At 36.5% G+C, this 72,089-nt stretch overlaps 1 protein-coding gene, 1 long non-coding RNA gene and 1 pseudogene across 2 annotated transcripts; all 3 read left to right on the top strand.

Annotated features, from left to right (window-relative positions):
• The first annotated feature begins 174 nt into the window (after nucleotides 1–174).
• On the top strand, nucleotides 175–1,802 carry LOC118035074 (uncharacterized). Its single transcript, XR_012171094.1, has 2 exons — nucleotides 175–796; nucleotides 1,189–1,802. It is a non-coding gene; the product is annotated as an uncharacterized lncRNA (long non-coding RNA).
• A 27,907-nt stretch (nucleotides 1,803–29,709) lies between these two features.
• On the top strand, nucleotides 29,710–33,840 carry LOC118035075 (disease resistance protein RPV1-like; annotated as a pseudogene).
• Nucleotides 33,841–40,833: 6,993 nt separating this feature from the next.
• LOC118035076 (disease resistance protein Roq1-like) lies at nucleotides 40,834–45,764 on the top strand (the record flags this gene model as incomplete). Its single annotated transcript, XM_035040564.2, has 5 exons — nucleotides 40,834–41,441; nucleotides 41,763–42,837; nucleotides 42,937–43,344; nucleotides 43,421–43,751; nucleotides 44,252–45,764. Coding segments are annotated over 5 exons (3,081 nt in total), but the record flags the coding sequence as incomplete, so codon positions are not given.
• Between the last annotated feature and the right edge of the window lie 26,325 nt (nucleotides 45,765–72,089).

The following is a 72,089-nucleotide window of genomic DNA, read 5'->3' as shown; positions in this document are numbered from 1 at the left end:
TGACTTTCCTTTCCTGCTCCATCTGTGCTTCTAAATGCGTGGTAGCAAGTGCGGTTAAAATATGTACAGATATTTCTCTGAAAGGGTCTGGGGGAGTGATTGCTGTTATAAAGAAAAAGTAGGATAATGATATATAAATACTTTCAGCTAATTGCTGTTGCTATCGATCTTGAATTATCGACATTCATCCTGCAACTTTTTTTTCTTTGCTAGTCTCGAAATGGCTTCTGGGAAATATCAAGAATCCTGCAATTCCTTTTTTTTTGTCCAGATCTTTGTAAAGTCTTATCTTTGCTAGACTCGAAATGGCTGCTGGGAAATATCAAGAATCCTACTCTTCTCGGTTTTCTAATTGTAAATATCAAGTGTTCTTGAGTTTTAGAGGTGAAGACACCCGTAAGAACTTTACCGATCACCTCTAAACAGCCCTGGTTCAAGCAGGGATTCACACATTTAGAGACGATGATGAAATTGGGAGAGGAGAAAATATAAAGTCAGAGCTCCAGCAGGCAATACAACAATAAAAAATATCGATAATCGTGTTCTCCAAAGCATATGCTTTGTCGCGGTGGTGCCTGGATGAACTTGTAATGATCATGGAACGTAAGAGCAATACTGACTGCATAATTTTGCCGGTCTTCTATGATCCGTCTGAAGTCAGAAATCAAACAAGGAGCTTTGCTGCAGCATTTGTGGATCATGAAAAGCACTTCAAGAAGGAGATGGAGCAAGTGAATGGGTGGAGGATTGCTTTGAAGGAAGTTGCAGATTTAGGAGGAATGGTTTTAGGAGATGGGTAAGTTGTATTTCTTGATGAAACTACACATAACATAATACTAGAATGCTGGTTCTGAACTCTTATTTTTTTTCAGGTTTGTAGTTAAGCATTTAGACGATAATTGATAATACGACTACAATTTAGTGAAACTATAGCACTCCCAACTCAGAGAACATACAAGGAAAATGAAAATAAAAGATAATTGTTTCTCTTTTTTTTCCTTGACTACCTGAAAAAGCAAAGATTTCTACATTATTCCTTTTTTGGTTTTAATATGTGGTGATAACATAGATGCAAAAGTAGCAATCCATCATTGACGCGCATCCTGGTTTGATTTCTTTTTTCCAGGATGCTAAGATTTTGAAACTTTACGGAGAGAATTATACATTACATTTTTCTTTCTGATGCAGGTACGAGGCACAGCTTGTCCAATCTATCGTGGAGAAGGTAGGAGCAACAAAAAGAGTTCTTCTGCAACATAATGCACCCTTGATCTTTATAAATTTGAAGGCAGGAGCTTTCTATCAAATGTTAGAGAAAGGTCAAACGAATCCAATGGTGTAGTTTGTCTGCAGAGGGAACTACAAGACTGCTGATGAGATAAATGATGTCGATGAAGGGATTATAAAGATTAAGGGTGCATTCTGTTGTAGAAGAACTCTTATTGTTCTCGATGATGTAGACAAATGGTACCAATTCAATGCAATTGTTGGCATGCAAAATTGGCTTTTCCAAGGAAGTAAAATCATTGTAAGTAGAAATAAGGCTTCGATTGAAGCTGATGGTGAGTGTGTCAAGTGCAAAGTTGAACCTCTAGATAACAAAAAATCACTTGAGCTTTTCAGTTGGCATGCCTTTGGATGCCCAGTTGAAGATTTTTTAGAGGACTCTTGGAGAATAGTGTCATTGTAATGGACTTCCATTGGCCCTACGAGTTATTGATTCTGAATTTTCAAGCTCAAAAGGTTCTTGCAACAAGTTACGACTCTTTTGATGATGATAATCAGAAGAACTTATTTCTTGATATTGCTTGTTTTTTCAATAGAATGGATTACAATTATGCAGTTAGGATACTAGATGGACTCCGTTTAGGTGCAAGATTTAGAATTGACAATCTCATTAATAGATGTCTAGTAGAAATTGTCAAAATAAAAAAATAATAAAAAGTTATGGATGCATCAACTCATAAGAGATTTGAGAAGGGAAATTGCTCGTCAGGAATCACCCAAATGTCAAAGAATATGGCATCACATGGAAGCCCTTACAGTATTGAAAGATATAGAAACTTATACTGCAATGTTTATGTAATGCAACACACACTTTTCTTATTCATTTGTTGTAACATTTATACAGGTTTGAGAGCTTGAATTTTGAATTCAAATATATGTGTAACTGAAGGATACTGAAAGATATTTACAGTCAAGATTAATAACAATATTTCAAACAAATCCTATAATTATGGAGAGCACAAAATCTGGCATAACTTGTGATAACAACTGCATTTGAATGTGTTGTGATATTAAATTCCTTAATACGCCCCCGCAAGAACGGGTTACCATCGGATAGGCCGATCTTGTTACGTAAGAAATCTGTTCGTTGTCTGGAGAGAGGCTTGGTGAGCAGATCTGCTAGCTGATCAGTGGTATGGACATGTTGAACGTTGAGAATTTTTTTCGCAACCAAATCTCGCACAAAGTGAATATCAATCTGTATGTGTTTCATCCTGAAGTGCTAAACAGGATTAAAACTTAGATGAGTGGCACCCAAATTATCACATAAGAGCAGTGGAGGTTGTGATAGACAAAACTTCAGTTCCTGGAGCAGAGATAGTAGCCACACACTCTCAGCAGCAGCTGTTGCCAAGGCCCTATATTCAGCTTCAGTTGATGATCTTGCAATGGCACGCTGCTTTTTAGAACTCCAGGAAATTGGTGTGGTGCCAAGGAATAACAAATAGGCAGAAGTAGATTTCCTGTCATCCAAATTACCTGCCCAATCAGCATCCGAGAAACAAGTTAACAAGCTGCTGGATGTTTTGCTAATAGTAATTCCATGGAAGATTGTGTTCTTCAAATATCGCAACAGCCTCTTTGTTGCTGTCTAGTGAATCTGCGTTGGATGATGCATGAACTGGGAGAGTTTATTAACAGCAAAGCTAATATCAGGTCTGGTAAGAGACAAATATTGTAAGGCACCAATAACTTGACAGTATTTGGTGGAGTCAACAGAGGAAGAACCATCATTCAATTGTAAAGGGACAGATGTTGAGAGTGGCGTGTTGACATCTCTAGCACCATCCATATTTGTCCTGGCAAGTAAGTCTCGGACATACTTGTGTTGAGTTAGAAACAAGCCGGCTGTAGTAGGAATAACCTCAACACCAAGAAAAAAATGCAGTAACCCTAAGTCTTTGATAGAAAATTTCTGGCCAAGATGATCAATAAGACTTGCAACAAAGACTGAATTATTGCCTGTGATAATCAGATCGTCAACATACATTAGGCAATAAGCAAGTGTGGAACCATTATGAAACACAAACAGAGATGAATCTGATTTAGAATTAAGAAAGCCAAACTCGGTCAAGGCATGCTTAAGGGCAGAGAAACAAGCACGGGGTGCCTGTTTTAAGCCATAAATGGCTTTAGTTAGGCAACAAACATAATCAGGAGAGTCCGGATTTCTGAAGCCAGGGGGCTGCTGCATGGATACTGTTTCGGTAAGATTTCCATGAAGAAATGCATTATTAACATCTAATTGCCTCAAGGACCACCCCTGCATCACAACAAGAGTCAAGATAATGCGTATGGTGACCGGCTTAACAACAGGACTAAATGTTTCCTTGTAATCGAGTCTGGGTCACTGGTTGAACCCTTTGGCCACTAATCTGGCGTTGAACCGATCAACAGACCCATCAGTATGTTGTTTCACCTGAAACACCCATTTACAACCCACAATATTACAACCAGAAGGAGGGGGTACCAATTGCCAAGTATTATGACGTATCAAAGCAGTTAATTCGGTGGACATGGCCTCACGCCATCTAGAATCGGCTAGGGCAGCAGTAACACTTGAGGGTTCCAACGAAGATGGAAGGGGATGTTTGGTAACAAGGAAAGATTTTTTAGGTTTATAAATATCATTCATAGACCTAGTAGTCATTCTATGAACACGTACCGTATCAGATGCAGGGATAGTAGAAGCAGGTAATTCAAGTGAAGCAGTGGAATCTAAAGGCAGTGGAGAAGATGGAGTACTTACCTGGAGAGGAGACGGGGTAGAGAGCGACCCCTGCTCAGACAATGTCAAGACTTCAGTACCCACATCCAGAGAAGTGCTGGGACGAGGTGGTTCAAAGAATAGCTTTGGTAAGGTGATAAGCACAGACGAATTTTGCCCAGCTGATGAAGAAGAATGAACACAGGGATGACTGGTCTGTTGAAAAGGAAATGTTGTTTCATGAAAGATGACATGTCGGGAAGTAATTAGTTTGTTGGTAGAAGGCTCTAGGCACATATATGCATTTTGAGATAAGTTGTAACCCATGAATGTGCACGATTTGGATTTCGGCTCAAGTTTATGTTTATTATATGGTCGGGTTAATGGATAACATAGGCAGCCAAAGTGTTTAAGCTTGAGATAATTGGGTTTTTGATTGAATAATTTTTCAAACGGGGACTTAATATCCAAGGTGGCAGTGGGCATGCGATTGATAAGGTAGGCAGCAGTTTGAAATGCATAAGGCCAATAAGAGAGAGGCATGTGAGCATCAGTGAGCAAGGTAAGACCAGTTTCAACTAGTGACGATGTCGCCTTTCAGACATTACCATTTTGTTGGGGGTGTGGGGAGCAGTAGTATAGTGACTAATTCCCATGAACTGAGAGATAAGTTTTGAGACCAATATATTCCCCACCATTATCAGAATAAAGACTTTTTATTTTTGTGTTGAAACGATTTTCCACAAGATTACGAAATTGGGGAAAAATGGTTTTGAACATTTGATTTGTGAGTCATGGATAAAAGCCATATATATTTGGTTATAATGGTCAACAAAAATAACATAATATTTAAATCCATTAATTCCAAGATCATGAGATGGACCCCAAACATCCGTGTAAATCAGCTCAAGTGGAGTAGTGCTAGTAAGACCATGAGTATTAAAAAGTTTGACGATGAGCTTTGTTTGAGAACATGAAGTACACAAAGGAAATGGCCATTTTTATTGATGGGTAAGGAAAAAGCGTGAATGAGATGATTAACCAATTTGGATGATGGATGACCAAGACGTTTGTGCCATTCATCGAAAGTGGTACGTTCATGAACATAGGCAGTAATATTTTTCTTGATAGAGGGTAGGTGCTCCGGAAATGGGTACACTCCATCTTCATATTCGCCTTTGAGTAGAATCGCCCCCGTGATCTGATCCTTCACCAAAAAATAAGTAGGGTGAAATTCAATGGAAACATTGTTATGCTTTGTAAAATGATGAACAAAGATAAGATTTTTATGGATGGTTGGAACACAAAGAGTGTCACGTAAATGAAAGACATGATTGGACGTTGTAAGAGACAATGACCCAGTATGAGAGACAGACAAACCTGATTCATCCTCAATTACCACTTCATCAGTACCGTCATATTCAGAATTAATCGTCAGATTGGAGAGATCAGTAGTCATATTATGAGATGTTGCTGAGTCCACTAGCCATTTATGATTTTTGCGTTGAGAAGAAGCTGCACAATTGGCTGAGAAATCAGAATTAGACATTTTTGGGCATTGTTTCGCTGTATGCCCCAATTGATCACACCATTGACATTTTGGTTTAAACCTCCTTTGACCCGAATTAAATGACCCATTTTGGTGAGCACCATTTTGGCCACGTGGAGGTGGAGAAGCAGCCGGGGGACGCCATCTGGACTGTCTAGAATTAAAAGAGGATTGTGGACGCCAACGATTAGAGTAATTTGCAGTTGGAACAAACAAAGTTGCAGATTGTTGCTCCAGCCGCCGAAGGTAACTTTCATGACTTACAAGAAGATCATGAATTTCTTCGAATTTCAGAGACGTTTCACGGGCACGAATGGGAGCAGCTATTTCTCTAAACTCAATACCCAATCCATTTAGAATGTATAGAGTTAAATCATCGTCTGAAACAGGATGATCGATGATTGCTAATTCATCAGCAATTACTTTAATTCCTTGAAGGAATTCAGAAACTGAACGAGACCCACGATTGCTCAAGGTCAGGTCTTCTTTGAGCTACATTACACGTGTTCTTGATTTTCCTGCATATAAACGGGTAAGTGTTGTCCAAGCCTCACAAGATGTTTTGCAGGCAGAGAGAAGAGGGGTGATGGTGGTAGAGGTGGAGGCAAGGATGGCATGTAGGATGAGCTTGTCTTGGCGAATCCAGTGGGAATTTGCCGCTTTGGATGCAGTAAGATTTAGTGCATCAATGGCAAGGCACTTGTGTGTACCCGTTACAAACTTAATGAGATCGTAGCCAATGAGCAAGGCTTCAAATTGAGCTCGCCACTGTGGAAAAGTAGAGGGGATGAGTTTTTCATTGATGGTTGTGGCAGCATTGATTGTGATGATGGGTGAGTGTGTGGAGTCGGTGGTGGATGTAGTGATGGTTGCCATTTGCAGGAAGCAGAAGAAGAAGAGTAGCAGGAGGATGAATACTCGTTAGAGATTTTTAGGCTCTGATACCATATAGAAACTTATACTGCAATGTTTATGTAATGCAACACACACTTTTCTTATTCATTTGTTGTAACATTTATACAGGTTTGAGAGCTTGAATTTTGAATTCAAATATATGTGTAACTGAAGGATACTGAAGGATATTTACAGTCAAGATTAATAACAATATTTCAAACGAATCCTATAATTATGGAGAGCACAAAATCTGGCATAACTTGTGATAACAACTGCATTTGAATGTGCTGTGATATGATTTAATCAGATTCCTTAATAAAAGAAACAAGTGTAAGTATCCAAATGTTTTGTTTACAACTAAATGTAATTGTTTTTGCATACTCTTCCAAATTTGAAAATTCTTGATCTGCGATGGCTTGCATGACCTCATCAGAACCCCAAACTTCTCAAGATCCCCAGGCCTGGAAAAGATAATACTTGAAAATTGCATCCATTTAGTCCTGAATCTATTGGTGATTTACATTGTCTCGTGATCTTAAATATGAAGAATTGCAAATGTCTTGTGGAACTTCCAAAAGAAATGAGTAGATTGAATTCACTTGAAGAGCTTGTTTTGTGTGGTTGCTCAAAACTTGAGAGCTTGAATATAGATTTAGAGCATCGTCAGGGACGCAGGTTGCATTAAAGTGATAGAATTGTTGCAAGCACATCTTACATTACATCTCTTCCATTGAAACTATTCTTTCTCTCCAGGGTTTCAAAAATGAAAAATTCCAGATTTACCTTGTTTACATTGCCATACTCTTTGACGACACTAAATTTTAGTAGAACTCCAATTTATTTTCTTCCACCAAGCATTAAGGACATTGGTACACTCAATTACCTTTCATTAGCGGAATGCAAAATGCTTCAAACACTCTTAGAGCTTCCATCCAATTTGGTTGGGTTAGACGTGTCTATTGTTAATCGCTGCAAAGAATTGCAAATCTGATCCCTTTTACCAGAGCTCGTGATTGTGATCAATTAGTTCACATCCAAGATTTGATTAAGCTAGAATTAATCCAAAAGGTTGACTCACACTTGTTGAGAATAATGGAAATGGTCAGCGTTCAAATGTAGACGTGGAGATTTCAGGTCCTCCCTCGCCCAATTTGATTTGTGACTCAGTGTCCTTAGACCACCCTTAGCCAAGTGTAAAAATAACACCACCCTCACAAACCAAATCATATTTTTCCTCATCGAAGTGGTTAAGAAGGCCATCATCAGATTGTCCGTGCATCGAATCTTTCCCGATGTCTTCTTCATGCACTTTCAATTCCAAATCAATCGAATAGGAACGTTGCTCTTCATTAACTTGATGTGTCTGTGACAATCCACCAGTAGATGTTTATTCATGGTTTGAAGTGAGATCTTAATATGAATTGGGTATTCTAACTGCTGACCAGACATGTCTACTAGAAGAAGAGATAGGACTCCCTGATCAATGGGAGCATCTGCAACATGCATGCTGTAGAAGTACTCAAGTACATGTAGTTGCCAATTGTATCCAATGCTCCTGCAACTTCTTATGTTCCTTTTTCACAAATTCTTTATATGGCTGTACATGCAAATTATCAAGGTTATTGGTGATAATAACACATTACACTCTGGAAATAATCACGGCAGCAATCAACGAGAAAATCACTCCAAGCATCAAGGATTAATCCATGGAAATCAAGACGTTATGAGGAGCTGATTATTTGTATATATAGAATCTTAAATAGCTTTCCTTGTAGAGCTGATACTGTTATTATTATCAGATTATATTTGATACTGTCATTATTATTAGGTTGTAATAATTTTCTATATAATACAACATTCTACACCATAAGCATTTGCTGTGGTTTCCATTATCATCTCTAAAAACTTTTCATGGTATCAGAGCCTCTATAGGATTAATCTCCACTTGATCTTATGGCCTCAGAAAATTCTTCCATACTCTCCTTCAATACCATGGTTCATATGATAACAGTGAAGTTATCATCAACAAACTTTCTTCTTTGGCGCAGTCAGGTAGTTCCCCTGCTGCAATGTCAAAAATACTATGGCTATATTGATGGCTCAACTCTTATGCCTTCCGCTACCACTGATTCCACAGCCTACAATCTTTAGAAACAAAATGATCAGCTAGTCATGAGTCTTCTTCTTTCTTCTCTCACAGAAGAAGCACTTTCTATTACTCTTGGATTTACAACATCAAGAGACATCTGGAATGCTCTTGAGACTGCCTTTAGTCATAAATCTAAGGCTCGTGAACTTCAAATAAAAGATGAGCTTCATCTTATGAAGCGTGGCTCCCGCAGTATCTCTGAGTACTCTAGAGTATTCAAGGCTCATTGTGATCAATTATCAGCAATGGGATGTCCAGTTGAAGACACTGACAAAGTGCACTGGTATTTGCGTGGTCTAGGCCACGAGTTCTCAAGTTTCTCCACCACTCAACTCTCTTTAACTCCCATTCCAAGGTTCAAAGATATTGTTCCTAAAGCAGAAAGCTTTGATCTTTTCTCCAAATCTATTGATTATACTGCAGGTGGTCCCTCTACTTATATAGTTCATTCCTCTGCATCTTCCAACCGATATGCAAGGTCATATAATAATCAGAACAGGTATAAAGGAAGTCACTCAAAGGGAGGAAATCGTGGGAAGCAACAGTATAGGAGGCCTCCTCGATGTCAAATATGTCGTGAAGAGGGTCATTATGCCACAAACTGCAAAATTAGATACACAAAATCTGATGCAAATATTGCTGAAGCACTTGCAACCTGCACTATTAGTAATGACATAGCAGATTGGTATACTGATACAGGAGCATCTGCACATATGACTCCTGATGTGTCTCAGCTTGATAAAATGGAACCTTACACTGGTACGGATAGAGTTATTGTTGGTAATGGATCTTCCCTACCCGTTACACACATGGGTTCCTGTTCTCCTACTCCAACTCTTCAATTAAAAGATGTCCTTGTTGTGCCAAACTTAACCAAAATTTTGCTTTCTGTCAGTAAATTAACCAATGATTTTCCTTTTGCTGTTCTTTTTACTGACAATAAATTCATCATACAGAATCTTCAAACTCAAAAGGTGGTGGCAAGCGGTGATCGTGTAGATGGACTTTATGTACTGAAGCGTAGACACCATGTTTTCTCTGCTGTCATCAACAAGCACAATTTATGCAATTCCTTTGACATTTGGCATGCCCGTTTAGGCCATGTATCCTCTCAAATAATTTCAATGCTTAATAAGAAAGGTTTTTTTATCTCTTACCTCCATACTGCCAAATTCATCCTTGTGTGTTAGTTGCCAAAAAGCTAAAAGCCATAAACTATCTTTTCCCTTAAGTGATAGTCGTTCTCCAACAATTTTAGGATTAATACATTGTGACTTATGGGGACCAGCACCAATACACTCAATCTCTGGCTATCGATATTATGTTATTTTTATCGATGACAAGTCTCGCTTCACTTGGTTTTATCCATTAAAGAACAAAACTGATTTTTATCACACCTTCATCAAGTTTCAAACACTTGTTGAAAATCAATTCTCAGCAAAGATAAAAACATTCCAAAGTGATGGGGGAGGAGAATTCACAAGTAACATTTTTCAGTCTCACTTAGACAAATGTGGTATTCACCATCAACGTTCTTGTCCCTATACACCCTCTCAAAATGGTAGAGCCGAGAGAAAACATCGACATATCACTAAGACAGGCCTTACAATGCTCTTTCATGCAAATCTTCCTCTTAATCTTTGGGTTGAAGCCTTCAGTACAACAGTTTTTACAATTAATCGCTTGCCCACACCTATCTTGAATGGAGTTTCTCCATTTGAAATTATGTATGGTAAGTCCCCTACCTATGAATTATTTCGTATTTTTGGCTGCTTATGTTTTCCATACTTAAGAGATTATACTAAACATAAATTTGAACCCAGAAGCCTTCCATGTATTTTTCTTGGTTACAATTCATCTTATAAAGGATTTCGATGCTTAGATCCCCAATCACGTCGAGTCTTTATCACTCGACATGCTCGGTTTGATGAAACAGTCTTTCCATCATCTTCATCTCATATGCAGCCTTCCCCTGCACTGTCAGATTATATCTCTTTTCATGATCCCAGTTCCTCAACTTCTCCTTTGTCTAACACTTATTCTTCTGCAGGTTCTCAGTCCTTACCATCAATTACTCCATCTATACCATGTAAATCATGTGCTTTGGAGCTGCCTCAGAGTCCACCAATTTTACTACCACTTGTGTCTCCTATAATAGCTGAGAGAGTTTCAGAATTACCTGTTGTGACTACTTCCAGAATTGAGCCCAATTCAGATATTCCTATTGCACCGGCTCAACATTCTTCTTCAAATCTGAACTCTCATCCTATGATAACTCGTGGAAAAGCTGGTATCTCCAAATCCAAACATTATAATTATGTTTGTCAAATTCCTGCCTCTCCTTTATTATCATCGCTATTAGTTATGAAGGAACCAAAAGGATTCAAAAGTGCTGCTAAATCACCCGAATGGCTAGCTGCCATGGATGATGAAATTCGTGCTCTCACTCATAACCAAACATGGGAACTGGTTCCCAGACCACCTGCTACCAATGTGGTTGGATCCAAATGGATTTTTCGGATTAAATATCATTTTGATGGCTCTATTGACAGGTTCAAAGCACACCTAGTTGCTCAAGGCTATACTCAACTCTATGGACTTGATTTTCATGACACATTCAGTCCGGTTGTTCGAGCTTCTACAGTCCGCATTGTCCTCTCTATTGCAGTAACTCGTGGTTGGAACATACGCCAACTTGACGTTAAAAATGCATTCCTTCATGGTCTTCTTCAGGAAGAGGTTTTTATGGAACAGCCACTCGGTTATATTGACACTTCTCATCCACACCATGTTTGTCGCCTAAAAAAAGCCATCTATGGTTTGAAACAAGCACCGAGAGCTTGGTTTCATCGCTTTAGAAATTTCTTACTCACAATTGGTTTCATTTGCAGCAAAGCCGATTACAGCTTATTTGTTCATTCATCAGATAATGGTATTATTTATTTGCTGTTATACGTAGATGATATTGTTATAACTGGAAGCAATGTATCTCTCATTAATACTTTCATTCACAAGCTCCAGCAAGAGTTTTCTATGAAGGACCTTGGCGATCTACATTATTTTTTGGGTTTAGAAGTTACTCAATCTCCACAGGGCCTGTTCCTAAGTCAGGTCAAGTATGCAAGAGATATTCTCATCAGGGCTGAACTTCAGGATTCGAAGCCAATATCAACACCGATGATTGTTTCTCATCACTTAACTTCTGATGGACCTCTATTTCATTCACCAACAATCTATCGATCTCTTGTTGGTTCGCTGCAATATCTCACCATCACCAGACCGGATATTACACATGCAGTGAATTCAGTAAGCCAATTCATGCATGCACCACGAGAATCACATTTTCAGGCCGTCAAACGAATTCTCAGATATGTTAAAGGCACTCTTCATTTCGGTCTCAGCATCAGTTCATCCAGTCATCTCAATATCTCAGCCTTTTCAGATGCTGATTGGGCTGATTGTCCAGAAACCAGTCACTCAACATCAGGGTATGCAATTTTTATGGGGGATAATTTGATTTCATGGACCTCTAAAAAGCAGACCACGGTTTCTAGATCTTCAGCAGAATCAGAATATCGAGCATTGGCACTCACTGCAGCTGAGGTTAAATGGTTGCTAAACATTCTTCATGATTTACGTATTCAACTACCAGCACAACCAACTTTACTTTGTGACAACACCAGTGCTATCTTCATGACTAGAAATCCAGTAGCTCAACGAAGATCTAGACACATAGATATTGATGTTCATTTTGTTAGAGAATTAGTCTGCAATGGTATATTGACAATTAAACATGTGCCATCCACTTTGCAAATAGCAGACATTTTCACCAAAAGTCCATCCAAATCTCTGTTTCTACTGTTTCGATCCAAGCTTCGCGGGTTCCCAACTACGCTTAACTTGAGGGGGGATGTTGGTGATAATAACACATTACACTCTGGAAATAATCACGGCAGCAATCAACGAGAAAATCACTCCAAGCATCAAGGATTAATCCATGGAAATCAAGACGTTATGAGGAGCTGATTAGTTGTATATATAGAATCTTAAATAGCTTTCCTTGTAGAGCTGATACTGTTATTATTATCAGATTGTATTCGATACTGTCATTATTATTAGGTTGTAATAATTTTCTATATAATGCAACATTCTACACCATAAGCATTTGTTGTGGTTTCCATTATCATCTCTAAAAACTTTTCAAAGGTCACCTAACGCACAGTTAAGAGGTTTAGATTGAATTTTTTTTTACTGCGATTGCTTCAGGCTCTTAGCAAGTTGGTGCTGCTTCTTGCTTATCTTCAAGTATGACATATATTTGGCACCGTCGCTATGGTGGATATTGTGCTTGGGTAGCTTGTCCCCTTTTCCAGGTCTATCTGAAGCAACCACTGGCTTTCATGGTGCCTTTATCACAAATCCTCTTTTGAAACTCTCCACCCTTTGTTCCAGGAGAGTTCTCATTATCACTGCTAGATGCTTTCTCCTCTGCAACCAAGGAACAAGGATCCTGGAAAGGAAGTTTTGTAGAGCATGATTGTGCATCAAAAGTATCATTAAGTCTTTTATTTTACATATGTATTTATTGTTTTTATTTGGGTTTTTATAATAAGTGATGTGCTTTTTAGTAATGAAGTTTCTTTTAATGTTTCGATAGGTTTTTGGAGCTTAAATGAATTATTTCAGAAAATCCAACGTCAGAATTCGGAACAAAGAATTGAAGAGAAATTTAGTTGAATATTGAAGCAAATCTTGGTTCAAATAAGTGCTCTAAATTTGCCCCAAAAATCAATTCTATTCCAATTCTAGAAAAGAATATCATATGATCTATTTCAAGCCCAAACTTGCCTTATGTTGTGTGCAAACTTCAACCATCAAACACTCAAGGTTTCAATGTCAATCTTAGCCCAAATAATATGTACATTTGTATACTTATTTGATGCTCAAATTCAGCCCCAAATCAGCCTCCAAATCAGCCCAAGCACAATCCATGATCCTACATGTCCACACAACAAATAACATTTGATTTATTTTGGGTAATTCATTGATCCAAGAGGGCAAGCACATGGATGGAAAGCTGGAGGGAACATTGTGACATTATTTTGGGTCAAAAAGAAGAAAGAGACAGCTCATAAAGGAGGAAGAAATACGTGCACCAAAGTGTTCTCCAAGCTGGCCTGATTTGATTTTCCAGAACACCTTTCGGTGTTTTGCCCATAACTTTTGACTCAGATATCCAAATTATCTGTTCTTTAATGATCTGGAAAGCTAATATAATTACCTATAAATATGTCTCTAATAGACATCTCCAGAAGAGGCTTCTAAGAGGGTCTAATTGCTGTCCAAAGTTAGAGTCAGATTTGTGTCCGAATTTTTACTGAAATTCTGTTGTGTTCTTTGTAGATTTCGGTTCTTTAGTTTGTAAAACTTATTATTTCAGTTTGATTCAAGTTATTTCATGTTTATCAAAGTGTTCTTATATATAATCATGGTTGGCTAATCTCTTTCTTGGATCCAAATCAAGGATGATGGTGATTGAGGTGAGTTCTTTAAGATATGAATGAATCTTAATGTTTATCTTCTCATTTTCTTCATGAATGTTTTATTATTGCAAAGAAATTTTAGAAATCATTTAGGTAATGTTATAATCTTGAATTTTTATGCACAAACCTTAGTTTTGGTATAGAGATTGCTTGATTCAATGTTTTACTTAATTTGAAAGTACTTGTTCATTCTTAAGCAATAATTAATCTTCATTCTTTTAAACTTCATTGTAATATCTTCCGATCTAATATCACCATCGTTGATATTAGGTTGAGTTATCTTATATATGTTGAAGAAATCATCAATACATCACCATTAAAATTGATTTGGACCAAGACTTACTTTTTTTTGTCTTTTAAAATCTATTTACACTTTTTCATCTTTGAAAACAAATCCATCAATTATTTTCAACCAAGTTATTATTAATTTAATTTCTCTTGAGTTTTTTTTTTGTTACCTAGCTTAATTTCCAGATCTAGCTCTCTGTGGATATGACCTCGATCTTACCGAGTTAATTGCTACATCGCACACTCGTGCACTTGCGAGTTAAAACAAGTCGATCATAAAAAACGGTCAAGCAGAGCATATGGAGAAGGTAAAGAAGTGAAAATTGCCTCTGGGCTCCAAAGCACCATGATGAGTGCGTAACGATGGCCTTCTTGACATTGAATTGTGGAAAGATTCTATTTGAATTAGAATCCGAGGTTTGAGTATACTGAAAGGAAGTGGGTTTATCTCTTGCACGATGGCCTCCAAGTTATCTCCTGCAAGTGAGAAAACTTTTCCCAACAATCGTTCACTTTCTCCATATGCAACAGGCATGTCTTTTCCGTATTGACCCGAAACAAATTCTCAGTGATTTTCTTTCTCCATTGGGAATCAATCAAATCCACAAGCTATGAAACTTTCCTCATCCTGAAGCGAGTAATTCATGTGTATAAAAGGGTTTCCAATGCCCCTTACAGCATGACAAATAAGAAACATGGCTAACGCAACAAACAAAATTGCTCATGTAGATCGATCACTCAATATTTTTTTGCTAAGATCTGAACAGGGGAACAAGCCTGGTGGACCTTCAAAAAGCACAACCGGGTCGGGTTAACATAAATAATATGGACAGAATCAATTAATGGGCTTCACATGTCTAGCCTACCAAACACACCATCGAATGAATATTGAATATGAATCCCAGTGGGGCTTTGTGGCCACGTGATTAGCTTAAACTAGATTATTTACCTGAACTGTATTACTAGCAGGGCAAAGTTTTTTTCAATGTAAAAAAAGATGTTGAGTTGATGATAGTGTTTTTTTTTTTTTAAATAAAAATAATTAAAGACTTAGTTTGTTAACTTGCCTTAGTTCAATAAATATAATTAAAAAAAAATAGACATCAACAATAAACAAATCGAACTAAAAAAATTTCATAATGATCAACTAAAATAAAAAACGTTTGCCAATATTACAGAAATATATCCTCCTAGTATTTGATAATGAAGCAAAAAATCAAATGAGAATGTGACACCCTTATAAAAAAAAAATATAAATCTCAATTCTAAGCAATCAAATGTTAAAGGACAAAAAAAAAAAATCAAATTAAAAAAGAACAAAAAAAATGACTTGAGTCCACCCAAGTCAACTTAATCCTAATATTACGATAACCTTGTAAAAAAAAAAAAAAAACAAAGCTCAAATCTCAAATATTGCAATGTTGAAGGGCAAAACCAAGAAAAACAATCAAATCTAAAAAAACAATGGAAAAACAAAAGGACATGTGTTAACCCACTCTTAACCCACTAAATTACGACTCAAGACATGAGATTGAAATAACAAAAAAAAAAATTATGAAATTCATTTTCTAACTAACCCAATGTTGAAAAATGATTTATACATTACTCTTTAACTCAGTGAACATTGAAGAAAAATAAAAATAAAAGAAAATTTTTTTCTTCTCATTTTCCGATATTTTCGTTCTTAGTTTCTTTAAAAAATCAATGATTTCTACATTATTCCATTTTCGGTTTCAATCATTGACGCACAACCTGGTTTAATTTCTTTTTTCCAAGATACTAAGATTTTGAAACTTTATAGAGAGACTTGCTAATTATCATATATTGCATTTTCTTTTTGATGCAGGCATGAGGCACACCTTGTCCAATCTATTGTCGACAAGGTCTCAAAGAAATTGGATCATAAAATATTTCATATCCCCCTTTATTTCATTGGAAGAGATCCTCTAGTAAAACATATCAACTTATGGTTGGAAGAATATGGCTCCCACAGTTCTGCCTTTGATATACTCTATGGGATTGGTGGAGTAGGGAAGACAACCATAGCAAATAGTGTTTATAACCAGCAGTTTCATAAGTTTGAAGGTAGGATCTTTCCATCAAATGTCAGAGAATAGTCAAAAGAATCCAATGGTGTAGTTTGCCTACAGAGACAACTTCTTTCAGATATCCTAAACAATGCTGATGACATACATGATGTTGATGGAGGGATTATATTAAGGATGCGTGATGTTGCAGAAGAAATCTTATTGTTCTTGATGATGTGGACAAATGGGACCACTTCAATGCAATTGTTGGCACGCGAAATTGGCTTCGCCAAGGAATTGTAAATCATTGTAAGAACTAGAAATAAGGCTTTGATTGTGGCTGATGATGAGTGTGTCAAGTGCAAAGATGAACCTCTAGATAACAAAAAATCACATAATCTTTTGAGTTGGCATGCCTGTGGACAAGCTTACCCAGTTGAAGATTTTATGGAGGAATCTTGGAGAATAGTACATCATTGTAATGGACTTCCAGTAGCCCTTTGTGCTATTGGTTCTTCAATTTTTAGTAAAAGCAGAAAAGTATGGGAAAGCGCATTACATGAAATGGAAGTGATTCCAAATTGTCAAGTTCAAAAGGTTCTTGCAAAAAGTTAGAACTCTCCTGATGATGATTATCAGAAGAACTTATTCCTTGATATTGCTTATTTCTTCAATGGAATGGATGAGAATTATGCAGTTAGGACACAGAAGAAATTGTATTTCTTATTATCAACCCTCTTCAAACGCATCCCCATCGTGACCCTGCTTTATCAGAATCATCGCAGAGAACTTTTCAGTGATAGGAAGTCGAATATGTAATCCATCCTCCCGAGTATAAACCTTCCTCCCGATATCTAACCATCCAAAATTCTTCAGTGATAGGAAGTCGAATATGTAGTACCAGATTGAAGAAACCAACTGATGTTTCTCAGCCTCAGAGTTCAAGACAGGACTCTGAGTTAAACACTCTGCATTTCCAACTTGAGAAACTCTCTCTCTCTTTCTTGGCATAAGTTTGTCTTCTAAAGACACCAGCAGAAATGTTGTCCAGCAGGGCAACCCAAGGAGTAGAATCAGAGAAACAGATACCAGCAACTTCCCCTCCTACCATCCCTTCCAATGCCAATGATTCAAAGACTCAAACTTTGCTGTCTTATTAAAATGATTCGTTCTCTGCAATAAGTAAAAAATTTACATGTCTGCGATTAATAATTGGAAGTGTTGGAAGAAAAATCAATGTAATAAGCAAAACTAAAAAAAAAAAAAAAATTGAGAAAAACTTTCACACTCACTCTCATCTGATAAGATTATTTTTGTCAGGTCTCGATATGAATTGAAGATTTCATCACTCGTAAATAATTAAGATGATCATCAACAAAAGGCAGTCCATGTTCAAACATATTCAAAACCAAATATACAGGATTTGTTGCTGTTAACTGGGTTTTAGTAACAAGCAATTAGACTCCAAAAATTTGAAACGTCGATCCAACTCGTGGCAAAGTCAATCACTCGATCAGTATTTTAAAACAAAGGCGTTCCCTCGTATGGAAAGCAAGTCTTGACTCTTGAGAGATCTAACAAAGGGAAATGGAAGCTATTAACTGAAATCTAACAAATGGGAATAAATGCTTTCGTCTTTGACAATCAAAGGAAGATTCCTCTCCCACCAAAAAAACAATCTCACGCTCAAAGACTTGTGTTTCTATGAAGAGTTTCTTCAAGTTCATATCCATGAAGAGTTAAAATCTCAAAAAAAAAAAAAAAATTTCCTTCTTTCTTTCTGGAAGCCATACGATTTATATGTTACACATATATAGAACTATCACATCTATACGATTTGGTCCATCTAATTGAATACCAGTTGTCGATTGAGGTCCCAAATTAACCGTCCAAATCAAGCCAATGCATGTAAACCAAGTGGAAAAAAAGCTAGTTTGGGTCAACATTGAAGTGCAGGTGGTATGGCCATAATGGCCAGCCCCCCACCATACTTGGCAATAATTACCATGAAATTGCTTTGCATTTTGGCTTCTCTCTATCCATACGTGGAAGATGACATTTCATTTAGATTTGAAGATTCCTAGCCTTTTGGACTAACACATTAGCTCGCTCACTATTTGTACCTTTATAATATAACCAAGCAAAGCTAATGTCTAACTTTTAGTTCATTATATTGGAAGCCTCTAATCCAGTGGGAAAATGGTTGGCTTGATTTTAAGGGCATGCTATCTTGAATTTCAAGCATCTTTAAGATGAATATACTCTCTAAAATGAATATATTCCTTTGAAGGTGAATTTGAGGGACCCATCTTTATGTACGCTTACAATACTTTAGAATAGTGTCTTTTCTATATTGCTCGCGCAAGTGAATTGATGGGATGTTTCATTCTCTATGACTAAAATAATAATTAAGAAAAATAGTACACAAATGATTTGTAAAATGATGAATCGAATTCATCAATAATAAAAAAAAAAAACTGATGTATTATTATACATATAATTAAAAGGTACGGGAAATCATTGTTTCCGCACATTTAATATTAGATTACAAAATAATCCATGATGCATTTCTTTCTTTTTTATTTTTACTTGTTTTTTTTTAGCAACTTTTCATTTTTTTTCCAACTTTCCCTTCTTTTTTGTTTTTCCAACTTTCCTCTTTTTCCTTTTTTTTCATTTAAATTTTTTTTTCTAAAATTACCTTTATTGATTTTACTTTTCAAATATTGAGTTGATTAAAAATTTTATTTTGTATTTTTTAAAAAATACTATGAATTGCTACGGTATTTTTCAACATAATTTTTCTATTTTATTTTTTTTATTTTTTAAAATTATATTTGTCTATTTTTTATATACATAAAACTAAAGGGTGTGGGGAAATCACTATTCCCCACACCCAATGCATTGAAAATTACAATAATAATCTACAGTATATTTCTTTTTCTTTTTTCACTTTTTCATTTTTTTTGCACCTTTTCATTTTTTTTCAAACTTTTCCTTTGTTTTCATTTTTTTCATTTATTTTTTTTTTTTTTTTCAAGATTATCTTTGTTGATTTTACTTTTTAAATATTGAACTAGTTAAAAATTTTGCTTTATAATTTTTTTCCTTTAAAATACTGTGGATTGTTATGGTGTTTTCCCATATAATTTTTATATTTTATTTTTTATTTTTCAAAATTATATTTGTTGATTTTTTTTTATATATGAGCTGATTAAGAATTAAGTTTTGTAATTTTTTTTTAAAACATTGTTGATTACTACAATATTTATTCGAATGGTTTTTTTATGATTTTCTTTGAAATTATCTTTTTTTTTTTTTTAATATTGAGTTGGTTAAAAATTACATTTACAATATGTGAGGAAAACACTGTAACTTTCCTCGCAAATTATTATGGATTACTACAGTGTTTTTACCCACGAGGTTTTTTTTCTGTTTTGTTATGTTTTTTCCTAAAATTATCTTTATTAATTTTATTTTTTAAATATTAAGTTGGTTAATAATTGCAATTACTATACATAAAACTAAAGGGTGTGGGGAAATCACTGTTCCCCCACACCCAATACACTGTGGATTACAATAGTAATAGTAATCACAATGCATTCCTCTCTCTCTCTTTTAACTTTTTCTTTTTTTCTTCTTTTGCACTTTTTTCCCAACTTTCCCTTTTTCCTTTTTTTTTGTTTAATTTTTCCTTTTTTTTTCCAAAATTACTTTCTTTTTTTCTCTTTCCAACTTTCCTCTTTTTCCTTTTTTTTTTCATTTATTATTATTTTTTTAAAATTATCTTTGTTGATTTTACTTTTTAAATATTGAGTTAGTTAAAAATTTCGCTTTGTAATTTTTTTCCTTTAAAATACTGTGGATTGCTACGGTGTTTTTTCACATAATTTTTCTATTTTATTTTTTTATTTTTCAAAATTATATTTGTCAAATTTTTTTATTTTTATATTGAGCTGATTGAGAATTTAGTTTTGTAATTTTTTTTCTTTAAAACATTATTGATTGTCATAATGTTTCTTCGCATAGTTTTTTTTGTTTTTTATAATTTTCTTCTAAATTATTTTTTTGAATGGACAGCAATTGATTTCAAGTGGCTTCACAGTCTCTTCCAAAATTTAAAATTCTTGATCCCCGTTGCTCATTTTATAAGTTCTGCTTTATTTCAACTCTACATTTTTGTTCTTGTATGTCTAGAAAATTTTTCCTTTGCTCATTATATAAATTTTGCTTTGATGGAACAGATAGAACTTTAGGGCAACAGATTCAATGTTGTCCTTGAATATGATGAAAATGAGATTTTAAGGTGGTTTCACGAGGAAGAACAGGAGTGGCTACTTTAGAAAGAGTTCGTAGAGTACGTACTTGTCATTCAAAATATCCTCACCCGCCGCGCACCGGATTTGTGGCTTTGATCTATTCACATGGTTCTCTGCTATGTCAGTATGCAATCCTTATCGTCTTGTTTATCTTGAAATCAGAAACAATACGAAGGGTAGAGTCTGGGTTTTTTACCCCTCAATTTTTCGATATAATTTTTGGCTGAAAAATCTGAATTGTTATGGCTAAGCTATTGGAAATTTGGGGGCAATGATCCTGCATTTGATAATGGTGATGAATTCAGTTTTTCAATGTTTACAGATGATCCAGTTGTTGTGCGAATGTTGCATGAAGAGGAAGGATCTGATGATAATAGCAGCTCATCAAACATTGAAGTTAACACAATGATAATGTACCTGTATCAAAAGCAGAAATAGCTTCTCTTATTATTAGAAATTTTTATTGTAGTGACTGTTGTGATTATTGATAATCCATCATCCCAAGGATAAACCTTCCTCCCGAGATCTAACCATCCAAAATTCTTCAGAATGTCTTTCCCCAGTTTTGCATACTTCTTGTGAAGTTGTTGTACACTCAGCCTTAGAGTTCAAGACAGGACTCTGAGTTAAACACTCTGCATTTCCAACATGAGAAACTCTCTCTCTCTTTCTTGGCATAAGTTTGTCTTCTAAAGACACCAGCAGAAATGTTGTCCAGCAGGGCAACCCAACGAGTAGGATCAGAGAAACAGATAAAATGTAATCAGCAACTTCCCCTCCTACCATCCCTATTTAACCAATTGCTTTGTTTTTCTGACTAATTCTTCATATATATACACTTGACTTTCAACAGAAAGAAAAAGCTAGAATCAATTCAAATGATGCAAAATTACAGGCTAGTAAACTTTCCACGTCAGATATGAAGAGCCTTGATCCTGCACGTGCCTTTTTCTTACTGGTGGGTGAAGTAAGAAGAACCGTGTGAGTTGATGAGAGGGATTATGTGTTGTGTGTGTGTCTAATGTCCCTTTTGGTAATTATAACAAGAATTACAGGCCCTAGTAAACGTGTGATAAAAATTTCTGCTTGATGTTTTCTCTCTATTTAAGTCAAGAATGGACAGAGCAATAAAGAGATCTGCATCCATTGCTTCTTTGCATTATGTTTGATGGTGTGGTATCCTAACTACTGTTTTGCAAACCCTAAGTACAGAATTCCTACTGCAAAACCTGAAATTGACCTTCTGCTGATTTATTAGGACTCGTATGCATGCTATACATCTATTGATATACCTAGGGTTTGTGCTATATAACATTGAAATTACAATTCCTCTGTCAATCTTTCTAACATGTATCCACTTGAGGTTTCTGTGGGTGCATAATAGAGCCTCGAATTTTCTGTTCTGCAATGCTAGCTAGAGCCTTCCTTCGATTCAAGGTGCTTTTCGGTGTATTCTGCCAGAGGTGAGAGGTTGAAACATGTAGAGATGAAATGCTTAGAACCTTGAATTTTCTGCTCTACAATGCTAGCTAGAGCCTTCCTTCAATTCATGGAGCTTGTTGATGTATTCTGCCAGAGGGGGAAGACTGAAACATGTAGAGATGATATGCTTAGAACCTTGAATTTTCTGCTATACAATGCCAGCTAGAGCCTTCTTTCAATTCATGGAGCTTTTTGGTGTATTCTGCCAGAGGTGGAAGACTTCCTTGTTCTCCATCTTTACTTGCTTGTCCTTGAATTATCTATCGATTATGCTGCGAATGCAAAGACATGTAAACAATACGATGTGAGAGGACATGAGATGTTTAGTTGGTTACCTTTGATGCCCATGATCGTTCTGCCTGTTGACACACATCTCTAACATCTCTTCCAGATAGATGAATACAACAAGAGCAAATATGACTGCAAAGGAAAATGAAAGAAAAAAAATGAAGCAACTTAACATAGTACAGAAGGAATGCTCTCATCGCATGGACCAAAATCTTTCCAAATTGATTGCAGCCCAACCTCAAAACCACATTTATGAGAATTTTTACATGAACACAGAACAATTCGATTGCTTACTCCTCTGTTGCTCTAGCAAATTCCTCTAATTCCGATTTTGTTAGGTGCTAAGCATTCTGGGCAGCTATTTCCAGGCGATTTGCCGATCAGGTGCACCAAAGGTAACCATTGAATCAAACACGACTAAGAACGCACATAAAACATGAGTTAGAATGCACTCCAATTGGCCCAGGCAATGATCAACATGATACAGAGATCTTTGCACTGATTTACAGTCCTCTCTCAATAGTGGCTTTCTGAGTTTTTCTTGGGAGAACAAGTGCAAATTGACCAAACAAGTTTGTTTCTTGTCCTCAGCACGGATGCGTTTAGAAAGATGCAAAATGTAAAATTTGTCCAGCTAAATTACACAAGTTCTACGGAAGTTATGAGCACTTTCCCAATAGTGATGTGTACCTGTATCAAAAGCAGAAATAGCTTCTCTTAAGTCTGATTGGTATTGCGGTAGCTGTTGTGATTGTGGTTTGAAAAAAATTGTTTTATAAAAAATACTTTGAAAGAGTTTGAAAAGATTGAAAAGAAGAAGTGAAGAACAGAATGCAGATTTTGATTTGAACAGTGGAAGTTTTTCACTGTTTTATTGAACTGAAAATATCGTTGATTGCATTATGTTTCAGCAATCTTTACACGTTTAAATAGACTTGAAACAAACTGAAATTGCTGGTTTGTAGCACTACAATGTGCCACGTTCAGCTGACCACTAACATGATTGTACCATGTTTAGCTAACAATATAACTGACTCCTAAAGACCAGTTCACGTCCTGAAGACCAGCTCTAGCAGAATTAAAATAACAAAGACAGACAATACTAAAATAAAGGCAGCAACTTAAGGCATAACTCCAACACTCCTCCTTGCATTAAGGGCTGCATACTCCTATCAGCCTTGTGAGAAATTCGAACCTGTTAGCAGGAAGTGCTTTGGTAAACAAATCAGCCATTTGATCTTCAGTCCTGCAATAAAGTAGCTTAACATCTCCATTCTTCTGCACCTCTCGGATAAAATATAATTTGATGTTGAAATGTTTGGTTTTCCCATGAAACACAGGATTGTTAGAGATTGCTATAGCTGCTTGATTGTCAACTGAGATTTCAGTTGCTTCTTCCTCTTCCATATGTAAATCACGCAGTAACTTTTGAAGCCATAAAGCTTGGTTAACTGCAGCTGTGGCAGCAATGAACTCTGCCTCTGCAGTTGATTGTGCAACAATGCTTTGCTTCTTAGATGACCATGAAAATATTGCTGAGCCTAGATTGAAACAAAAACCAGAAGTGCTTTTCATGTCATCAATGAATCCACCCCAATCACTGTCAGAAAAGCCATGCAATTTCAGTGTTCTACATTGCATAAATTTAACACCAAAACTGCATGTTCCTTTGATGTAATGCAGGATACGTTTGGCTGCCCTCATATGTAGCTCACTTGGGCAATGCATAAACCTTGATAGAAGGTTTGTTGCATAAAGAATGTCAGGTCGGGTTGCTGTCAAATACAGCAAGCAACTAATCAAGCTTCTGTACTTTTCTTCATCTACCCTGGCAGTCCCATCCTCTTTGCTGAATTTATCCTTCTGATTCATTGGAGTAGCAGTTGGTTTGCAATTCTCCATTTGGAATTTCTTCAAAATCTCCTTCGCATATTTTTCTTGACCAATGAAGATCACTCCTCTGCTTTGTTTAATCTCCATGCCAAGAAAAAAACTCATGAGTCCAAGGTCACTCATTTCAAAAGCTTGCATCATGTCTTGCTTAAACCTTTCAATTTGCTGCAAATTACTTCCAGTTACAAGTAAATCATCAACATAGAGGGACACAATAAGAACATCATCATCAATTTTCTTCACATAGAGGGTTGATTCAGAAAGACTTTTCTGAAATCCAAACCCTGTCAAGTAGTCATCAATTCGGCCATACCAGGCCCTTGGTGCCTGTTTTAATCCATAAAGTGCCTTCTTCAGCATGTACACCTTGTCTTCTTCTCCTTGAACAACAAATCCAGCAGGTTGTTCAACATAAATTTCTTCTTGTAAATTGCCATTGAGGAAGGCTGATTTTACGTCCATCTAGAACACTTTCCAGTCTTTGTGTGCAGCAACAACAAGCAACAATCTGATGGTGTCCATCCTTGCTACTGGAGCGAATGTGTCTGAATAATCCACCCCATACACTTGAGCATACCCCTTGACAACCAGCCTTGCCTTGAATTTGTTGATGGAGCTGTCAGCATTCAGTTTGGTCCTGAAAATCCACTTGACGCCAATAATGTTCTTGTCTGCAGGTCGATCAACAAGTTCCCACGTATGATTTTTTTCAATCATGTGTATTTCCTCCTTCATTGCTTCCTGCCATGCTGGATTCATCTGCGCATCTTCATAATTTTCTGGTTCACAAACAGCCACATTGCTCCTTTGATAGATTTCTTCAAGTGATCTGGTGCCTCGTACTGGTGAGTCATCAATTGATTCATCAATTGATTCATGTTGCAGGGGAGTAATAATTTGATCATCAAGCACCGTGATCTCTTGTGTTTCATCCCAGTTCCATTTGACGTCTTCAGGTAACTGCACATCCCGTGTAATTGTAATCTTCTGGGTTTGAGGGAGGTATACTTTGTAGGCTTTAGAAATTGTGCTATAGCCAACAAAGATACCTTGCATTGCTTTCTTGTCCAGCTTGTCCCTCTTAATCTGTGGAATGTGAACAAAACATGTACTGCCAAAAACCTTAAGAAAACTAAGTGAGGGTTTGTAATTATACCACACTTCAAAAGGAGTTTTTTTTTGTCAAAAGCTTTGTTGGGAGACGATTTTGCAGAAATACTGCTGTGTTAGCAGCTTCTGCCCAAAAAACTTTAGGCAAGTTCTTCTCATGTAGCATGCATCTAGCCATCTCCATTATGTATCGATTTCTTCTCTCACTAACCCCATTCTGCTCTAGAGTGTAAGGGGTTGTGAGTTGATGCTCAATGCCAGCTTCTTCACAATAAAGATTGAATTCTGTTGATGTGTATTCTCTGCCATTGTCTGAATGAATTGCTTGAATTCTGCAGTTGCTTTGATTCTCCACATTCTTCTTGAATCTCCAGAAAATTCCAGCCACCTCTGATTTGAATTTCATGAAATAAATCCAGCACATTCGAGAGAAATCGTCAATAAACAACAGGTAATATTTACTGCCATTTAATGATGGTGTGCTTAGAGGACCAGCCACATCGGTATGAATCAGCTGCAGCTTTTGGGATGATCTCCAAGTTGATCTCGGAAATGATTTTCTATTCTGCTTACCAAACTGACAAGCATGACAGTTCAATGTAATTTCAGTAAATGAAGGTATACCTCTGACAGCCTCAGAATTCTTCATGGTAAGCATCCTTTGTTGATGGCAGTGCCCCAACCTTTTATGCCATAACTCAGTATAATTGAGTTTTGTTGGAAAAGCATTATGCTCCTCCTCAAATGGCAGAAACGAGAAACTTTTGCTCTTCATTCTGACTTGTAGAATTTTACACCCAGCAGCATAAAAAATACAGCAATGTTGATTTTCAAAAATCACTTTCATTCCTTTCTCAATTAATTGCCCCACACTCAACAAATTCTGATCTATATTAGGCACATAAAGAGCATCTGCAATTGTTTTTGTACCTGAATTTTTTGTGATGGCAATTGTTCCCTTTCCCTTGGCTTCAATGCATTCACCATTTCCAATTCTGACTTTTGCAGCTTCTGTAGGCTGCAAATTTCGAAAAAGACTTTTATCAAAAGTCATGTGGTTGGTGCAACCACTATCAATTAGCCAATGGTCTAAGGTGGTTTGAACCGAGAAGCATGCAGCCACAAACATCTGATCCTCATCATCTTGGTTCGCGACTTGAGCATCTTCTTCTTGTTTTTGATTTTTGAATCTGCAGATTATTGCCTCATGTCCTAGCTGATTGCACTTTCTGCACCTTGCATCAGGCCTCTTCCAGCATTTGAATGGTGAGTGACCACTTTTGTTGCAGTGTTGACAAGGTGGAAAATTCCTTTTAATAAATTTTCCTTTGTTGTAACCTTGATTTGGTTTAATGCTGCCTGAAGCTGCGTTCTTCCTGAAGAACTTCTTCTTGTCATAGTCTGCAAATTTTGCTTGCAAAGCACCTTCAATTGCATGATCCTGCCTCATAAGCCTTCTCTGCTCCTGAGCTTGTAAGGCATTTAGCAACTCTGTCAATGTAATTTTTGACATGTCTTTAGTATTCTCCAATGTTGTAATTGAAGCTTCATACTTTTCTGGTACTGTGACCAGAAGTTTTTCAACAATTCTGGAATCTGCAAATGATGTTCCCAGCAGCCTGACTCTGTTAGCAATCCCCATCAATTTGTCTGAGTACTCTTTTATAGTCTCAGAATCCTTCATCCTTTGCAGCTCAAATTCACGTATCAAGTTTAAGCTTTGCATTCCACGAATTCTTTCATCTCCTGCGTATTCCTTCTTCAAGTAATCCCAAACATCCTTTGCTGATTGAAGTGACATGATCCTGGTGAAAAATGGTTTGTGGAAACAGCAGCAAACAGACATGCCTTCGCCTTCGATTTCTTGGTCTTTCTCTCCTTATGACTTTTGATCTGAGTCATAGTTGGATTATTAGGTAGTGGTGGCACCTCATAATCTTCTTCAATAGCTTCCCACAAATCTAAGGCTTCTAGGTGAGTTTCCATTCTTACTGCCCATAGTTGAAAATTCTCTCCATTGAAGATTGGAGGAGAAATATGGGTGAAACTTGATTCAGAATCCATCACAGGCCCTTCAAGAAAATTGCTCTGATACCAATTGAAAGAGTTTGAAAAGATTGAAAAGAAGAAGTGAAGAACAGAATGCAGATTTTGATTTGAACAGTGGAAGTTTTTTCACTGTTTTATTGAACTGAAAATATCGTTGATTGCATTATGTTTCAGCAATCTTTACACGTTTAAATAGACTTGAAACAAACTGAAATTGCTGGTTTGTAGCACTACAATGTGCCACGTTCAGCTGACCACTAACATGATTGTACCATGTTTAGCTAACAATATAACTGACTCCTAAAGACCAGTTCACGTCCTGAAGACCAGCTCTAGCAGAATTAAAATAACAAAGACAAACAACACTAAAATAAAGGCAGCAACTTAAGGCATAACTCCAACATACTTTTAGTTGAGATTGGTTTGAAAAAATGGATGTTTAGTTAAAACTGTGGTTGAAATTGAGGTTGAAGAAAAAATAGTTTAATGTGTTTAGTTAATAATGCTTTTGAAATTGAGGTTATAAAATAATTTTAAAAAATATATATTAATATTGATGGTTTTAAATTTAAATATGGTAGAATTAACTACTCCTATTACATTATAAAATAAATAATACTTTATATAAAATATTTTTTATTATTCCATTAAATTATTTATAATTCCAATGTATACAAAATTCAGCCTATAAGAACTACAGTTTTTATAATTTTGTGAGCATGTAATAAAATTAGATAAAACATTATCAGGTATAAAATTAAATGAATTTAATTTATTTTATACTAGTTTTTCAGGAAAAAAAATTATTGCTCACATCACAATGTAAGTAAATTTAATTCACTCTAAACTAGTTTTTTTTAAAAAAAAATTATTAAAAAAAAACTGTTAAAAATTTTTTTTTTTAAAAAAAGAGTCACATGAACAGTGCAAGTGAATTGCACTGTTCACGTGAACAGTGCAATTCACTGGTGAACATTGTTGAAACTCGTAAAAAAGCAGTATCTTGCTGCTTTTAAAAAATCGTGTTCCAACCGCATGTAAATGGTGGGACCCAAGTGTTTTAATTGTTTGACGATTTGTAACCAAACAGTATTGTCATGCGTTTTTGAAGAAACACGAACGCAAACGCATAGCCAAACGAGCTCTTCTAAGCAAATTAAAGAGAAAAAAAAAGGTCTTAACGCGGAAATGGCCCATACCACAGAGACCTTCAAGGTTGATTTAAAAGCAGAAAATTGATGAACTGATAAGAGAACATCAGCGAAGGGAAAGTGAGGATTGCAGGTAACTTTATCAGATTTACTTTATACAAAGGAAAAATATCAAATTTACTTTACCTTTATCTTGATTTTGATCTTAATGTTTGGTAAGTGCTACTTTAAGTGCCAGGTTCAAAATTTAATTTAACATAATTTGATGTGTTGGATTTCGCAAAAGAAAGAAAGAGAAAGGAATATTGCGCTGGAAGTAAGAGAAAGCACTGTAAAAGAAATTATACACATTAATTATATATAGTTAATTAATGTAAGATTGGCCCGACCCATGGGTGCTCTTAATATATGTGGGAAGAAAAATCCTAAAGAACAAGAAGGTCAGGAAAGTCATGGGGAAGAAATCTACACAAAGATGTAACATGCAACTTCCCCTCCACGCGTGATAAATGATTTGAGCAAATAAAAAAAAAAGAATAAAAAAAGAAAATGGTCCTAACGCGGAAATGACTTGTGAGGTTGACTTAAAAGCAGAAAATTGATGGACTGATAAGACAACATCAGCGAAGAGAACATCAGCGAAGGGAAAGTGAAGATTGCAGGTACTCTCTTTCTTATCTCTTTTAGTATAATGTTATATTGTGGAATGTAACTTAAATTAATTCACTGTTAGAAACTAATTAGTGATGATCTCATCAACCGATTTTCTTGGTTCAGCATAGAGATTTATCATATCTACAAATATTTTTCTGAAAGGGCATGGAGGAGTTGATTGCTGGGAAATAACTTGAAAATTGTCTTACAGAAAAAGTAAGATAATAATAAATGAACACTTCAGCTTATTGGTGTGCTGTGTCGATCTTGAACTATCGACTTTAATCCTGCAATTCCTTCTTTTTTGTCCAGATCTTTGTAAAGTCTTATCTTTGCTAGACTCGAAATGGCTGCTGAGAAATATCAAGAATCCTACTCTTCTCGGTTTTCTAATTGTAAATATCAAGTGTTCTTGAGTTTTAGAGGTGAAGACACCCGCAAGAACTTTACCGATCACCTCTACTGGGCCCTGGTTCAAGCAGGGTTTCACACATTTAGAGATGATGAAGAGATTCGGAGAGGAGAGAATATAGAGTTGGAGCTCCAGAAGGCAATACAAGAATCGAAAATATCGATAATCGTGTTCTCGAAAGACTATGCTCGGTCGAGATGGTGCCTCGATGAACTTGTGAAGATCATGGAACATAAGAGGACTGCCGCCTCCATAGTTTTGCCGGTATTCTACCATGTGAATCCATCTGAAGTCAGAAATCAAACAGGGAGCTTCGCTGCAGCATTTGTGGAACAAGAAAAGCGCTTCAAGGAGGAGATAGAGCGGGTGAAGGGGTGGAGGATTGCTTTGAAGGAAGTTGCAGATTTAGCTGGAAAGGATTTAAGAGATGGGTAAGTTGCATCTCTTGATTAAAATACACAAAGCATAAGACTAGAGTGCTGGTCGTGAACTCTTAATTTCTTTCAGTTAAGTATTTAAATGAAGACCGATAAGAAAACATAAAAGAAAAAAAAAAATACCTATAATTTCTTTCTTCTTTTGTTTGTTTGTTTATTTTTTTTTTCCAAACATGATTTGGTGATAACGCACCTACAAATTTAACTATCAATCATTGACATGCAACCTGCTTTAATTTCTTAGCTAAATGTTGTCTATTTTTATCCTTTATAGAGAGACTAGCAATTATCGTACATTGTACTTTACGTTTTGATGTAGTTACGAGGCACAGTTTGTCCAATCTATTGTGGAGAATGTCTCAAAGAATTTGGATCCAAAAATATTTCATGTCCCCCTTCATTTCATTGGAAGAGATGCTATGGTACAATATATCAACTCATGGTTGCAAGATGGATCCCATGGTGCTGCCATTGCTTTACTCTATGGAATTGGTGGAGTGGGAAAGACAGCCATAGCTAAGAGTGTTTTTAACCAGAACTTTAATAAATTTGAAGGAAAGAGCTTCCTGTCAAATTTTAGATCAAAACATATAGTTTGCCTGCAGAGGCAACTTCTTTCCGACATCCTAAAAAAGACTGTTGATGAGATAAATGATGAAGATGAAGGAATTTTGAAGATTAAGGATGCATTACGTTGCAGAAGAACTCTTATTGTTCTAGATGATGTGGACAAAAGGGACCAATTCAATAAAATCATTGGCATGCAAAATTGGCTTTGTAAAGGAAGTAAAATCATTGTAACAACCAGAAATAAGGGTCTGTTTTCAGCTAATGATATTGAGTGGTTCGAGTGCAAAGTCGAACCTTTGGATAACAAAAAAATCGCTTGAGCTTTTCAGTTGGAATGCCTTTGGGAGAGCTTACCCTGTTGATGGTTTTGTAGAAGACTCTTGGAGAATAGTACATCATTGTAATGGACTTCCATTAGCTCTTGGAGTTCTTGGCTCTTCATTGTCCGGAAAAGGAAGAGAAATATGGGAAAGCGCATTACAACAAATGGAAATGATTCCTAATTTTGAAGTTCAAAAGGTTCTTCGAATAAGTTACGACTATCTTGATGGTGATTATCCGAAGAACTTATTCCTTGATATCGCATGTTTCTTCAATGGAATGGATGTGGATGATGTAGTTAGGATACTGGATGGGCTCGATAAAGGTGCAAGATTTGGGATTGACAATCTCATCGATAGATGTCTTGTTGAAATCAACAGTGATCAAAGGTTGTGGATGCATCAACTAGTAAGAGATATGGGTAGGGAAATTGCTCGTCAAGAATCACCCAAATGTCAAAGAATATGGCATCATGGGGATGCTTTTACAGTTTTGCAAGGAACTACTGTAAGTAGCTGAATTTTTTTTAAATGTCTACTTAAATGGTTTGTGGTGCCTTGACATATTCATTCATCAACTTTCCTTTTTCATGTACTTTTAATATTATTACGCAGGATGCTGAAAAATTGCGTGGTCTTACCATTGATATGCATGCATTAATGGAATATCATTATGCAGAAGTTGTCTGTACTGATTCAATGGTTTGTCACAAGCGCCGCAGGCTTAACTTCTTTCAACAATGGCTTTCCAATTTTTCTGATGGGGGAAAATTACAAACTAGCCAAACAAGTTTGTTTCCCATCCTTAGCACGGATGCTTTTAGAAAGATGACAGATGTAAAATTTCTCCAGCTAAACTGCACTAATTTTCATGGAAGTTTTGAGCACTTTCCCAAGAATTTGATATGGTTAAGTTGGCATGGATTGTCTTTGAGCTCCATACCAAATCACATATGCTTGGAGAAGCTGGTGGTTCTTGATCTATCCAGAAGCTGTCTAATTGATGCTTGGAAGGGCAAACCAGTATGTATCAAGTCTCTCTATGGCTCTCTCTCTCGTTTTCAATTGATAACAACTAAATTCATGTATTTTCACAGTTTCTTTCCAAAATTAAAAATTCTTGATCTCCGTCACTCTCGTGATCTCATTAGAACCCCAGACTTCTCGGTCTCCCAGCCCTTGAAAAGCTAATACTTGAAGACTGCATCCGTTTGGTTCAAGTTCACGGATCTATTGGTGATTTACAAAGATTGTTGATCTTAAATCTAAGAAATTGTACAAGTCTTATGGAGCTTCCAGAAGAAATGAGTAGATTGAATTCACTTCAAGAGCTGGATTTAGATGGTTGCTCAAATCTTAACAGCCTGAATATGGAGCTAGAGCATCATCAGGGACGCAATTTGCTTCAAAGTGATGGAATTGTTGCAAGTACATCATTCATTTCATCTCTTCCATTGAAGCTATTCTTTCCCTCTAGGTTTTCAATGAGGAAAATGTTGAGATTTACCTTGTTTTCACTGCCACGCTTCTTGGAGAGTCTAGATTTAAGTGGAACTCCAATTCGTTTTCTTCCGGAAAGCATCAAGGATCTTGGTCTACTCAGACACCTATATTTAAGAAATTGCAAAATGCTTCAGGCACTCCCAAGGCTTCCATCCCATTTGGATTCGTTAGATGTGTCCTTTTGCTATTCACTGCCAAAACTTGCAAATCCAAACAATTGGACTGAAGTAGATGGTTGTGATTACTTACTCGAGTTCCAAGATCGGATAAAGCAAGAATTAATCCAAAAGTTTGACTCTCACATGTTCAGAATAATGGAAACAGTTAGTGCTCAAATACAGACATCGAGATTTCAGGTCCTCCCTCACCCATTTTTATTGTTTTGGAAATCTACATTTGAATACTTTTTCTTTTGCTTATTTTGTAAACATTGTTTTGGTGGTACAGATAGCATTTCTGGATGGCATATTCAACGTTGTCGCATCTGTATTTGATAAAGATGAGATGTTAAGGGGGTTTCATGAGGAGGAGGAAAGGGATAAATGGCTAATTCAGAATGAGTTTTAGATACCTTTTCATTCAAAATATCTTCACCTCCTCCTGCACACCGGATATGTGGCTTTAATCTGTTCACAAGTTGTGTGATGTCAGCATACCATGGCTATTGTTATGTTTATATTGAAATCAGAAACAATACCAGTGGTCGATCCTTGCTTTGTAAAGCCTTTGTCTTCCCTATGAGATACAAGCGTGATGTTCGTGAAATCCAAATGCTAAGCCACAGGAAATTAGGGGGCGATGATCCTACATTTGATAATGGTGATGACGTGAGTATTTCAGTGCGTCCACATGGTCCAGCTATCCAAATAAGGACCGTTGGTGTACAATGGTTGCATGAAGAGGAAGGAAAGGATGAAGTTATCACTGCCCCCAACAGTAGCGATGATGATGATGGTGATGCAGCACACGTAGCCAAAGTAGAAATAGCTTCTCATATACTTAGAAATTATAATTGTGCTTTCCTTGGTAAACACAGGGCTGGCAATTTCACTTTTTGGAATTTTGCAAAGAAGGGTCTAGAACTTGTATTCTTTTAGGCTTCATTAAGTAGAGGTTTGCTTTTTTAGATTTCAACCGTAAAATGAAAAAAAAGCTGGAAAGCTTTTGAAATAGTTTTTTCTTTTTTTATTGAAAAGCTTATCATGAAATAGTTTTGTCTCTAGTAATCTTCCTCCTTTCTTTGTCTAGCATGAGATCTTTTATTTATAAATATTTATAAGGGTTTTCATATTAAAAAATGTAATATGATATTATTTTATTAATTAATTTTTATTTATAAAATCTTATATTTATAATAAGATATCTTATTTTATGTGTCAATTTTCTATTGACCAAAATATATGCAAAGATCTATTTTTTCATGTTATTTTATCTATTTTATTTTATCTTTTTATGTAAAAATAAAAATAACACATTATGAAATTTGATTAGTATTTTTTTTTGTTTCTATATATACCCTCACGAGATAAGTTCACTTGTAATAAAAAATAAATGGGCATGTCTTTAAAATATAATTGAGAAGGTTTTATAATTTGAATATATTTCATTTTAATTAAAAATTAAATTGATTTTATTAAATTTTCACAATAAATTAATATAGATATTTTTATTATAAAAATAAAATATAATAATAATCAAAATTAGAAATTTAAAAATTAATTTTGATTGAAAATTATCAAATTAAAAGATAGAATTAAAATTCAATAACAAAAGTGGAAATCCTAAAATTTTCTATTGTAGCCAACAACTTTGACTGCCTATGAGACTCTTTCTTTTCATAAAAAAAACAGTTACTTTGAGATCTTGGTTTGAAAGTCTCGTTATCCTGAATCAAAAAACGCAATCTGTTCATGATTTTGATTAATGATCGATACAATTGAATCAGTTTTCATATACCAGCACTGCACTGTCACCCATGACCTCAAACATTATGACCCTTTTTTTATCAACATTATGAGGATCTTGGAATGTGTTTTCATTTCCCTGGTTTTTGACAGCAACAGTTGTTCTAGGAGACGCGAAAGCCACAAAGTTCTGACCACTTGGACTTTTTAATGGTTGGCTGTTGGAGCTATATCATGGCATGCTCTGTTGGCAGTGATGGAGGTATGAAAAGCTCGAATTATGTTGCACTGGTTAGCTTCTGTAGATTTTCTAACTTCACAGGGGTGAAGGCAAAGGGAAGAATCAAAAAATGCTCCGATCTGATACAGAACCAAGGAGTTGGACATTATTTAATTCTGTTGGGTTCTCCATTCTCTTTATGAGCCCTGGTGAGGTGTGGTTCTTTCTTCGAACATTAAGAACGAACCAAGACCTTAGCTTCAAGTGCTTGTATGAAGTACTTTTCATTTGCAAACAATGTCCCAATACATATTATGCGAAAGAACAGGCGAAAAGAAGATAAACAAATTAACTATAGCTCCCATGCACCTGCACATGTGACTGGATGGAAGTAAATAGACATGAACCACCTGTGGAGATCACCAAGAGACGGCAACCAATTGTGTGGATTGTGGAAGTGCTGCAGATTTAAAACAGCAGATTTATGGAAGTTACTTTTTGATCGGTACAAGTAAAGGACTTATTCCATGAACAACGTTTGGAGAACCCAAAATAAGAATTTTTTTGGGTCTTTCACATCTGTCTCCAGAGAAGCACGCAGGCATTTGTTGAGGGGGATCAACAAATGGGTGAACGGAGACCCTTGCCACCACTCTCTTGTGTTGATGATCCTGCCACTTCCGTCTCTTTCTTTCTTCCATTGATTGTGTATGGGACTTTGCTTGCTAAATTATTATGCCTAAACAATAAGAAATCATCTTCCAACTCCATACCCAAATACTCGCCTCTAGCAAAGAATCCAAAACACATCACCACACCCACCAGACCACCTTGCAATGAATGAGAATATGACTCAGATTCGGGAGCTTCACTTCACAGCACCTGGATAAACAATTCACGTTATAGCATACTTGGCGAGCAATTACGCGGCGAGTACTAAGTGATCTGCCTACAATAGGCCTAAGCTCCTCCCCAATCGAGCATTCTTGAAGGATGTTGCTGGAAACACAACCATAACCCATCCCAACAGGTGTATTTCTTATTATCATCCCACTTCAAACGCATCCCCATCGTGACCCTGCTTTATCAGAAACATCGCAGAGAACTTTTCAGTGATAGGAAAATCGAATATGCAATCCTTAACTTAATAAGCTGTTTATGTGTTGGATGTTTTATTGTATATAATATGAAAATCATGTGCGTGCGTTAGATAATGTTTGTTGCTAATTAATTTTCATTAGAGCATCCTATTAATATGTTACGCAAAAAAAAAAAAAAATTCCTAATTTTCATGTTAAATTGAGAATTTATCCCGGAATAAAAATGGGGATGTCACAACTTCTCTCTTTTTTCTTTCTCTCTCTTCCTCTTCTGCTATTTATCTCGCCAACCAACCTCCCACTCTTTCTTTCTCTTCTCTCTCTCATTCTCTCCTCGAGCAACGACCCTCTTTTCTCTAACAGGTATGGCTTCTCCTTCTCTTTTCTCCTCGGTTTGTTTAATTTTTTATTTGTTAATTAACTCATAACTTGTCATTTTTTTAATTCTCAGATTAACCCACAACTAATATAAGGTAAGAATTCTCCTATTTCTTCTCTAAGTTTTGTGTGTTTTTTTTTAAAATTTATTTTCTTAATTGTTTGAATTTTTTTCATATGAGAAAATTTTGTTATATTTAGTTTTTTTTTTCAATTTTTTTTTCAATTAAATTAAAAAATAAAAAAACCTAATTGAACTTTAAAAAGGTTTAAGTGGCTTGAACAGGAGCTAAAATGAAAGAAAAATAAAGTTTAGAAGTCAATTTGTTAGAAATTAGAAGAATCAATAAGTCTAGGGACTTAATTGAAATTTGGTTTATGTTAACTAATGCAACTAGGGACTTAATTGAAGGAAAAAAAAGTTTGAGAGTCAATTTGTGTCAAGATTGCAATAATTAAAGGTTCAAAGACTAAAATGAATGGGTGTTGACGTTTTGAGAGGCAAATTAATTTAATCAAGGGTGAAATCAAAAAAATTAAAAGTATAAAAGGGCAATTGAGGATGAAATTAAAGAATATCAAGACCAATGATCATACTGTAAAAGACACTAAGTGCTCAATCAAAGAAATCAAGTGGCATAATTGAAAAGATTATTAAAGATTGTGACCAATTGAGGGTTTGTTTGTGAAATAACAAGAAAATAGGGACCAAAATTGACTTTCACTTATTAAATTTTTTTTAAGGCCCGTTTGTTTGCTGGAAAGTAGTTTCCTTTTGGAAAGTGAATTTTGGGAAAGTAAATTCCAGGAAAGTAAATTATGTTTTGATGTTTGGTAGTGTAATAGAAAATAAGTTGGAAAACACTTTGTAGTGTTTGATTATGTTATGGAAAATAAGCTGGAAAATAACTTATTAATGTTTTATTTTTTTCAAGTTTATTAAAACAATGAGGAACAAATCTTACAAATTTAGAAGTTGAATGAGAATGAAATTGTTAAAAAATATAATTTCATAAATTATCTCAAATAAAATAAATAATAATCAAGTAATAGAGATCAAATATAATAAATAAAAAAATTGAAAGATGAAGAAATTAAAATAATAATAATTATCATTTCATAAATTATTTCAAATAAAATAAGTAACAATCAAAAGAATGAGGATCAAATTTAATAGATAAAAAAAATTTTCAATTAAAAAATGATAAGGGAAAAACAAATAATAATTATAAAAATAAGGATCAAAGTTAATATAAAAATCAAATTCTAAGGGATGAAATTGAAAAAAATATTCAAAATAATATATATATATATATATATATATATATATATATATAAAGTTTGAAGACCAAATTTGATAAAAATCAGCAAATAATATGATATTTCTAAATTTTTCATAACTTTTAAAAAATATTTTCAGTCTAAAATAAAAGAAATGATGCATTAGTCCTAAATGTTAGGAGTAAATTGAAAGCAATCCCCATTTGTTTTTAGTATGATCAGATTTCTTTGCTCAAGTACTTGAAAGACATTTAGGCCATGTTTGTTTTCAGGAATTCACTTTCCTGGAAACCATTTTCCTCACTTTCCCATGTTTGGCAAATACATGGAAAGTGAGTCAAAGGAAAGTGAATTCTGGTCAAAGGAAATGTTAACGTTAATCTCAGGAAAGTGTTTTCCGCTTTTTATTCTTGGAAAACACTTTCCTGAGCCGGCGTTCTCGTGCTTTCTTAACTGTTCATGTTAATTGCACTGTTCAATGAACAGTGCAATTAACATGAACAGTGTATTGCGTACACTGTTCACTAAAAAAATAGTGAACAGTGCAGTCTCTTGCACTGTTCACTTGCCTGCAGAACTCTTTTTTTTTTTTTTTTTTAGTTTGCTATTTTTTTAACATTAAAAAAAAAATAGTTTAGAGTGAATTTTATACCTTAATATTTTATCCAATTTTATTACATGCTAAAAATATTATTGAAACTATAGTTTTTGTCGGATGTATTTCGTATGTAATGGAATTATAAATGGTTTCATGGAATAGTAAAAAATATTTCACAAGCTTATTTCTCTACAATATGATATGATATATATAGTTATATTTTATAAAATAAACTATGTATGAATATAGGATATAATAAAAAAAAAATTCATCATTATACATTTTAGATTTCATTTTTTTTTATTGTAAGTGATTAAATATTTTATATTAAATATTTTATATATATTAGATAAATTAAAAAAAAATTATTAATAAATTATTTTCCAGTTCATTTTTCATAATACAACCAAACACTGGAAAGTGTTTTCCATAACACTACCAAACATCAGAAAATACTTTCCTGGAATTCACTTTCCAGGAATTCACTTTCCCCGGAATTCATTTTCCAAAAAGAATTCACTTTCCTGCAAACAAACGGAAACAGAAATGATGTCTTATGAGAAAAAAAAAAACATTGACCTGTTTATTATAAAATTTAATTGACCTGTTGTTGATTGGTCTACTAACGATGTCTTATGAGAAAAAAAAAAACATTTATAAAAGCATGTGAGTTCAGAGAAGCTGATTGGAATATAGAGGAGATATTTTAGAAAAAGGCAAATAGACGTAATGGAAAACTAGGAGAAATTAATGGCAAACAGATATAAAATTTAGGGATTTAATATTATGTTATTGAAATATTTTCTAGCTTCAGGATGGCAAACAGAAGCAAAAGATTTGAGAAAAAAGAGAGAAACAGAAATGATGTTAATAGCCATCATCTTCTCCTCTTAATTAGAAACAAAAGATTCTTACTTCTGGATGTCACCACTAGCCATCAACTTGTGGAATTTATTTTCTGACTTTTTTCTTACTTCACCAGGTCATTAGCCGTCAACTCCCGGCACCAAAATTTTCCATGCATAACTGGTCAAGCCTAGACATTCCGACTTTCTGCTTCCGCCATTAGCCATGGAAAATTCCTCACGCGGAGACGTTCCATACCATAGAGAGAGAGTGGACTTGTAGGGATGACTTGTCTTAAAATTACAATCCACCCTTTCTCTCTCAATTTTAAAACCATTCGCCCATGTCTTGGGCCCAGTTGACTTGTTCAGAATTAAACTCATTTACATGCAATTGGCTAATTAATATACAATTTGAAACATAATAAAGGCTGCCCATTAAATATATGTATTAATAGAAAAGGTTTTTTAAAAAATAATCTTACTTCAGGATGTCAATTCCCGGCACCAAATTTTTCCATGCATAACTGGTCAAGCCTAGACATTCCGACTTTCTGCTTCCGGCATTAATTAGCCATGGAAAATTCCTCACGCGGAAACGTTCCATACCATAGAGAGAGTGGACTTGTAGGGATGACTTGTCTTAAAATTACAATCCACCCTTTCTCTCTCAATTTTAAAACCATTCGCCCATGTCTTGGGCCCAGTTGTAGACTTGGTCTGAGGATATATCGGAGACGTATCGTTTTAACAAGACAGCAGAGTTCCGCGTCTTTGAATCATTGGCAATGGCAGGTATGAATACGATGGAATTTGAGATGTTTAATGGTTTGTTCCTGGATATAAAAAACTCGTGAATTAGATTTTTTATGAATTAAATTTAAATTTAAATAAAAAAATATTAATTTAACTAAACCTTGCTAACTCCCGATAGGATCAATATCAAAAAATTATTTTTAAAATAAAAAGTAAAATAATTTTATTTTTATAAAATAATTGACTTAAGTTAATTGAATAACGCAACTACCCAGAATTTATTTTCGAAGCGTGTTTAAGAGTGTTGTAACAATTGCTTTTTAAAATGCTTTTCATTTCAAAACACATTAAAATAATGTTTTTTTATTTTTTTTAAAATTATTTTTTATATTAACACATCAAAATAATTTGAAAACATCAAAAATATATTAATTTAAAAAAAATAAATAAATTTTAAATTTTTTTAAAAATACTTTCAAACCGCAATACCCAGCATACCCTAATTGTGTTTGTATGAGTGTCTCTAATGTCCCTTTTGGTAATTATACTCTACGCGTGATAAATGATTTGAATTTTGAGAAAATTAGAAGAAAAAAAAATGGTCCTAAAGCGGAAATGGCCCATACCCCAGACTTGTAAGGTTTATATAAGAATTGTCTGGCAACGTAGTATAACTTGTATTTTTAAAAATTTTAAAACTTTTTTATTTAAAATTATTTTTTTAATATTTAAAATTATTTTAATACCCTTATATCAAAAATAATATTTTTAAAATAAAAAAATTATTTTAATTATTTATAAAAAAATATCCCTTTAAAAAATAACAACACTTTCAATCACAACCTTAAAAGCATAAAATTGATGAACTGATAAGAGAACATCAGCGAAGGGAGAGTGAAGATTCAGGTACTCTCTCTCTCTTATCTCTTTTAGTATTATGTTATATTGTGGAATGTAACTCTGCTGTAACTGAGAATCACTTAAATTAATTCACTGTTAGAAACTAATTACTGATGGTCTCATCAACCGATTTTGTTGGTTCAGCATAGAGATTTATCAAATGTACAAATATTTTTCTATCACTTTGTTTTACAGAAAAAGTGGGATAATAATATATGAATACTTCAGCTTATTGGTGTGCTATCGATCTTGAACTATCGACTTGAATCCTGCAACTCCTATTTTTTTTGGTTCAGATCTTTGAAAAGTCTTATCTTCGCTAGACTTGAAATGGCTGCTGGGAAATATCAAGAATCCTACTCTTCACGGTTTTCTTATTGTAAATATCAAGTGTTCTTGAGTTTTAGAGGTGAAGACACCCGCAAGAACTTTACCGATCACCTCTACAAGGCCCTGGTTGATGCAGGGTTTCACACATTTAGAGATGATGATGAAATTCGGAGAGGAAAGAATATACAACTGGAGCTCCAGAAGGCAATACAGCAATCAAAAATAGCGATAATCGTGTTCTCCAAAAACTATGCTTGGTCGAGATGGTGCCTCGATGAACTTGTGAAGATCATGGAACGTAAGAGGAACGCTGACTGCATAGTTGTGCCAGTATTCTATCATGTGGATCCATCCCAAGTCGGACGTCAAACAGGGAGCTTCGCTGCAGCATTTGTGGAACATGAAAAGAGCTTCAACGAGGAGATGGAGCGGGTGAATAGGTGGAGAATTGCTTTGAAGGAAGTGGCTGATTTAGCTGGAATGGATTTAGGAGATGGGTAAGTTGTATCTCTTTATGAAACTACACAGAGCATAAGACTAGAATGTTGGTCGTGAACTCTTAATTTCTTTCAGTTAAGTATACTGATAAGAAAACATATAAGAAAAATAAAATAAAATACTTATGATTTCTTCATTGTTTTTTTTTTTTCCAATCTTGATTTGGTTTTAATAAGGGGTGATAATGCACCTACAAAATTAACTATCAATCAATCATTGACACGCAACCTGCTTTAATTTCTTAGCTAAATGTTGTTTATTTCTATCCTTTATAGAGAGGCTACTTATTATCCTACGTTGTATTTTACCTTCTGATGTAGGTACGAGGCACAGTTTGTCCAATCTATTGTGGAGAATATCTCAAAGAATTTGGATCCAAAAATATTTTATTCCCCCCTTCATTTCATTGGAAGAGATCCTCTGGTACAATATATCAACTCATGGTTGCAAGATGGATCCCATGGTGCTGCCATTGCTTTACTCTATGGAATTGGTGGAGTTGGAAAGACAGCCATAGCTAAGAGTGTTTTTAACCAGAACTTCTATAAATTTGAAGGCAAGAGCTTTCTATCAAATTTTAGGTCGGAGGATATAGTTTGCCTACAGAGCCAACTTCTTTTTGACATCCTAAACAAGACTGTTGAGATAAATGATGAAGATGAAGGAATTCTAAAAATTAAGGATGCAATATGTTGCAGAAGAACTCTTATTGTTCTAGATGATGTGGACAAAAGGGACCAATTCAATAAAATCATTGGCATGCAAAATTGGCTTTGTAAAGGAAGTAAAATCATTGTAACAACCAGAAATAAGGGTCTGTTTTCAGCTAATGATATTGAGTGGTTCGAGTGCAAAGTCGAACCTTTGGATAACAAAAAATCGCTTGAGCTTTTCAGTTGGAATGCCTTTGGAAGAGCTTACCCTGTTGATGGTTTTGTAGAAGACTCTTGGAGAATAGTACATCATTGTAATGGACTTCCATTAGCTCTTCAAGTTATTGGCTCTTCATTGTCCGGAAAAGGAAGAGAGATATGGGAAAGCGCATTACAACAATTGGAAGTGATTCCTAATTTTGAAGTTCAAAAGGTTCTTCGAATAAGTTATGACTTTCTTGATGGTGATTATCTGAAGATCTTATTCCTTGATATCGCATGTTTCTTCAATGGAATGGATGTGGATGATGTAGTTAGGATACTAGATGGGCTCGATAAAGGTGCAAGATATGGGATTGACAATCTCATCGATAGATGTCTTGTTGAAATCAACAATGATCAAAGGTTGTGGATGCATCAACTAGTAAGAGATATGGGAAGGGAAATTGCTCGTCAACAATCAACCAAATGTCAAAGAATATGGCGTCACGAGGATGCTTTTACAATTTTGAAAGGAACTACTGTAAGTAGCTCAAATTTTTTATATGTCTGCTTAAATGGTTTGTGTGGTGCCCTAACATGTTCATTCCTTTCTCATGTACTTTTAATATTTTTAATGCAGGATGCTGAAAAATTGCGTGGCCTTACCCTTGATATGCATGCATTAATGAAAGATAATAATGCGGAGGTTGTCTGTACTGATTTAATGGTTCGCCGCAAGCGCCGCAGGCTTAACTTCTTTCAACAATTGCTTTCTGATTTTTCCGATGAGGGAAAATTACAATCTGGCCAAACAAGTTTGTTTCCTATCCTTAGCATGGATGCTTTTAGAAAGATGAAAGATGTAAAATTTCTCCAACTAAACTATACTAATTTTCATGGAAGTTTTGAACACTTTCCCAAGAATTTGATATGGTTGTGTTGGCATGGATTGTCTTTGAGATCCATACCAAATCACGTATGCTTGGAGAAGCTGGTGGTTCTTGATTTATCTAGAAGTTGTCTAATTGATGCTTGGAAAGGCAAACTGGTATGTATCGAGTCTCTCTCTACAGCTATCTCTCTCGTTTTCAATTGATAACAACTAAATTCATGTATTTTCACAGTTTCTTCCAAAATTGAAAATTCTTGATCTTCGTCACTCTCGTGATCTCATTAGAACCCCAGACTTCTCGGGTCTCCCAGCCCTTGAAAAGCTAATACTTGAAGACTGCATCCGTTTGGTTCAAATTCACGAATCTATTGGTGATTTACAAAGATTGTTGATTTTAAATCTAAGAAATTGTACAAGTCTTATGGAGCTTCCAGAAGAAATGAGTAGATTGAATTCACTTCAAGAGCTGGTTTTAGATGGTTGTTCAAATCTTAACAGCCTGAATATGGAGTTAGAGCATCATCAGGGGCGCAAGCTGCTTCAAAGTGATGGAATTGTTGCAAGTACATCATTCATTACATCTCTTCCATTGAAGCTATTCTTTCCCTCTAGGTTTTCAACGAGGAAAATGTTGAGATTTACCTCGTTTGCACTGCCAGGCTCCTTGACGAGACTAGATTTAAGTGGAACAACAATGCGTTCTCTTCCAGAAAGCATCAAGGATCTTGGTCTACTCGATTTCCTATATTTAAGAAATTGCAAAATGCTTCAGGCAGTCCCAGAGCTTCCATCCCATTTGCGGCTGTTAGATGTGTCCTTTTGCTATTCACTGCAAAGACTTGCAAATCTAACCGTTTGGACTAAAACCGATGGTTGTGAACAATTTGTCGAGTTCCAAGATTGGATGAAGCAAGAATTAATCCAATTGTTTGACTCTCACATGTTCAGAATAATGAAAACGGTTAGTGCTCAAATACAGCCATCGAGATTTCAGGTCCTCCCTCACCCCTTTTATTGTATTTGAAATCTACATTTGAATATTCTTCTTTGGCTCATTTTATAGACATTGTTTTGGTGGTACAGATAATATTTATGGATGGCATAATCAACTTTGTCGAATATGTATTTGATGAAGATGAGATGTTAAGCAGGTTTCATGAGGAGGAGGAAGAGGATAAATGGCTAATTGAGAATGAGTTTGTAGATAACTTTTCATTCAAAATATCCTCACCTCCTCCTGCGCACCGGATATGTGGCTTTAATCTGTTCACAAGGTTTTGTGTGACGTCAGAGTATAGTTTATATGATCCTTTTCATATTGAAATCAGAAACAATACCAATGGTCTATCCATGCATTGTCAAGCCTATCTCGTCGCTATTCGTTACAAGCGTGGGGTTCGTGAAATCCAATCGCTAATGCAAGGGAAATTAGGGGTCGGTGATCCTACATTTGATGATGGTGATGACGTGAGTATTTCAGTGCTTCCACATGATCTAGCTATTCAAGTAAAGGCGATTGGTGTACAGTGGTTGCATGAAGAGAAAGGAAAGGATGATGATATCCAATCAAAGGATGAAGTTATCAATGCCCACAACAGTAGGGATGATGATGATGATGATGATGCAGCACACGTAGCCAAAGTAGAAATAGCTTCTCGTATTTTTAGAAATTATTATTGTGCTTTCTGTTGTAACCCATTTTTGGGTCCCCATGAAAAATAAAATAAATAGCCAAAAGAGTTTAGAAAAAATAACAGAAGGCAGAAGCGCTCAGGAAACAGTCAGAAAATTGGTCAAGAAATTCAAAAATACAAGGATTAAATTTTTGACAGTATATTCTTGAAGGATGAAAGCCCTATTGAGAAGGAAAATTTGAATTTTGAGGAGAAAAGCCCAAATTTGGATGTTTATGGACTTAATTGGATTTTTATTTGAATTTATAGAAGATTTGATTGCAAGGAAAATTGATTTTTAAGTCAATTTGGGCTTTAATTTGGAGAAATTTAAGTTCTGGGGGCCAAAATATTTTTTTTTAGGAATTTATTGGGTCAAATCAGGGGCTCAGTTGCATAAATATTGAAGTTTAAGGGCCAATTAGGGACTTAATTGTGAAAATCCGAAACCAGGGACCAATTTGGAAAAGGCGCAAAGATAGAGGGGGCTGTTTGGATTTGTTTCAGGGGCTTAATTGAAGAAATTGGAAGTTTATTGATCAATTAGGGGCTCAATTGCATAAATCAGAGTCCAAGGACCAAAGTGAAAAAGGCGGCCAACAAGAGGGGCGGGGACCGAATTTGGGGGACTGATTTGAAGTTCAGCCATTTAAATGAAACGGCGCGTTTTACCCAAAACGACAACGTTTCATAAAAAAAAAAAAAAAAAAAAAAAAAAACGGTGTCGTTTTGAACGACACTGTTCATCTTCCTCCTTCCCCCCGTTTTAACAGAACAGCAGACGAAAAAATTCGAAAATCTTCCCGCGCCTCTCTCTCTCCTCGCCCCCACCACCTTTAGTATTGGCCGACCAGCCGTTGCACCGCACTAACGATGGTCCCCCACGGTTCGGCCCCTATAAATAGAGAAGAAAATCGAAGCTGCAAAGGGACGGAGAGAAAAAAAAAAAAAACCGAAGGGAGGAGAGAGAGAGTAGGCCGAAGAGAGAGAGAGAACCGAAGAGAGGAGGAGCCGCAGCGCCGCCCGGGAAGCCACGCCACCGCAGAGCCACCGCAGCATCGCCTCCTCCACGCCAGGTCACCTCTTCTCCCCCCCTTTCGTTAGTTTTTTATTTGTTTTCCCTGCATGCAGAATGAACATTCTGCATGCAGGGAGGAGGGGGGAATTAATTCCCCCCCTTGTTGATGCGTAGCTGGGCCAGGTGGATCCTGGCCCAGCATTTTTTTTTTAGGCCAGACTGAGTCTGGCCCGGCCTTGTATCTGACGGGCCAGACCAGGTCTGGCCCATACCAGCTCTCTGGGCCAAGTCCGGCCCAGATATTTGGGCCGGCCCAGCCCGAATTATTTTTATATTATATATTATATATTATATTATATGTGTGTATATATGTATATATATATAAAATATAATAATAAAAAAAAATAAATATTTTGAAAAAATCTTTAAAAAAATATTGTTGATTTTTCTGCATATTTTTTGTCAAAAATGTTTTAATTTTGGTTTGTATTTTTATATTGTAAAGATACAAAACCAGTGTTATAAAATACCCGGTTTTCGTCAAAACATCAAAGATTTTCATAATAAAAAATGTTTTTGCTTTCAAAAAAAAATTCTAAAAAGTCCCTAAAAATGTTGTTGATTTTTCTGCATATTTTTATCAAAATGGTTTAATTTTGGTTTGTATTTTTATACCGTAAAGATATAAAAACCAGTGTTATAAATACCCGGTTTTCGTCAAAATATCAAAGATTTTCAGAATAAAAAAATGTTTTTGCTTTCAAAAAATTTCTAAAAATTCCCTAAAAATGTTGTTGATTTTTCTGTATATTTTTATCAAAGCGGATTAATATTGGGTTGTATTTTTATATCGTAAGGATACAAGCTCAGTATTAAAATACCCGATTTTCTCCAAAGCATAAAAAAATAATATTTTCCAAAAATTGTTTTTGTTTTAAAATACGGCCTAGTCTCTCCAATATATATACATAAATATTATAACATCATATTTTCACACAACAAAGAAAATTTTCAAAACAATATATGTATTAACATGCATTTTGGCTTTAATAACCAGTTTATTCAAGCCATGAGAACTAGGCCAATATTTCAAAAATTCTAAAAAATCTTTTTGTTTTATTTTAGTATTTGGGATTACGAATTTATACGTAAAACGTATTCCTAAGTATTATTAATAAAATTTTGGTATGGACTTTAGAACGTTTAGGATTTTTACCCGATAAGATAAAAGACCTTCTTACTGAGGAGGATTTTTCTTGAACTATAGACAGATCAACAACTAGGAAAACACAACAACACTTTAGTTTTTTATCAGACAATAAAACAATGCAGCTTACCTTAGGTAGGGCGTATTTGGGGTGCTAATACCTTCCCTTTACGCAACCAGTCTCCGTACCCAATCTCTGAGACCAGTTAGGTTCCTAGTGACCAAAATACTAGGTGGCGACTCCAAAGAACCAAAAATAAAAAAAATTCGCCAGTCGAGCCCGCAATTGATGAATGAATAATTTTTTTTTGGGGTGCGACAGAATGGCGACTCCACTGGGGACCTTGTAGACTAAGCTTTGTTTTTTGTCTGATTTATTTGTGTTTGCCTGTGCTTATTTTTTATATGCCTTTCCTTTTATTTAATCGCGTATTTGTTTTTATTTTTACGCGCATTTATTCATGCATTATATACAATTGTCTCATGCATCACTTGCCTTAATTTTGAAAAGCACACACAAGCCTTAAGTTGAGTGGGGAATTAGCGATTTACCCTAAGACTATTGGTCAGGGTTTAAATGCGTGAAACACCCAACTCATATCTGAGTGCCTGCTTGGTAATGGTGGACATACGTGTCTTAACTGTTCCTTGCAACGCCCCCATACTGTCTTTACGAAGAACGTCACTGGGCAGATATGAGACCCTTCGAGACCAGATAGAAAACTTACTCACTATCACTTAATAAATAGAGTTTGTCCTTAGGTTATGTATCTTATTTGCATCAAGATTAATAATGTTATACTCATCGCACATCACTTGTGCATCACATTTTCATCACGCATTTTGTTATCATATGCATTACAGATCGTGAAACATAGGTCCTACATCCAGAGTCCACCAAACCCGGTCCAGATCAAGAATGGAAAATGAAGAAAGAGCTCAATTAGAGTCGCACTACCAGACCGAGTTGGAATCTGTGAAAAATGAAGTTTCTCGACTGACCAGTCTGCTTGAGCAATTTTTAAGAGCCAAGAATGGGGAGGGAACATCTACCCAACCACATATAGGAGCACCATCAGTTCATGTTCCGGGGGCATCTCAGAACTTGGGGGCAGATTTTAGTGACGGGGCAGCACTTTGCACCAACCATTCCCATTCAGCCCCCTCAAGCTCACATCACTGTGGAAGGGCCTCCCGATAATAGGTCCACCGGATTTATGAACGATGACAAGATATCAGCCTTGGAAGAAAGGTTAAGAGCAGTCAAGGGAAATGACTGGTTTGACCCCATGCGAGCGTCTGAAATATGCTTGGTACCAAACATCACGGTACCAAAAAAATTTAGGATTCTGGAGTTTATAAAGTACACTGGGTTGGAATGCCCAAACACTCACCTTCGATCTTATTGCAATAAGATGGCTGAGGTGATTCATGACGATAAGTTACTGATCTACTTTTTTCAAGATAGTCTATCGGGGTCGGCGCTAAGTTGGTACATGAGGTTGGATAATGCCAAGATCAAGAAATGGAAGGATTTAGTTGAGGCTTTCCTTAAGCAATACAAGTTCAATTTGGAAATTGCTCCAGATCGAATGAGCCTTATGTCAATGGAAAAGAGAAGCCAAGAATCAGTAAGGGCTTATGCGCAAAGATGGAGGGACGAGGCCATGCATGTGCAACCTCCTTTGATAGAAACGGAGATGGTGACTTTGTTCGCCAATACATTCAAGGCACCCTACTATGATCATTTAATGGGTAGCTCATCTCAACATTTCTATGATATTGTACGCATAGCGGAAAGAATAGAGCAAGGGATTAAAGTTGGACGCATAATTGAGCCATTGGAGACAAAGGGTTTTTTCGGAAGAAAAATGAAAGGTCCTGTTAACAACTTCGAAGGTGGGTCCAATGACAAGATAACGGATTCATATAACCCACAAATACCTACCTCTCATGTGGCCCACATAAACTTTAACAAACCTTTTTCCCCTAATCGAGCAAATGGCCAGTCAAACACCCAAAACAACCACCAACGACCAAACACAAGATACATTTCAGAACAACTACCGCCATTACCCATGCCTCTGAAGGATATATATGCCAAACTACTAAGCATTGGACAAATAGCTCCTATCCCTACATTACCACTACAACCACCATTCCCCATCTGGTATAAGCCCGAGTTGACTTGCGAGTACCATGCTGGTATTCCCGGGCATTGTCTTGAAACATGCTATGGTTTCAAGAACAAGTTGTTGAAGCTCATCAAGATAGGATGGGTGTCATTTGAAGATGCACCCAATATCAGTTTAAATCCATTGCCTGGTCATGACAAAAGTGATAGGGGATAAAGGTTGGAAAACCTTGGTCAAGAGTCGTCAATAATGAAGAAGGCGAGATCGAAGGAGAAGACAAGGAAATGCAAGTGGGGAAGGAAGATGAAGCATTGCCTCGGTTGACTTTCCACACACTAGAAGAAGTTTCAGAACGGGTTGACCCAAGAACTTCTCGTAGTTTTCAAAATGTAAAACAACTTTATTTGCCTTAGCATGTTTTTGTCATTTGCTTTTGTCTTTGCTTTTATTTTCTCTAGTGAGCATTCAGAGCTCATATTGTCAGCCAGATTTTTATGTTTGTCTTTGAGCTTACTTTTTCTTTAAATAAATGATGAGTTTATGCATTTTTTTAACAAATTTGAGTGGTTACAAATAAAGTATCAATAAAATGGTTTAATATGAAATTTAAGAAAAGCTAACCCTAAAAGTACAACCCTATCTCTGATAGCATGGATAAATGTTTAAGTGGTCACTTTGTAATTGTCTTTTTAAAGAATAGAGTTTATCAACCATAACAATGGCATTTTGAAATAAAAAAAAATCATTATCTATTCACTCACTAAAAAAGTTTATCACCGGCTGAATGAATTGCTTCTCTATATAAAAACCCAGACTAATATCGCACCCCTGTACTAGGGGGCAAGACGGGATGTTTTATGAAAAGTTTTACGATTTGAAAACCAAGCTAAAGCATTTGACAAAAGCATGACAAAGAGGCAAATACAAGTCATACATTTTGAGAAAAGGACTACTTGAAGAAAGTCAAAGACTTTTTCTCCAAGAATATGATAGGCAACACGAGAGATGAATCCAGCATACGACTTCAAAAGCAAGTTCATGTTAAGAGGGAGTCCCATGAACTAGAAGAAGAGGATGGGGTCTATGTTTCAAAACCAGGTACGAATGCATGCATTGCATCTAATCATAAATCATTGCATATATGTTTTTTTTTGGATCGTTACAGGAGGAGATCTTAGCGCATTCCAACAAGATTATGGACGAAGAAAAGAATCATTGAGTTGATTCTAGAACAACAAGAAGAGAAGATAAGGGTTTTCAAACCCTGCCAGCAGGAAGAACGACATCGATAGCATTCGGTAAAAAGGAATCGCCAGATGTGATTCCAAGTTGTTGAGATCGCCGGAAGGGATCTTGTATTTCAATGGAGGTCGCCAGAAAGGACCTCATATTTCAGTTTTGAATAAAAGGAATCACCAGATGGGATCCCAAGTTGTTCGAGATCGCCAGAAGGGGTCTCGTTTTCGATATTCATCAATGGAGGTCGCTAGAAGGTACCTCAAATTTCAGCTTTTGTATAAAAGGAATCGCCAGATGGGATTCCAAGTTGTTTGGCTAAAGGAGATCGCCAGAAGGGATCTCATATTTCGATGAAGGTCGCCAGAAGGGACCTAATATTTCAGCTTTGAATAAAAGGAATCGCCAGATGGGATTCCAAGTTATTTGAGATCGCCAGAAGGGATCTCGTACCTCGACATTCATCAAGGAAGGTCGCCAGAAGGGACCTCATATTGAAACCATTTCTTAGAAAAGCATGGAGTTTACTAAGAATTATTCCCCCTGGGTAGGTCACCCATACAATGAGACCATCATTTTTCCTGGGTAGGTCACCCATACAATGAGACCATCATTTTTCCTGGGTAGGTCACCCATACAATGAGACCATCATTTTTCCTGGGTAGGTCACCCATACAATGAGACCATCATTTTTTTTCCTGGGTAGGTCACCCATACAATGAGACCATCATTTTTTCTGGGGTAGGTCACCCATACAATGAGACCATCATTTTTCCTGGGTAGGTCACCCATACAATGAGACCATCATTTTTCTCGGGTAGGTCACCCATACAATGAGACCATCATTTTTCCTGGGTAGGTCACCCATACATTGAGACCATCATTTTTCCTGGGTAGGTCACCCATACAATGAGACCATTATTTTTCTGGGTAGGTCACCCATACAATGAGACCATTCTCCATTTTTTTTACCTGGGTAGGTCACCCATAAGAATGAGGCCATTCCTTCCCCTGGGTAGGTCACCCAAAAAATGAGACCACTCTTCCTTTTTTCTGGGTAGGTCACCCATACAATGAGACCATTATTTTTTTGGGTAGGTCACCCATACAATGAGACCATTCTCCATTTTTTTACCTGGGTAGGTCACCCATAATAATAAGGCCATTCTTCCCCCTGGGTAGGTCACCCAAAGAATGAGACCACTCTTTCCCTTTTCCATTCGGGCAGGTCACCCATCATAATGAGACCACGCACACATTTTTGTATCGGTTATGGGTAAAGGAATCGCCAGAGGGGATTCCAGGTTAAAGGAGATCACCATATGGGATCTCGGATGGATTTCTATGTTGATCAAACTAAAATAAGAATTTAGAGGATCGCTGGATAAGGATCTCGAGATGACTAAGTTTAGATCATGGTTTTTGGGGCTAAGGAGGATTGTTATAAAGGACAAAGTTTCAGATCAATTAAGCTTCAACCAGATCAGTTTCGGGAGTTCCGTTTTGGGTTTATCTTTATAACACTTACTGCGCAAAACCCATGCTCCGTAAGTATTATAAAGAGGGGGCATCTGTTGTAACCCATTTTTGGGTCCCCATGAAAAATAAAATAAATAGCCAAAAGAGTTTAGAAAAAATAACAGAAGGCAGAAGCGCTCAGGAAACAGTCAGAAAATTGGTCAAGAAATTCAAAAATACAAGGATTAAATTTTTGACAGTATATTCTTGAAGGATGAAAGCCCTATTGAGAAGGAAAATTTGAATTTTGAGGAGAAAAGCCCAAATTTGGATGTTTATGGACTTAATTGGATTTTTATTTGAATTTATAGAAGATTTGATTGCAAGGAAAATTGATTTTTAAGTCAATTTGGCTTTAATTTGGAGAAATTTAAGTTCTGGGGGCCAAAATATTTTTTTTTAGGAATTTATTGGGTCAAATCAGGGGCTCAGTTGCATAAATATTGAAGTTTAAGGGCCAATTAGGGACTTAATTGTGAAAATCCGAAACCAGGGACCAATTTGGAAAAGGCGCAAAGATAGAGGGGGCTGTTTGGATTTGTTTCAGGGGCTTAATTGAAGAAATTGGAAGTTTATTGATCAATTAGGGGCTCAATTGCATAAATCAGAGTCCAAGGACCAAAGTGAAAAAGGCGGCCAACAAGAGGGGCGGGGACCGAATTTGGGGGACTGATTTGAAGTTCAGCCATTTAAATGAAACGGCGCGTTTTACCCAAAACGACAACGTTTCATAAAAAAAAAAAAAAAAAAAAAAAACGGTGTCGTTTTGAACGACACTGTTCATCTTCCTCCTTCCCCCCGTTTTAACAGAACAGCAGACGAAAAAATTCGAAAATCTTCCCGCGCCTCTCTCTCTCCTCGCCCCCACCACCTTTTAGTATTGGCCGACCAGCCGTTGCACCGCACTAACGATGGTCCCCCACGGTTCGGCCCCTATAAATAGAGAAGAAAATCGAAGCTGCAAAGGGACGGAGAGAAAAAAAAAAAAAACCGAAGGGAGGAGAGAGAGAGTAGGCCGAAGAGAGAGAGAGAGAACCGAAGAGAGGAGGAGCCGCAGCGCCGCCCGGGAAGCCACGCCACCGCAGAGCCACCGCAGCACCGCCTCCTCCACGCCAGGTCACCTCTTCTCCCCCCCTTTCGTTAGTTTTTTATTTGTTTTCCCTGCATGCAGAATGAACATTCTGCATGCAGGGAGGAGGGGGAATTAATTCCCCCCCTTGTTGATGCGTAGCTGGGCCAGGTGGATCCTGGCCCAGCATTTTTTTTTAGGCCAGACTGAGTCTGGCCCGGCCTTGTATCTGACGGCCAGACCAGGTCTGGCCCATACCAGCTCTCTGGGCCAAGTCCGGCCCAGATATTTGGGCCGGCCCAGCCCGAATTATTTTTATATTATATATTATATATTATATTATATGTGTGTATATATGTATATATATATATATATAAAATATAATAATAAAAAAAAAATAAATATTTTTGAAAAAATCTTTAAAAAATATTGTTGATTTTTCTGCATATTTTTTGTCAAAAATGTTTTAATTTTGGTTTGTATTTTTATATTGTAAAGATACAAAACCAGTGTTATAAATACCCGGTTTTCGTCAAAACATCAAAGATTTTCATAATAAAAAATGTTTTTGCTTTCAAAAAAAAATTCTAAAAAGTCCCTAAAAATGTTGTTGATTTTCTGCATATTTTTATCAAAATGGTTTAATTTTGGTTTGTATTTTTATACCGTAAAGATATAAAACCAGTGTTATAAATACCCGGTTTTCGTCAAAATATCAAAGATTTTCAGAATAAAAAATGTTTTTGCTTTCAAAAAATTTCTAAAAATTCCCTAAAAATGTTGTTGATTTTTATGTATATTTTTATCAAAGCGGATTAATATTGGGTTGTATTTTTATACCGTAAGGATACAAGCTCAGTATTAAAATACCCGATTTTCGCCAAAGCATAAAAAAATAATATTTTCCAAAAATTGTTTTTTGTTTTAAAATACGGCCTAGTCTCTCCAATATATATACATAAATATTATAACATCATATTTTCACACAACAAAGAAAATTTTCAAAACAATATATGTATTAACATGCATTTTGGCTTTAATAACCAGTTTATTCAAGCCATGAGAACTAGGCCAATATTTCAAAAATTCTAAAAAATCTTTTTGTTTTATTTTAGTATTTGGGATTACGAATTTATACGTAAAACGTATTCCTAAGTATTATTAATAAAATTTTGGTATGGACTTTAGAACGTTTAGGATTTTTACCCGATAAGATAAAAGACCTTCTTACTGAGGAGGATTTTTCTTGAACTATAGACAGATCAACAACTAGGAAAACACAACAACACTTTAGTTTTTTATCAGACAATAAAACAATGCAGCTTACCTTAGGTAGGGCGTATTTGGGGTGCTAATACCTTCCCTTTACGCAACCAGTCTCCGTACCCAATCTCTGAGACCAGTTAGGTTCCTAGTGACCAAAATACTAGGTGGCGACTCCAAAGAACCAAAAATAAAAAAAATTCGCCAGTCGAGCCCGCAATTGATGAATGAGAATTTTTTTTTGGGGTGCGACACTTTCCATGGTAAATACGGTAAATACAGTGCTCGGCCTGCTGGCAATTTCGCTTGGTGGTATTTTGCAAAGAAAGGTCTAGAACTTGCATTATATTAGACGTCAACTAGTAGAGGTTTGCTTTTTTAGATTTCAACCGTAAAATGAAAAAAAAGCTCCAAAGCTTTTGAAAGAGTTTTTTTTTTTTCCCTTCAAAACCTTATCTTGAAGAGTTTTGTATCTCTATTAATGTTCCTCCTTTCTTTGTCTAGATATATTTTATTTATAAATATTTATAATAGCTTTCATATTCTTTTTTAATATCATATGATATTACTTTATTAATTAATTTTTATTTATAGAATCTTGCATTATTATAATAAGATATATTAAATATTTTATTTTATATGTCAACCTTCTTTTATTGACCAAAATATATGTGAAGAACCAGTTCTTTTTCATATTATTTTATCTATTTTATTTCATTTTTTTTATGTAAAAATAATATATGATGAAATTTTATTTGTAATTGTTTTTTTGTTTCTACATATATCCTCTCGAGACAAGTTCACTTGCAGTTAAAAATATTTGAGAATGTCTTGAAAATATAGTTGAAAGAATTTTATAATTTGAATATATTTCATTTTAATTAAAAATTGATTTGATTGTATTAAGTTTTCACAATAAATTAATATGGATATTTTTATTGTAAAAATAAAAAATAATAATCATCAAAATTAGAAATTTAAAAGTTAATTTTAATTGAAAATTATCAAATTAAAAGATAGAATTAAAATTTAATAACAAAAGTGGAAATCCTAAAATTTTCTACAGTAGCCAACAACTTTGACTGCCTATGAGACCTCGGTTCAAGCCTGGTGGACCTTCAAAAAGCACAACCGGGTCGGGTTAACATAAATAATATGGACAGAATCAATTAATGGGCTTCACATGTCTAGCCTACCATACACACCATCGAATGAATATTGAATATGAATCCCAGTGGGGCTTTGTGGCCACGTGATTAGCTTAAACTAGATTATTTACCTGAACTTTATTACTAGTAGGGCAAAGTTTTTTTAATATAAAAAAGATGTTGAGGTGATGGTAGTGTTTTTTTTTTAAAAAAATAAAAATAATTAAAGACATAGGTTGTTAAGTTGCCTTAATTCAATAAATATAATTAATTTAATAATATAATTAAAAAAATTGAGAACAACAATAAACAAAACAAACTAATATTTAAAGAAATTCACAATGATCAACTAAAAAAAAAATGCTTACCAATATTACATAAATATATCCTCATAGTATTTGATAACAAATATATCCTCATAGTATTTGGTAACGAAGAAAAAAAATCAAATGAGAATGTAACAACCTTATAAAAAAAAATATGAATCTCAATTCTAAACAATTATATGTTAAAGGATAAAATTAAAAAAAATAAAATATAAAAAAATAATTATTGAATTATGCTTCGTCAAGGTGGTGCTTCGATGAACTTGTAATGATCATGGAGTGCAAGAGGAATATTGACTGCATAGTTTTGCTAGTATTCTATGATGTGGATCCATCTGAAGTCGCTGTAGCATTATTGGATCATGAAAAGCGTTTCAAGGAGGAATGGTTTTAGGAGATGGGTAAGTTGTATTTCTGAATGAAATTACACATAACATAAGACTAGAATGCTGCTAGTGAACTCTTAATTTTTTCAGGTTTGTAGTAAAGCATTTAGACAATGACTGATACAACTCAGTGAACATTAAAGAAAAATAAAAATAAAAATAAAAAAACTTGTTTTTTCTCATTTTCTGATATTTTCGTTCTTAGTTACCTGAAAAAAGCAATGATTTCTACATTATTCCATTTTTCGGTTTCAATCATTGACGCACAGCCTGGTTTAATTTCTTTTTTCCAAGACACTAAGTTTTTGAAACTTTATAGAGAGACTTGCTAATTATCATATGTTGCATTTTCTTTTTGATGCAGGCATGAGGCACACATTGTCCAATCTATTGTCGACAAGGTCTCAAAGAAATTGGATCATAAAATATTTCATATCCCCCTTTATTTCATTGGAAGAGATCCTCTAGGAAAACATATCAACTTATGGTTGCAAGAATATGGCTCCCACAGTTCTGCCTTTGATATACTCTATGGGATTGGTTGTAAATATCAAGAATCCTCATTTTCACGGTTCTCTAGTTGTAAATATCAAGTGTTCTAGAGTTTTAGAGGTGAAGACACCCGCAAGAACTTTACCGATCACCTCTACACAGCCCTGGTTCAAGCAGAGATTCACACATTTAGAGACGATGATGAAATTGGGAGAGGAGAAAATATAAAGTCAGAGCTCCAACAGGCAATACAACAATAAAAAATATCGATAATCGTGTTCTCCAAAGCATATGCTTTGTCGCGGTGGTGCCTGGATGAACTTGTAATGATCATGGAACGTAAGAGGAATACTGACTGCATAATTTTGCCGGTCTTCTATGATGTGGATCCGTCTGAAGTCAGAAATCAAACAGGGAGCTTTGCTGCAGCATTTGTGGATCATGAAGGAGATGGAGCAAGTGAATGGGTGGCGGATTGCTTTGAAGGAAGTTGCAGATCGAGGAGGAATGGTTTTAGGAGATGGGTAAGTTGTATTTCTTGATGAAACTACACATAACATAATACTAGAATGCTGGTTTTGAACTCTTAATTTTTTCAGGTTTGTAGTTAAGCATTTAGATGATAATTGATAATACCACTACAATTTAGTGAAACTATAACACTCCCAACTCAAAGAACATACAAGGAAAATAAAAATAGAAGATATTTTTTTCTCTTTTTTTTCCTTGACTACCTGAAAAAGCAAAGATTTCTACATTATTCCATTTTTGGTTTTAATATGTGGTGATAACATAGCTGCAAAAGTAGCAATCCATCATTGACGCACATCCTGGTTTAATTTCTTTTTTCCAGGATGCTAAGATTTTGAAACTTTACGGAGAGAATTATACATTACATTTTTCTTTCTGATGCAGGTATGAGGCACAGCTTGTCCAATCTATCGTGTAAAAGGTATGAGCAACAATAAAAGTTCTTCTGCAACATAATGCACCCTTAATCTTTCAGATATCCTAAACAATGCTGATGACATACATGATGTTGATGGAGGGATTATATCAAGGATGCTTTATGTTGCAGAAGAAATCTTATTATTCTTGATGATGTGGACAAATGGGACCACTTCAATGCAATTGTTGGCATGCGAAATTGGCTTCGCCAAGGAAGTAAATCATTGTAAGAACTAGAAATAAGGCTTTGATTGTAGATGATGGTGAGTGTGTCAAGTGCAAAGATGAACCTCTAGATAACAAAAAATCACTTAATCTTTTGAGTTGGCATGCCTGTGGACAAGCTTACCCAGTTGAAGATTTTATGGAGGAATCTTGGAGAATAGTACATCATTGTAATGGACTTCCAGTAGCCCTTTGTGCTATTGGTTCTTCATTTTTTAGTAAAAGCAGAAAAGTATGGGAAAGCGCATTACATGAAATGGAAGTGATTCCAAATTGTCAAGTTCAAAAGGTCCTTGCAAAAAGTTAGAACTCTCCTGATGATGATTATCAGAAGAACTTATTCCTTGATATTGCTTATTTCTTCAATGGAATAGATGAGAATTATGCAGTTAGGACACTTGATGGGTTCGGTATAGATGCAAGATTTAGGATTGACTATCTCATCGATTGATGTCTTGTAGAAATTGTTAAAATAAAATGAAAAAAATTTATAAATGCATCAACTTGTAAGAGACATGGGAAGGGAAATTGCTCGTCAAGAATCACCCAAATGTCAAAGAATATGGCATCACACATGGAAGCTTTTACAGTTTTGAAAGAAACAAGTGTAAGAGTAATTGGTTCTGTTTTCCTATCTTCATGGTATTTAGGTGTCTTAAAATGTTCATGCTTTTACTTTCTTTTCTCATTTACTTTCAATATTTTGGAAGCATGATGATGAAAAATTGTGTGACCTTACCCTGTATATGCATGAATAAGTACAGAAGTTGTCTGTACTGTCACTGATTCAATGGTGCACTTGCAACCGCTGCAGGCTTAACTTCTTTCAACAATGTCTTCTTCCTACACTCCTCTCTCAATAGTGGCTTTCTGAGTTTTTCTTGGGGGAACAAGTACAAATTAACCAAACGAGTTTGTTTCTTGTCCTCAGCACGGATACATTTAGAAAGATGTAAAATGTAAAATTTCTCCAGTTAAATTACACAAGTTCTGTGGAAGTTATGAACAGTTTTCCAAGAATTTGATGTAGTTATGTTGGCATGGATTCCCTTTAAGATATGACACATTGGACTTCGCGCGACTATGTAAAAATGAAATCTTATAAGAGAAAAGAACATACATTTGATATCTTGTTTTTTATGGGAAATGATCTTATTTAAAGAGTCGTAATCTAGTATTATGATCACTAGGAACTTTAACTGGTTAACAAAGATTTTATGGTACAAGACTGGTTATATAAAAGAGAATATATTATCACCTTTTAAACTTTCTGCCTATGACAAGTTGCATTGTTGATTTTATCTTAAATTCCTAAAAATTTATTGGTTTATGCTCTGATGGTTTGCTTGTAATATTCTCGACTCTAGCGTCAGTGAATATTCAACTATAAATATTTTCAACTCTGACGTTAGTAAATATTACGTAGTTAGAAAATAATAATAACAAAATATAATAAAATAAATTTAAATAACTATTTTTATTCTTGACTCTAATATCAGTAAATAAACCAATAAACCAAATTTAATTTTTATGTATGCATGCATGCATTTATTTTATTTTATTTTACTTGTTTTTATTTTTTTTTACCTTTATTTTTATTTTTTTGGGTTAGGTCTAGTGGGCAGTTTTTACCCACAAACATGCGTGAATTGTTCACAAACCCTTCCTACAGTCGCCATGTAATTAAATCTCTAATACACAGTGTTGATGAATTATTTTGCACAATTGGAGACACTTACCTGGGAGCAGGATGAAGGCGATGGCGTGCTGTTTGTCCATTCGTTTACTTTTCCTCTGGTTCTTTCTTTTCTTTTGCTTTCTCTCGGTGCAACCTTTGCCTGTGTTTGTTTTTCTCTATTTTTCTTTTAGTCTCCCCGTATATGCTCTGTTCTTCTTTGCGGATTCTGTGTTTCCTACTTTCACTCCCTCTCCTCTGTTCGGCTGTTTGTTTTTTCTTTGTCCTCCCCGGGTTTCTACCTCTGTTTCCTTCCCGGGTTCTTTTGGTTTTTCCTTAGTCCCCTGGTTTGTTCCCTTTTCCAGTTCTTCCCTCTGTATTTTTTGGTCTTCTCAAGCAATAATAGCAGTGGCTGTTGAAAATAGAGCTTTTGGAGCTGCCACCGAAGAAGAAGACAAGGGCGTCCTTTTAGTTTTTCACTGATGTTCGTTTTTTCTCTCTGTTTTTCGCTTCAATCTCTTCTCTGTCATCCCTTGTTTCTCTCTTCTGTTTTTTTTTATATGTTCTTCTTTACGTTTCTCCTTCCCCCAGTCCCCCCCGTGTGCATGGTCTTTCTCTGGCTTTTTATAGAGCCAAAGAATGCCATGCATGTTGGGCGGAATCCCAGCGGCCGGTGATGTACTGATCTCTGCTCTTGGGAGGAGTAAGCACACTGAGACACAATATTTTACGTGGTTCGGCAAAACCGCCTACATCCACGGGAGAGAGTCATTTTATTATAGATAGAGAAGGGATACAATAAATACATGGAGGAGGAGGCACATCCACTCAACTCAACTCCCTATTCTAGCAGCTGCAATGGCTACAGGGGCAGTAGCTCTTTCTCTCCTCTTTCTCTTCACTTCATTCTCATGTTCTCTCACGTTTTAGCTCTCAAAACATGCCTCTTTTATAGGCAAATGATAGCACCAACTCCAGCTCCTTTTCATCAATAATGGGTGCTGAATTTTGACAATTGAGAAGGCTGCACATGGTTGATACTTTTGTCAATGGTGGGTGCAACCACCATTGACAAATGGTAAAGCCTACCTTGTAGGTTAGGTTGCCTATTAATGGCAAATCCCAACAATCACCCCCTTTGACATTTATATGGGCAATTGTCCTCTTGCTTCTTCAGCACAAGCTTGCATCCTGCAGCTCTTCCAAGCTTACCATTCCGAGAGCGTCTGTGGCCAAGTTTACAGGTACTCGCCCAACCTTTCAATCACCAGAGTCACTAAAGCACACCTTTTCTCACACAAAAGGATCACTACAACCAGATGGTCTGCCACTTCACATCTGAAGAGTGTTAACGCTTGTCTCTGGGACACAATATTCCCCTTCAAGCGTATCAACCATACTCGGTCCGGAATGATTCATCAAGCCTCACACCAAGGCTTAAAACACCCCCTCAAACGGAAATTTCTATTTCCAAGTGCGACAGTCATTATCTGAGTATCTCAATATGATCACGAGCTCACCACTCTTCCAAGAGTCTACCCATCCAGGAGTTGCGCCTGCCCTCTGTTCCATCCTAGGAACCACGCCTTACTTCTCCGTGAGTCTCTCGCTCTTAGTCTCAAGAGTCCAGGTAGCTCTCCACCTTTAACCATGGGGGCAACCCATTAAAGGTTGATCCATATATGTCTTGATACTGTGAGTATTACAATGCCTTCACCGAGCTCACCACCTTGACAAGAGTCGACTTGTTCCCGGAACCTGCACATGCCCTCTGCTCCTTCATAGCAGCCGCGTCTTAATGCTCCATAAGTCATCCACTTATTGTCCAAGGAAAATGTCTTCTAGCTTATTGATCTTTTGCATGAGGGCAATATCCATGAAAGTCAATCCTGCATTTGTCTTCATACTCATCATAGCCACTTCATTTGACTATACACCTGTCCACTTATATCTAGCCATCACATCGGCTCTGGGGCGTTCTGAACTGGGCTCATGTCGTGGCCCACACACTTTCTCCTTAGGTGTCTCCGCTCGTCGTTATGCGGCGGTCTGAAATGGGGCTCCTATCATGGCCCTCACACCTTCTCTAAGGTCTCTTCGCCCGTTGACATGGGACGGTCTGAACTGGGGCTCCTATTATGGCCCTCACACCTTCTCCTGAGGTGTCTCCGCTCGTCGTCATACGGCGGTCTAAATCGGGGACTCATATCATGGTCCTCACACCATCCATCCGAGGTGTCTTCACTCATTATGCAGCGGTCTTATCCTCCTTTAGTTGGGATGACTGTAGTGACTCCAAGATTCTCTACTACCATGTGGACTTGGGAGAGATTACTGCCACTGACTACATAGAAAGAGAAAGTTGCGGAATACTCCTCACAATCCTCCACCTCGATTTCTATGTTTGGAGCTTCTACGTCTTTCTGTTTGACAGCTCCACCTACACCACCTCTCTTTGGTGTCTTCGCCTTTCATCATAGGCGGTCGCCTTTTATCACAAGCGTTTGCACCCCTTTAATTAGGTGCCTCTGCAACAGCTCATCTTTCCATCCTTGCATGCATTGGAAAGGTCCTCGCGTGTTGTCTTCATCAAGAGCACATGAGACTTCCTGTTGTACAACTTCTACATAGTCTCTGCTCTAAGCTTCATCTAGGAACTGTTCTTCTCCTTGCACCTGTTGTCTCATTACAGTACCTCGTTGGATCCTATGGGTACTCTTGCATAATCTCCGTGTGCCCTCGTGCAATTTCTGTTCTCCAGATTTCTCCATATTCCTTGCTTATGTTTGACAGCAACTCATCCCGTCACAACACATATCCAAGTCAAAATAGGGTGCCAATCTTTATCCCCTTGTGTATTTCTCTTCCATTATCAGGGTCTTCATCAATTCTCCCTTCGAGAAATCACAGTCACTGAATCTAGCTTCTTTGGAGAAATCACCACTCCATCAGATCCTTGATCATACGGAACCCAACTATTCCCCTTGTGCCGGCATCCTGCTAGTCTTCAACCGTTTCATTACAAACTGCTATATATACGAAAATAGTACCGTATGGATAATCCTTCCACTAAGCAAGTTCCCAGGAAAGATTGGAGGGGTCACAACGGTCCCGCATAAAACCCAATCTCCTAGACAGAACTTCTTAGGCCATATCTATCCATCATATTGTCTCTCCGTATATACAACCATTTGGTAGCTTTGTTGCGGCTTTCCTTTACAAGTGATTTGGAATATACAGGTTTAATACATGATTTCTCAACATCTAGCGAGACTACTAGTGCTTAGATTCGTTAAGATTGGTCTTCGTTAATTTTCACTCTACACCTCAAATTGTCCACATCTCGGGTGTCCTGACTGTCCCAATTTTGCCTTCCATCAAAGCATTAAAATTTTCACTTAACAGTTCAGCACATGTAGTTGGGTAAACATGTGCACCTTCTTCCTCTTCATCTCCATCGACCACCATGATGACCTTCAGATGCCTCCTCATCAGGCAATCTCTCTTTAATAATTCACCACCGCCATTTTCGGTCTCGAATCTAAACGATCGGATCATACCATTGCATCCGGAATGATCAAATTAGTTGGAAACATGTCTTGAATCGTCCAAATCGCACTTCAGACGACTAAGATTTGATCAAAACAATTCTGGCCTGATCAACGGCTCAGATTCAATTTCAGATCCGGTTGCACGTAGGATCAGCTACACTGGATCCTATCCCTCAGCTCGGCTCAACTCGGCGTGGCTCGGCTCGTGGTTGATGACGTGGCAGGTGGGTCCCACTATGCTGACATGTCTGGTGACTAGTCAATGCCTTGCTGACTGTGTATGCTGATGTCATCCTTTGCATGGTACTGTTCATGATACCGTCACTGTTCATGTCTATTGTTCACATGGGTCAGGTCAACTGGTATTTGGGTCGGGTCAACTCATCCGGGTGAAGAAGACGCGTGGGGCGCGTAGGTAGACACCTTGCCGGAGAGTGATGGAGAGTGCGGCCATGTCCGACGTCCGATTTTGAAGCGGTTTTCACCAGTGGCTTCGTCTCTTCCTCCTCTACACAGTGGGATGGTCAAAACACTATTTTGACAACTTTCATTTTTGAGCAAAAAATCAAACACCACTTAAAACCAAAAGCTCTAATACCAATTGTTGGGCGGAATCCGGGGACCGGTGATGTTCTGATAATTGCTCAATGGAGGGATAAGCACACTGAGACACAATATTTTACGTGGTTCGTCAAAACCGCCTACATCCACGGGAGAGAGTCATTTTATTATAGATAGAGAAGGGATACAATAAATACATGGAGGAGGAGGCACATCCACTCAACTCAACTCACTATTCTCGCAGCTGCAATGGCTGCAGGGCTGCTACCCATGGCAGCAACTCTTTCTCTCCTCTTTCTCTTCACTTTATTCTCATGTTCTCTCACGTTTTAGCTCTCAAAACATGCCTCTTTTATAGGCAAATGATAGCACCAACTCCAGCTCCTTTTCATCAATAATGGCTGCTGAATTTTGACAATTGAGAAGGCTGCACATGGTTGATACTTTTGTCAATGGTGGGTGCAACCACCATTGACAAATGGTAAAGCCTACCTTGTAGGTTAGGTTGCCTATTAATGGCAAATCCCAACAATCACCCCCTTTGACATTTATATGGGCAATTGTCCTCTTGCTTCTTCAGCACAAGCTTGCATCCTGCAGCTCTTCCAAGCTTACCATTCCGAGAGCTTGGAAGATTTGGGATTGACAATCTCATCGATAGATGTCTTGTCGAAATCAACAGTGATCAAAGGTTGTGGATGCATCAACTAGTAAGAGATATGGGAAGGGAAATTGCTCGTCAAGAATCTCCCAAATGTCAAAGAATATGGCGTCACGAGGATGCTTTTACTGTTTTGAAAGGAACTACTGTAAGTAGCTCAATTTTTTTATGTCTACTTAAATGGTTTGTGGTGCCTTGACATATTCTTTCATTTACTTTCCTTTCTCATGTACTTTTAATATTATTATGCAGGATGCTGAAAAATTGCATGGCCTTACTATTGATATGCATGCATTAATGGAAGATAATTATGCAAAAGTTGTCTGTACTGATTCAATGGTAAGTCGAAAGCGCCGCAGGCTTAACTTCTTTCAACAATGGCTTTCTGATTTTTCCGATGGGAGAAAATTACAAACAAGTTTGTTTCCTATCCTCAGCACGGATGCTTTTAGAAAGATGAAAGATGTAAAATTTCTCCAACTAAACTACACTAATTTTCATGGAAGTTTTGAGCACTTTCCCAAGAATTTGATATGGTTATGTTGGCATGGATTGTCTTGGAGATCCATACCAAATCACGTATGCTTGGAGAAGCTTGTGGTTCTTGATCTATCCAGAAGTTGTCTAGTTGATGCTTGGAAAGGCAAACTGGTATGTATAAACTAAATTCATGTATTGTCACAGTTTCTATAGCTATCTCTCTCGTTTCAATTGATAACAACTAAATTCATGCATTGTCACAGTTTCTTCCAAAATTGAAAGTTCTTGATCTCCGTCACTCTCATGATCTCATTAGAACCCCAAACTTCTTGGGTCTCCCAGCCCTTGAAAAGCTAATACTTGAAGACTGCATCCGTTTGGTTCAAATTCATGAATCTATTGGTGATTTACAAAGACTGTTGATCTTAAATCTAAGAAATTGTAAAAGTCTTATAGAGCTTCCAGAAGAAATGAGTAGATTACATTCACTTCAACAGTTGGTTTTAGATGGTTGCTCAAATCTTGACAGCCTGAATATGGAGTTAGAGCATCATCAAGGGCACAAGTTGCTTCAAAGTGATGGAATTGTTGCAAGTGCATCCTACATTACATCTCTTCCATTGAAGCTATTGTTTCCCTCTAGGTTTTCAGCGAGGAAAATGTTGAGATTTACCTTGTTTTCACTGCCACGCTTCTTGGAGAGTCTAGATTTAAGTGGAACTCCAATTCGTTTTCTTCCAGAAAGCATCAAGGATCTTGGTCTACTCAGACACCTATATTTAAGAAATTGCAAAATGCTTCAGGCACTCCCAGAGCTTCCATCCCATTTGGATTCGTTAGATTTGTCCTTTTGCTATTCACTGCGAAGAATTAAAAATTCAAACAGTTGGACTGAAGGAGATGGTTGTGATCAATTTGTCGAGTTCCAAGATCGGATAAAGCAAGAATTAATCCAAAAGTTTGACTCACACATGCTCAGAATAATGGAAATGGTTGGTGCTCAAATACAGACATCGAGATTTCAGGTACTCCCTCGCCCATGTTATTTTCTTTGAAATCTACATTGAATACTTTTCTTTTGCTCATTTTATAGACATTGTTTGGTGGTACAGATAATATTTACAGATGGCAAATTCAATGTTGTCGTATATGTATATGATAAAGATGAGATGTTAAAAGGGTTTTATGAGGAGGAAGAAGAGGATAATTGGCTAATTCAGAATGAGTATATAGATAACTTTTCATTCAAAATATCCTCACCACCTCCTGCGCACCGGATACGTGGCTTTAATCTGTTCATAAGTTGTGTGACGTCAGCATACCGTGGCTTTAGTTATGTTCATATTGAAATCAGAAACAATACCAGTGGTCTATACATGCTTTGTCTAGGCTTTGTCTTCCCTTTGATGTACGGGCGTGGTGTTCGTGAATTCCAATTGCTATGCCACAGGAAATTAGGGGGCGATGATCCTACATTTGATAATGGTGAGTATTTCAGTGCTTCCCCATGATCCAGCTTTCCAAATAAAGGCTATTGGTGTACAATCAAAGGATGATGATATCCAATCAAAGGATGAAGTTATCAATGCCCACAACAGTAGCGATGATGCACACGCGGCCAAAGTAAAAATAGCTTCTCGTATTTTTAGAAATTATTATTGTGGTTTACATGGTAATAGAAATAGTATCGATTGGTGGTATTTTGCAAAGAGAGGTCTAGAACTTGGCCAAAGAAGAGGTTTGCTTTTTTAGATTTCATCCACAACATTAAAAAAGCTGGAAAGCTTTTTGAAATGGTTTTTTTCTTTTTTCTTGAAAAGCTTATCATGAAAATAATTTTGTATGTTCCTCCTTTTTTATCATGGAAAGCATTGAGATCTTTTATTTATAAATATTTGTCGGGACTTTCACTTTCTTTTTTTTTTTTTTTTTTTTTCTGTAATATGATATTATTTAATTAATTAATTTTTATTTATAAAATCTTGGGTTTATAATAAGATATATTAAATATATTATTTTATGTGTCAATCTTCTATTGACCAAAATATATGTAATGATTCAATTTTTTTACGTTATTTTATCTATTTTATTTCATCTTTTTATAAATTTTTTTTTAAAAATATAATAATCATTAAAATTTAAAAATTAATTTTGATTGAAAATTATCAAATTAAAAAATAGAATTAAAATTCAATAACAAAAGTGGAAAGCTTTTGAAATTGTTTTTTTTTTTGAAAAGCTTATCAGGAAAATAGTTTTGTATCTCTAGTAATCTTCCTTCTTTCTTTGTATAGCATGAGATCTTTTATTTATAAATATTTGTAATGGCTTTCACTTTTTTTTGCCGCTGTAATATGTTATTATTTATTAATTGATTTTTATTTATAAAATCTTATATTTTATAATAAAATATATTTAAATATCTTATCTTACTTGTCAACCTTTTATTGATCAAAATATATGTAAAGATCCATTTTATTTTCATGTTATTTTATCTTTTTATATAAAAATAACACATGATGAAATTTAATTATTAATTTTTTTTTTTGTTACTATATAGTGAAATTTGATTGGTAATATATATATATATATATATATATATATATATATATATATATATATATATATATATATAAAAATTACCATGACCTTAAACATCAAAACCCTTTTTTTTTATCAACATTATGAGGATCTTGGAATTTGTTTTCATTTCCCTGGTTTTTGTCAACAACAGTTGTTCTAGGAGACGCGAAAGCCACAAAGTTCTAACCACTTGGACCTTTTGGAGCTATATCATGGCATGCTCTGTTGATTTGCCCAACCCATTCTCTTGATGCAAGATCAAGTGCTGAAAGCATTCCAGGTTTAAATCTTCAAGAAATTGCTGAGGATGTCTGAGGAGAAATAGACCGCAACCTCATCTTGTAGAGCATGACCAAAGCCACAGAGCTGTGGTTTTGTGTAGACACTCACAAACCCCATCTTTGCTTCTTTTTTAAGAACTGGGTGGAGGAGGCGGTGGGAGTGGCCCGATGGCAGTGATGGAGGAATTAAAAGCTCGACCTGTGCTGTTGCACATACACAAGTTTACCTTCTGTAGAATTTCAAACTTCTGCAATAACAGTCCCATAAGCTCTTTATTATCTGGGTAACCGCATGGCATTCTCTTGCTATAGGGAGGTTTTTTTTAAAAAAAAGAAAAAAAGAAAAAAAAAAAGAATATGGAGGGGGATCGAAGAGCAAGAACAGAGCAAACACAGTACATGAAGGGAAGAGAGGCAGGAGGGACGAAGATAAAAACAGAGAAGAGGGAGGAACGAAGAGAAAAAAAGAAACAGAGAACAGGGGGGAACGAAGGAGAAGACTAAAAAATACAGGGGGTGAGAAGGAACGAATGATGAGAAACAGAACCAGGGAAGGAAAACGAGCCTAACACAGAGACGAAAACGAGAAACACAGAGGAGGGAGCTTCCATTCAACCAGCAGCACCTCACGCCTTCATCACCATCGTCTTCATCCTGAGCAGAAAAACCAGAGAGAAAGCAAAAGGAAAGAAACAGTCAGTAAAGAAAGCGAAACGAGGAACACAGGAAGTATTACATAAAGCATCAAAAAGTACAAAGTGAATCAGAGCTCTGCAAACCCATTTGCTGTTTTCTCTTAAACAACTAAAAAACGCTCGAGTTCTCTTCCAATTTTCCGATCAGCCAAGTCAACGGGAAACCTCACATACTCTTTTGACAATAGAATCATATTACTATCAAACCATGGTGTTGGGGCAGAATCCGTCGACCGGTGATGTACTGATCTTTGCTCAACGGAGGGGTAAGCACATTGAGACAATATTTTACGTGGTTCGGCAAAACCGCCTACATCCACGGGAGATAGTCCATTTTATTTAGAGATAGAAAAAGGATACAATAAATACATGTAGGAGGATCACATCCACTCAACTCCCATCTCTCGTTGCTGCCCTTGCAGCTGCTGCAATGGCTGCTGCCATTGCAGCTCTCTCTTTCTCTCTATTCTCTTTACATGTCTCACAACCTCTCACACTCTTGCTCTCAAATATAAGCCTCCTTTATAGGCATTTCTTAGCAACCTTCTCCAGCACATGTAGGGGACAATAGGTCCTGAAATCATGCCACTAATTGTGGCATTAATGGAGCCACCACCAACTTAGTGGTGGGGTATTGCCACTAAATGGCAATACCTAACAATCACTCCCTTTGCCATTTATGTGAGCAATTGTCCTCTTGCTTCATCAGGACAAGCTTGCATTCTGCAGCTTTCCAAGCTTTCCATTCTGAGAGCGCCTGTGGCCAAGTTTACAAGTACTCGCCCAACCTTTCAATCACCAGAGTCACCAAAGCACACCTTTGCTTACACCAAAGGATCACTTCAACCAGATGGTCTCACACATCACATCTGAAAAGTGTTAACGCTTGTCTCTGGAAACATTCCCCTTCGAGCATATCAACCATGCTCGGTCCGGAATGATTTATCAAGCCTCACACCAAGGCTTACAACACCCCCTCAAACGAAATTTTTATTTCCAAGTGCGACAGTCATAATCTGAGTATCTCAATATGATCACTAGCTCACCACTCTTCCAAGAGTCTACTCATCCAGGAGTTGTGCCTGCCCTCTGTTCCACCTTAGAAACCACGTCTTACTTCTCCATGAGTCTCTCGTTCTTAGTCTCAAGAGTCCAGGTCGCTATCCACCTTTAACCATGGGGGCAGCCCATTAAAGATTGATCCATATCTGTCTTCATACTCTGAGTATTACAATGCCATCTTCGAGCTCACCACCTTGACAAGAGTCAACTTGTTCCCGGAACCTGCACATGCCCTTTGCTCCTTCATAGCAGTCGCGTCTTAATGCTCCACAAGTCACACACTTATTGTCCAAGGAAAATGTCTTCTAGCTCATTGATCTTTAGCATGGGGGCAATATCCATGAAAGTCAATCATGTATTTTTCTTTATACTCATCATAGCCACTTCATTGGCTATCCATCTGTCCATTTATATCTAGCCATCACATCGGCTCTGGGGTTTTCTGAACTGGGCTCATATCGTGGCCCACACACCTTCTCCTTGGGTGTCTCCGCTCGTCATCATGCGGCGGTCTAAAATGGGGCTCCTAACACGGCCCTCACACCTTCCATCTGAGGTGTCTCCCCCATCGTGGAGCGGTCTCATCCTCCTTCATCTGGGATGACTTCAGTGGCTCCAAGATTCTCTACCACCATGTGGACTTGGGAGAGATTATTGCCACTAATTACATAGAAAGAGAAAGTTGCGGCATACTCCTCGCAATCCTCCACCTTGATTTCTATGTTTGGAGCTTCTACACCTTTCTGCTTGATAGCTCCACCTACACCACTCTCTTTGGTGTCTTCGCCTTTCATAGGCAATCGCCTTTTATCACAAGCGTTCACACCCCCTTAATTAGGTGCCTCTGCAACATCTCATCTTTCCATTCTTGCATGCATTGGAAAGGTCCTCACCTGTTGTCTTCATCAAGAGCACAAGAGACTTCCTGTTGTACACAGTCTCTGCTCTAAGCTTCATCTGGGAATTCTTCTTCTCCTTGCACTTGTTGTCTCATTACAGTACCTCATTGGATCCCTTGGGTACTCTTGCACAATCTCTGTGTGCCCTCGTACAATTTCGGTTCTCCAGATTTCTCCCTATTCCTTGCTTATGTTTGACAGCAGCTCATCCCGTCACAATACCTTCCAAGTTAAAATAGGGTGCCAATCTTTATCCCCTTGCTGTATTTCTCTTCCACTATCAGGGTCTTCATCAATTCTCCCCTCGAGAAATCACAGTCACCGAATCTAACTTCTTTGGAGAAATCACCACTCCATCAGATCCTTGATCATACGGAACCCAACTGTTCCTTTGTGCCGTCATCTTGCTAGTCTTCAATAGTTTCATAACAAACTGTCACATATACGAAAATAATACCGTATGGATAATCCTTCCACTAAGTAAGTTCCCAGGAAAGATTGGAGAGGTCACACTAGTCCTGCTTAAAACCCAATCTCCTAGACAGAACTTCTTAGGCCATATCTTTCCATCGTACTGTCTCTCCGTATATACAACCATTTGCTAGCTTTGTTGCGACTTTCCTTTACAAGTGATCTGGAATATACAGGTTTAATACATGATTTCTCAACATCTAGCATGACTGCTAGTGCTTAGATTCATCAAGATTGGTCTTCGTCAATTTTCACTCTCCACCTCTAATTGTCCACATAACCGGGTGTCCAGAGTGTCCCAATTTTGCCTTCCATCAAGGCATTACATTTTCCCATTTAACAGTTTAGCACATGTAATTGGGTACACATATGCACCTTCTTCTTCTTCATCTCCATCGACCTCCATCATGACCCTCAGATGCCTCCTGATCGGGCAATCTCTCTTAATAATTAACAACCGCCATTTTCGGTCTCAAATCTCAATGATCGGACCATACCATTGCATCCAAAATGATCAAATTAGCTGGAAACATGTCTTGAATCGTCCAAATCGGCACTTCAGACGGCTAAGATTTGATCAAAACAATTCTGGCCTGATCAACGGCTCAGATTCAATCTCAGATCCGGTTGCACATAGACTCTGCTGCACAAAATCCTTTCCCTTGGCTCGTGGCTCGGCTCGGCACAAATTGGCTCGGCAAAAATCGGCTCGGCTTGCGGTTGATGACAATGCATGTGGGTCCCACGGTGCTGACGTGTCTGCTAACTGGGCACTGACATGGCATGCCAACTCTGCATACTGACATCATCTCTATCTGGGTCTGGCCCATGGGTCGGGTCGCCTAGTATTCAGGTCGGGTCAGCCCATCCGGACGAAGAAGACGCGTGGCGCGCGTCTGCGCGCGTGGACAGTCACCTCGCCGGCGCGTGATGACGTGTGCGGACATTTCCGGCATCCGATTTCGACGCGGTTTTCAACAGTGGCTTCGTCTCTTCCTCCTCTACACGATGGTATGGTCAAAACACAAGTTTGACAACTTTCGTTTTTGAGCAAAAATCAAACACCACTTAAACCGTCAGCTCTGATACCAATTATTGGGGCGGAATCTGTCCACCGGTGATGTACTGATCTTTGCTCAACGGAGGGGTAAACACACTAAGACAATATTTTACGTGGTTCGGCAAAACCGCCTACATCCACGGGAGAGAGTCCATTTTATTTAGAGATAGAGAAAGGATACAATAAATACATGGAAGAGGATCACATCCACTCAACTCCCATCTCTCGTTGCTACCCTTGCAGCTGTTGCAATGGCTGCTGCCATTGCAGCTCTCTCT

The sequence above is a fragment of the Populus alba genome, chromosome 11 (assembly GCF_005239225.2).
Source record: "Populus alba chromosome 11, ASM523922v2, whole genome shotgun sequence".
Lineage (NCBI taxonomy): Eukaryota > Viridiplantae > Streptophyta > Magnoliopsida > Malpighiales > Salicaceae > Populus > Populus alba.
The sequence above is the reverse complement of the archived record's forward strand: the minus strand, read 5'-3'. Positions and strand labels throughout refer to the sequence as shown.